General features: G+C 41.1%; 1 long non-coding RNA gene across 1 annotated transcript; it reads left to right on the top strand.

Moving 5' to 3' along the window:
* The first annotated feature begins 12,643 nt into the window (after positions 1-12,643).
* LOC124984009 (uncharacterized) lies at positions 12,644-64,672 on the top strand. The gene is made up of 4 exons (XR_007108514.1): positions 12,644-12,695; positions 20,256-20,442; positions 23,855-23,952; positions 64,546-64,672. It is a non-coding gene; the product is annotated as an uncharacterized LOC124984009 (long non-coding RNA).
* The last annotated feature ends 7,417 nt before the right edge of the window (positions 64,673-72,089 follow it).

The raw sequence follows: 72,089 nt of genomic DNA, 5'->3' as shown, positions 1-72,089 counted from the left end.
GGCAAAAAAATGTGGTGGTTCAGTGGTACAGCACTTGCCTAGCATGTGTGAGGCACTGGGTTCAAGTCTTAGCACCACATATAAATAAATACATGAATAAATAAATGAATAACATAAAGGTCCATCAACAACTAAAAAGAATTTTTTAAATCCTGTTTTTTTGTTTGTTTGTTTGGTTTTGGTTTGGTTTTATCTGTACAGGAAGCTCTAGACACAACAAAACAAACAGCTTCATCCATTCATTTCACTGCCAGCTCTACTGGAGGAAATGATGAGAATACTTTGGAAACATTTTCCCTCAGGAAGCATAAATCCCATGAAAATCTTGAGAATTTTATATCAGAACTTAAGCTTCTTGATATAACAGAAGAAAGGCAATCTACTATAAATTTTACTGCTTTTCCTTGACCATAAAAGATATGCTTATTGCAGAAAATTTGAAAAAGGCAGAAAACTATAAAAAGAAAATTAAGATGACTCATAATTTCATTACTGAGAGATAAACAGGTGAACATCTTTGGTGATTTATGACTAATTCTTTTGTACCAGTATAAATACATATGGAAGCATACTTGACATATAGATATATATCCCCTTCTTGTGCTGTGGGGGTATAATGGTTAGTATTTGCTCTGCAGTTGGACTGTGGGCTCAAATTTACTACCTTAGGGTCTGGGGATATAGCTCAGTTGGTAGAGTGCTTGCCTTGCATGCACAAGGCCCTGGGTTCAATCCCCAATACCCACCCCACAAAATAATTTACTATCTTAGGTTAATTTCAAGAAACTTCTACTGTCCCAAACCTCAGTTTTCTCACCTGTAAAATAGACATCCTAATAACGCTAAACTCTAGGACACTGTCAGAACTACATGAGCTCATATATGTAAAAATGCAAACAGCTTCTGGCACCAATACTTTAATTTGCAAGAATAAACATAGATTGTCATGTTATTTTACTTTATAGTTCCTGTGACCTTAGGATTCCTTTTTCCCTTCTGTTCTCTCTCACTTTCAGTTTGTCCTGTGATTTCTAAGGTACCCATTCTCTTTTTAGTTCTGGTGGCCATCTTTGAGTTTTATTTTAAAGTTCTACTCTGTTTCCATTTACTGAATCATTGAAGCCAAGCATGGTATGTTGTGACCTTCTTCCATAATGAAAGAAGTGAACTGTCTTTCAGGGGGAGACTATCTATATCCTGGGGGTTCTTCAGCATAGCTGGTCCACTATGTGAACACATTTTCAGAATTTTTGTAACAGGTAGATTTTTCATCCTATTACCAGATGAGGAAACAAGACTCAGAGACGTTCAATAACTTACCCCTGATCACTCTGTTCTAAAGTATAGGATTAGGAGTCAAACCCAGTTCTTTCTGATTCCAAATCTTTTTATCCTGGCCCATTTCCTTTACTCCCAAGTAGTCCTTGAGGTCCTTTTTGAAAAGGGGGTCAAGGTCAGACCCCTTTTCTGGGGTCAGAGAACTCGCCATTTTCTACCTCTGTTCTTCCATCTCTCTCCTCTGGGTTCTGCTCCCATTTCCTAGAAGACGACACTAAACAGTTCCGGAGAGTCAACCAGACACTTCCTGAATCTCATTATGTGTGTGGATTCAAAGCAAGAGCCATGGGGGTAAAAAACATGACCTTTGCCCTTAAGTAGAATTTTGGTGAAGTAACATCAAAATATATAAAGTAATTAGAGAAGAATAGGAAACCGTAAAGAATTAGAGTGAAAATATATTAAGCAAATTATCAACTTATGAAAGTTCAACACAGGGGAGGAAAGCACTGGGCACGATTTCCAGTGAAGGTTTATCGCTACCCCATCTCCTCTTACTCCATCTGAAATGATATAATTATAATTGAGAATTGGGGATTCAAAGGCATTATTAGAGCTAAATGGTAATGCAATAGCAAAAGAAACTTCTGCAGGGGTCCTTGGATGTTTGATGTAAATGTAAAACAGATTCTGCTAAAATAATAAATGTCAAATATAAAATCCATTGTTTCCAATTACTGCCACTTCACAGACTTTAACTACCTAATTTAGCCAAAGCATGAGGGGAAAATATTTTGCGCTTGAAAATGTAAATTAAAACATTTTCCAATGCAGCCACAATGCCGAATTACTGAGCCTGGCAGACCCCCCCCCACTCCATCTCCTATGGTCCATTACCCTGGCCCAGCGCCCTGGCGCTTATCGGGGCTGCAAGACATTCTTTGCTTCAGACTCTGCTTCTTTGATAAGGGTTATCACTTTGCTAGATGTAGAAAGCTCAGCTGTGCCAATGTGGTGCTTTCACCAGAAATTCATGACAAGGTAAGGGACATGCTGATGGGCTTTTCTCAGTCTCATACTTTTCTCTTTACAAAACAAATTGGAATACATGATCTCCATGAAGCCTTTGCAGACTTCTTGGGAGTAAAAACGCAGGTTTTTTTTTTTTTTTTTTTTTTTTTTAGCTTGTTCAGGCTCCCTCTTGATTTTAGGTACTTTATGCTGCATGGCTCAGAAAACAGGCAGCTTGATCTACCCTGCAGGGAGTTTACAAGAGGAGCTTGGCACAGGAAAGACATGGTGTGCTCTGGTCTCTTGTGCTTTAAGGGTTCTGTGGGACTCACCGTCTCCCTTCTGCTGTCCTTAGGGCTTCCCAGGCTTCTCAGGTCTTAGTCTTAGCTTCTTCTTCCTCAGAGTGGTCTGCCTGTGCTGTGGTTTGCCTTATCTTGGGAGCTGTGTGATATGAGGCAAATTATGTGGCACCCAGAGGCCTCATGTGCCTGACTTGTGCTTGATGCATAGGTATCTATTATCATGAATTATTATTATAATTCCTCTCTCTCATCACTGAGGTTTTTGGGAAAGCAATTTTCAAAGTTACTTTCTAATTTTGAGCTGCTTTAGGCTAGTTCTTTTTTTTCTTTTTTTTTTTCCTCTTTGATTTTACTGCTCATTGATGTGATCTCCTGCATGGAGTGAGTCTTGTTTTTAGGGCCAGATGCTGAAATGATCCATGAAAACAATGATGCCAAGTGTCCCCATAGGATCAGCACAGAACAACCCCTTGAGCTTGTATGTAAATGAGCCCTCATGCTTTCACACAAACATACAGTGGATAGTGGACCTCTTGTGTTCCTTCCAGGATAACTCTGTCCACCCATTTTAATCAGATGGTGTGGATGGAAACAGACAGCTTTCATCATGTCTATAGACGTTCCTATAGTCATGACCCCCAATGATTGGTATAGGGTAAGGAGTCTGTTTAGGCCCATGGTAGCGTTTTCCAGACTCATGAAACTTGGGATGGGAGAAAGTGAAATAAATGCCTGATCATGTTGGTGGCCATATTTCCTGACAGTTGGAGGAAGAATGACAAAATTCAGCATGTGCAGGGAGAAGCAGAGATAAGAGATAAAGAAGAAGGGGATGGACAGCTCTGTCATGCCTGATTCCACTCTCACTGAAGCCAAGTGCACCCAGACCTTCCTGTCGTTAAATAGGTTCATAAGTACCTCTTTTTCGAAAGCTAGTTCAATAGGAGTTGTGTCACTTGGAGTCAGTATTGTTATCTATTGTTGTATAATAAACTACCACAAAACTTAGTGACTTGGGATGACAATGCACAATTATTATCTCAGCTTCTTTGACTCAGGAATTCAGGAGCCACTTGACTAGGTGACATTGACTTGGGATTTCTAATGATATTCATTTTGATATTGATTGGAACTCCAGCCGCCTGAAGGATTAGCCAGGGATGTGGGATCTGATTTCAAGGTGGCTTGGACACATGGGAATGAGTTGGGACTGGCTAATGGTAAGGGTCTTCAGTGGCCCTCCCACCCCAAGACCTTCTTGGAGCTGCTTGTGCCCTCTCAACATGGTGGAGGACTCTCACTAGATTAAAGGGTCGAGGAGAACAAGGTGGAAGATGCAAATGTGTCTTATGATCCAGGCTTGAAAGCGACACACCATTGCATCTTCAATATTCTATTGTTCATACAGATCAATGCTGATTTAATGCTGGAGGTGCATACGCAGGGTGTGAATGCCAAGTGGTGAAGACTCCCGGAGGCCATCTTGGAAGCTAGCAACAATGGAGCCAATGGAGTCCTGACTGGTACACTGTGGTGAAAGATCTCTGCTCCTCAACGCTTTACATCATATAGGTATTCCCATCACAATGATAATCGACATTTGTTCTCAAGCTAACTGCCATTATTTATCACTTATCATTTTGGAATTTACATTCACATTTTTCTCTCCTTGCCATTGTGTATTGTGAATTCATGAGTGGATAAATTCCCTTTTTGCCTAAATAAATTTATTATTGGTTTAGGTTCTTTACTAATTGGGTACATGTAGAAGGGGATAGGAGATGATGACATAAAGTAGCCAAAAATAAATTGCCAAAATAGTTTCTTCAACTCTCCAAGTTCTGACTTCTTCTCGGTTCAGGTAGATTTGGAAGAGGAGTAATGGCATTAAAATATCTGGCATTTAGATATAGTTTGCTACATACTAATTGTGTGATGTCAGTCATGTCACTTAACCTTGATGAGTCTCCATCTTCATGTTTTAAAAAAAGGGTTCAACACTTTTATCTTATAGTGAGGGTGTGAGAACTCTATAGAGCGATGTTTTATAAACTAAAGGCAGTCCCTGATTTAGGATGCTTCAACTTAACAAGTTTTCGATTTTATAATGGTTGTGAAAGCAATGCTTTTTCAGTAGAAACTGTTCTTCGATTTTGATTTTTGATCTTTTCCTGGGCTGGCCCAATGTTGTACTATACCCTTGTGATGCTGGGAAGCCACAGTAAGCCATGGATCTCAGTGAGCCACCTGATCATAAAGCCAAATGACCCAAATTCTACAGTGTTCCATGTTACTGAACTATGACATTTGGTAGTCTGGGTGTATTAAGTGCATTTTTGACTTATGATATTTTCAACTTATGATGCCTCTGTTGGGATGTAATCCTACCATAAGTTAAGGAGCACTTATATAAGTCACTATTTGTTGATTCAGAAAGGTATCATGGTATTGTCTTGGGAATCAGCAACAAGACTTGGGTCCTCATTTTGGCCTCTGCAGTTCTGTGCTTTTTTGAGTAGTTATTTATCAACTTTGGTTGGTTCAGTAATAATTATTCAGAATTCATGCAAACATCTTTAGATTACTTTCTTAACATACATGACTATTGTTATGATTTGTCTATTGTAGAGGAGTTGGTACCAAATTTATGTATCCTATGTATCAAAGTTAACATGACTAAGTAATTTATGTAATGAATGAACATTTATGGAGGCTAAGGATATATCAGTTGTGAGCTGTGTTGTGGATACAATGGCAAACAAGACAGACAATATCCTTGCCTTCTTAGAGCTTATGGGGGAAATTAACTGACAAGGCAAGAAATTACAGTGTGATAAATAGTGTGGAGAGACATGTAGGTGCTCTGGGAGCCTCTAGGAATGATTCTTAACCCAGACTTTGGGGTTGCAGCAGGCTTTCATGAGGGACTAAGATCTTAAGTGAGACCTGAAAGTTGAGTTGGAATTATTTAGGTTAAGGGAGGTGGGAGAAAGTTTGGGAAAAGTTTCCCCTAGGTGGAAGGAAGAGCCTTGGTAGGGAATAGGAGGTAAGAGAACAATTAGGATAATCGTTCAGTATGCCAAGAACCAGGAGGTAGAGACAGAGTAGCCAGGTGTGAACTAGAGAGGTAAAGAGATTCCCCTGCCCCTCCGATGCTAGGGATTGAACCCAGGGCCTTGTGCTTGCAAGGCAAGCACTCTACCACCTGAGCTATATCCCCAGCCTGTGAAGAGAATCTTGTAAGCACAGTAAGGCTTTTCCCTGGATTTTATCTTGAGGCCAATGGGAATTCCCTGAAGGATGGTAAGGAAAGAGAGAGAGACAATCGGATTTGCATTTTAGAAAGATTGCCCACTCAGTATTTCTCAGCAAGATGCTATTAGCATTTTAGTTGGAACATTTCTTTATTGAGGAGATTGATTATTTTAGATATGTTAGGCTGAATATATCTTCCCCCCACCCCCAAGACATCCATGTCCTAATTCCTGGCACCCGTAAAACTGAAGGGACTTTTGTGGCAAAAGGGACTTCGAAGACAGAACTAAAGTTACTTACCTTATATTAGGGAGATTTTCTGGCTTACCCTGATCCAGTGTGCCCAGTCTAATCATGTGGGGGAGAGGAAGACAGAAGAGTCAGAAAAAGAAGTGAAAAAAGAGAAGTCAGGAGACACAAGGCCTGAGAAGAAATCTGTCAACCCTTAACTACCTTGAAGGTGAAGGGAGGCCTGAAGCAGGAAGCAAAGGAGGTCCCTAGAGGTTGAGAATGACCCCTGCTCACTGCCAACCGGGGAACGGAAACCTCAGTTCTGCAGTTACACAGCTCCGGATTCTGCCAACGACCGGAATGTGCTTACACAGGGATTTTCCCCCTGGGACTCCAGTTAAGGAGAGCAGCCCTCTGAAACCTGGATTTTAGCCCAGTTAGAGCGTTGTCAGACTTCTGACCCACAGAACTGAGATAGTAAGTGAATGTGGTTTTAAGCTCTGAAATTTGTGACACTTTGTTAGCATGGCAATAGGACTTAGGCATGTCAATATCTCTGATTCCTTCCCCTTCGTGCCAACACCCCCCACTTCCACCTAGTTATTGTGACCACCCACATGCCCTCTCACACATTTCTAAGTGTCTGCTAGTGAGCAGAGGGGAAGGGTGCAGTTGAGGCAGTGAACTCCCAGTTAAACCGCTGCTGTGGAGACTTCTGGATAGGAAGGGCCTCAGGTAGAAGGGAGAGGAACCAGTTAGAAGGTGAGGGATAAAGTGACCTGGAGGAACACAGCGGCTGTGGGAATAGAGAAGGCGATGGACTTGAACAATAATTAGGAGGTACAGTCAGCAGCACATGCCGGTGGTACCGAAGAGGGTAGGGTCAGTCATCCCTTCTGTCCCTTGGCTCCTCTGCTGCTCCCACCACCCCTCCACTCCCACCATCACTACACATGTCCAAGAGCAAATGATGTTTTTGCAAGAACCGAAATGCTCCTTCAGTGAGCAGAGGCACCACATTCTCAAAATCATTGGCCATTTGTACCAGGATCAGCCAAAAAGGGAAATGCTGGCAGAACTACTGCAAATCCCAAAGGGCCCCTTATGGCCCAGTGCACCCAGGTGGTGAAACAGTCATTACACGCACAACTCTCAGCCATTGTACACCTCAACTGATGATAGGAAACGAAGAGGTTTTATACTTCCTAACACAAGTAAGTCAGCAGATCCAAATGGCTGGAATGAAGTTTGAACCAGGGTGCTTGGCTAAGCCTATCAAATTCCTGCATGTAGTTGGAGAGCATTTCACTCTAGAGAGTTTTGCATACAGTTATGCATCACATAACATTTCCTTCAGTGATGGATCATGGACCACATGTATATTAGAGTGAAGCTGAAAAACTCCTCCCATCTAGTGACCTCACCATTGTAACATTGTAGCACAACACATTACAGGTTTGTGGTATGCAGGTTAAACAAACCTACGAGTTTCCAATTACATAGAAGCATAGCTCATACAATTGCATGCAGTGCAAAATACTTGATAATAATTGACTATGTTGCTGGTTTGGTATTTACTGTACTCCACTTTCTATTGTTAGAGTGCAGTCCTACTTATAAAAAAAAGTTTATTGTGAAACAGTACACCTTGTTATGGCGGCAGCAGCCTCATCCATCTTGAGTTTACTGTGTCTCCTGATTGCATCAAGAGGCCAGAGAGAGTGATTGACCTATGCCGTCTGGGCTTGTGTAAGGGCACTCTACAATGTTCACACAAAGATGAACTCACCTAATGTCACATTTCCCAGAATGCATCTTGCAGTTAAGAGACCAGGGCTGTACTTTGTTTCAAAGGGCTTCTGCCCCTGTTTATGCTTATATAGCTAACTCCTTGTACTAAATCCCTTCTGCGTGAAATTCTCAGTGTGGTTCCTATAATTATTGGTTCCTATATATGGTTCCAATAATTATATATATTGAACTTGACTCTAATGGAGGTAGGGCATACAACAGGCTTATTTCAAACTGCTCCTACTTGACATGTCACAGTCCACTCACTTGCACCCCTAATATGGCCCCTGCTGAGGTCCCTTGCTTAGTAACTGGGTGGACCAACCATGCATCATTAGCCAATGTCTTAAGAAGATGAGTACAATAACCAGTTACCTGAGATTCGTCTGTGACAAGTGTTGTGGGACCCTCTTAGAGTTGGTTCCAGGTGGGAAATTAAAATTCCCCTTGCATTTCCATTTTCCCTGTGTTCCTGAAAACAAACCACAGTGACCTGAGAGAGGCATCAAGTCAAGCAATAATGACTCAACATAATTTGTTGGTTGTTGCAGAGATTCTGAGTTTTTGTGCTATTTCATGTGGGAACTGGTGAATCCTGCAGGTTTTCTTGGCTTTGTCGTTTTCGGGTGAAATATTCAGTGTGTAATATTAAAGCTAATTGGTGATATGCAATTCATGCAAAAGTGTTGTCTATCAAAGTTTGATTGAAGGCTGCCACCCATCCTAGCTGGCCATGGCACCAGGTACTTTGCCTCAGGATCTGATCAAGCAAAGCTTTCCCCACTTTCTGCTCTTGGTTAAAACCCATTTAAGTGAAATCAGTTCTGTTTCTTGCAAACTAGGGACCAGGACAGGTATTTCTGGGTGTTCTCCCTACTTACCTAACTTGGGAGTTGTTTTCAGCTCCAGGAGATCCTCTTTATTTTCTGCCTAGGCAACAACAACAACAACAACAAAAGCCAAGGACATAAAAAACAGACCTCTTTGTCAAACTCTCTTGGTGTCATTTTTCTGATGCTGACTCTGTCTCAGGGCTTTTCTGATTTTATAATTGTAGCTATTTATTTGATCTCGGATGGGCAAATCGGCTTGGGAGATAAGGGACGTGCTATGTCAAGATGCTCTAACTTTGGTTGGCAATTATCTTCTGAACATTTAGGAATGGTGACAGCCATCTCTCCATTTTTGAATATATTTCTGGCATTGTCAGAGATTCCATCCCAGCAGAGGTGGGAGACAGGCCTTATAGAAGATGAGATAGCTAATAAAACTGTAGAGTTGGAATTTTTTTTCCTACAAAAGAAAATCCATAAGTGACAAAAAATCTCAGCAAGTCATTTTTCCTCCCCAATGTCTTGTATGGTGCGTGTGCTTGGCACATGCACAAATTAGGTTTACAGATTCTGTAAAGCAATTCATCCTGCCCTGAATCTAATGCCAGTAATTTTTCAAGGAAGTCAGCAAAATGTGGCCTGAGAAGGAAAATGCTGTCATTATCCAAAAAAAAAAAAAAAAAGAAAGAAACTCTATTGTTTTTATTCAATCTGCTACTGAACTGTGACTAAATCATTTACTTTTTACATTTAATTTTTAATTTTGTCGTATCTTTCCTTCAAAATGAAGTTGAGTTCTAAGTCCTTGCACCCTAACATCCTGCTGTTCAGACATATAAGGGGTTTGTTTCAGTAAAAATGATTACTGGTATCTGTAATAGAATTGTAATAACTCAATACTGTTTTATAAATTTTTGATTCACTCTGCATTTTTTATTTGACAGCTTGCCAAGTTCCAGTTTTTATCTGATCATCTTTGCATCAATAATACATGAGGCAGAGATCTTCTGAAAAGCGGACACTTCTTTTCCCCCCCTCACCGAATGCTTTGCTTTTGCCTGCAAAAATATTGATTTGGATTTAATAATCTGTAGTCCGTTTGGTTTGATCACACTTAGCAGGAAACCCTACAAAGAACCATGACCACATACCTGCCAACACGGAATCAATTGCTCTCCTCTAATAAATGCAATCATTGAACACCTGATCCATACTATTGCTTGTTACGTGTAATTGATTAAAGGTTTGACGCGGTTGAGATTCGAATGGCCCCAGGTTTCTCTATTCACATCCTCTCAACCAAAAAATGATAATCAGAACCATGCCGTAGAAAGATGATGTTTCTGATTGTAATTTCTCATCACCTCCGTCAACATACATTACAGGATTGTAACAGTGCTGCTGATCTCAGTCTGTTCTTGCTTCCAGCTGTTCCTGTTAAAGACGACTGTGTGAGTAGCAGGCCCATCCTATAGCCTGCCTCCAGCATGGTTATAAATAATCAGCGTCAAGAAAATGAACTGACTGAAAACTGGGAAGACCCTTCACCAGCACATCTTCATCCACTGTCCCATTTTCCATCTGCGTGGAATGTAATCAATGACATCTTTTAACATTCAGTATTCCCATATGAAGCAAGTGGCAGAATGCTGGTAAGCAAGGGATTGCTAACGCTATGATTGTGAAACAAATAAATCATACTTTCTGGGGGTACGAGGTGGGCATTGGTATTTTTTCAAAATCTCCCCAAATCATTTCAATGTGCAGCTCAGGTTGAGACTCAGGGCTCCCCAGGAAAGCTTGCTACTCTTAGCATCTCATGCAGCTGGCTGCCAGCATCATGGGCTTGTTAGAAAGGCAGAAACCTCGGATCCCTTCTCCTCGGTCTACTGAATCAGAATCTGCATTTTGGCAACCTCCTCCCCAGATGATTTGTAAGCACATTAAAATTTGAGAAGCACCGGCTACGGATGTATGAAACTTTCTCGAGTTGGGCAAGCCAATCATTAATAGAAATGGCAGCTTCCAGTGTTCCTAGAGGAAGTGGGATGTCACAGTGGGCTTTGCTGTCAGGCAGTCTTGGGTTTGTACCCTGCTAGTCCCAGTTATTAGCTGTGGGACTTTAGATACATCTCTTGCTATGGTTTGACATTTTTTCCCTAAAGGTTCATATGTTGAGAGCTTGGTCCTCATGTGGCAGTGGGAGGTGAAACACCCTTAGGTCACTGGGTGTGTCCTTGAAGGGGGTTGTGGGAATCTAAACTCTCTGGCTTCCAGTTTCATCATGTGCTCTCTTCCTTATGCACAAACTCCCATCATGATGTGAGGTAGCCAAGGGCCCTCACCAGGGCTGAGCTAGTGCCAGTACCATGCCCGTGAACCTCCAAAACTGTGAGCTACATAAACCTCTTTTCTTAATAAAGTTAGCCTGCCTCAAGTCTTTTGTTAGTGAAGTAATTGACTGTATGTACCTTTAAACTTTACTCACCTGTGTAATGATGCTAATAGCATATACCTTCCCATAACTATTATGAAAATCAATCAAAAGATTGCACATCAAGTGTTTCAGACAGATTCCAGATGCTCTGCAAGCAAACAATATATTTTAGAGTTAATACTAATGTTAATATTAAAGTCGTTCTCTTTAGAGACCTCAGTGGTTGCTCTCATGTTTAAACACAAGCAATAATTCTTTTTTTATTCATCTGTTTATCATTAAATCCAACTGACGCTCCTATTGAAGTCAACCCTAATGTCTACCTTGCACTGCAGCTCACACACGATCCCATTCATCACTTACAGGAGGGACAACAGGAAGGTTAATGGATGCTTAGGAAAACAGTGCAGTGTGGAGCTCAATCACAATGCTTTCCTAGCTCCCCAGTCTGGGTGACTTCAGCTGAATTTTCTTTGGAAGCCACTTGTCATTGTGTGTTAAAGGACTCACAAAGCTGGCTTCCATGTGGGGCTAACTCTGTTCACCTAATTTTGGCCCGATTTGGAAAGCTTTCTTGGCTTTTTCCCACCAAATCCAAACAGGGATGGAAGATTTTATTAAAATGACTTGGGCCCAGCCTGCTCTGTGCTCTGAACCATTGATAGGAGCCAAAAATGTCCCCTGGTGTCCATAGAAACATTGTTCTTATTTTTCAAAATTAATCTAGCTGAATTTGCAAGGCTGCACCATCTCCAAAGAGCTGCAGACAGCCAGGACAAAGAGCTGTTTTGATGTTCCCAGCTGGGAACCCTGCCCTCAGCAAATACAGTTGATATAAATAAATGGTCTCTTGCCTGCCTACATTCATGCCCATCTGTTTGGAGGGCATGGTGCCCAATCAAAAGTTGCCTAGACGCTCGCCACGGGCACCAGTGCCAAGGAACAACGATTTCATGGCAGCCTGCCTAAGGCTGTGAGTGCCATCTTTTCAGTCGTGGGTTCTCATTCTGGACCAGAATGGGAGCCCTGGCACTGCATGCTTCTTTACTGTTGATCACACCTGTTGACAAGGCTGTGCCAAGCCAGAAGAAGAGGGAGAGAGAGAGAAAACTGCTGTGTAGGAGCATCTTTGGGCTCCCAGGGCCTAATGAGCTCACTCAAACAGATTCTAATTTAGTAGAGAAAATCTGGGCCCTTGGATATTCTGATGGGGCACAAGATGCGGGGAGAGTCGGACTTACTTGACTTCATTCCAGGGGTGGAGGGCAAGCCGCTCCAGCTGGCAACTCTGTCCAGTCTAATATCGGAGAGATAATAGGTGTCTCTGATGACCCTAGGAGCCAAATAAACCAAAGGGAATGAGTCATGCCCAGCCCAACCCAGTATTCCCTGGCTCCCAATTTTCACCCACCTACTGACAACAATAAGGCCCAATGTGCACAAGTCACAGGATATAAAATCCAGGGGTTGATTGTACTTTGTGTTTTCGGAGCTTGAGAGAGGAAATGAAGCCAGTCAGAAGAAAGCAGACGTGGGGACGTTTTTATGCTGATAAAGGTAAGTTCCCTCTGAGTTTGTTGAGCACGATCAGAAATAAAATCCCATCACTAGGGGACCAGGAAAGCATCCTCATAGCAAAAGACAGTAAATGACTAATCCCTGGTCACTTTGTGGACCCCTAACCGACGAAAAACTATGTTCCCAGCAATGGAACACCATGGAGACGGGGAGGAAGCAATATTTATGGGTAAGAAATGTAGGCATTCTACCTAGTCCTGGGGAGGAAAATAGAAGGAGAAACTGCCGGCTGACAACATGGAAGCAACATGCCTATTTATACTTGAAAGGGCATTTTCTTAGTCCTGCATTTGCTTTTGATCCTGAATTTGCACTGTTTTATTTAACTCCGCATCATCTGTCAGCTAGACTTACGGATAAATCTTAGTGGAAGTCCAGAGAGTGGTTTCCCAAGAGGTTTATGTGCACTTGGGAACATGTAGGTGTAGTTTACATGACAACAGAGACTGCAGCTGGGATGAAGTACTTTGATGGAGAGAGATGATCCCGGGTTAGGCAGTTGTTCTGATAAAATCACGAGGGCCTGGATCAGAGTAGAAGCAGTGCAAGGAGGACAGCCAAGAGTCCGAGATGTGCTGGGGAGATGGAAGAAGGGGCCAGAAGCCAAGGAATACCAGTGGCCATTAGAAGCTGACCCGGCAAAGAACTGAATTCTTGCCTCAGAACTGGCAGAAGGAACCAGCCCTGCTAATACCCTGACTTTACCCAAGTGAGACAGATCTGGGAGTTCTTAAGAGTTCCTCCAGAATTTGAGGGAACAAATGTGTTTTGTTTTGAATCTCTAAGCTTGTGATAATTTGTCACGGCAACAACAGGAAACTAATAAAATCCTTCTCGTTCTGTAGTAGATACAAGATGATAAAGACTCTGAGATGGCAGAGTTTGGAGCAATATAGAACAGTACCTGCTCTGATCAAGTCAACTGAAGTTGACTCTTGGACAATGCAGGGGGTTAGGGTCACTGACCCCCTATACGCACTGTTGAAAATCTGAATATAACTTGTCTCTCTCCAAACTCAATGGCCTGCTATTGGCCAGAAGTCTTACTCATAACACAAGAGTTGACTAACACATTTTGTATGTTATATGTATAAAACTGGAAAGTATTTGAGACTCTCAAGAGGTCACTTTTTACTGCCACTTGTAATTTACTGGAGAGTTGAACTGCCCACATGAAGATGATCAATGTTACATGGCATTTCAAGTGGCTACTCACAAACTCAAGTTCACAGCAATAGCAACAGGAGGTGGCTGAATATTTTCATAGCAGTATGGGATGCACTACAGTTAATTCTGTGCAGTTACAATTTAATACTGCATGTTTGCTTTGGTTTCTATATTTCTTAAGTGCCAATGGCACCAGGTATGATCTGGGTCTGTGTTTGTATGCATAAGCATTGATAAGTTTTAACATTTTCTAACAGGTTTGTATAATTTTTTTAATTCAAAAGGATGCAAAAGATTATTATATACATATATTTTATGCATTCTTGACATACGTTTTCTTAAATTTTTTGACAGTTTTAAGTTACACGATTCATTTGTTTTTTGCCAAATTGTCTCATCTCCAAAAAAATAAATAGATAAAAATCCACATAAAAGTGAACACTTGCAGTTCAAATTCATATTGTTTGAGGGCCAACAGTAATTGAGTTAGTTGCTTTTTCCCCCTAACTCATTGACCTGTTTATTCTCCCCACCCCCTTTTTTGCTTGAGTCCAAAAGACCATTAACATGCTTTGTTTTTCCTTATCATCACGGTGCAGGAATATGTTTTTATTTTATTTAACATTCCCTCTCATTCTCACCATTAAACTTGCAATGTTCAGCCTATTGGGTCAGAATGCCATTGAAATTATTTTGTGATAGGTAATGCCATTACTAATGGCAAGCATTCAGTTCCCAAAGGTACGGAATCATTTTAGAGCAGTCATTCAGATTGAATTCAACTAACTCTAATGCATCCCTACTATGTGCTGGCCACTGGGCATTCCAAGTTTGCCATTTGGAATATCTCCTCAAGCAACCCAGTGGATGGATTAACTGAGAGACTGTGGGACACACATACAGTGTGAAATTGCTGTTCTTGTGACAAGTTAATACCTTATTTTTCTCAGCAACTAACCTAACCCTACAGGGCAGTGCCTGTCACCGAACGTTGTCAGCCCATGCCTGTCCATACAGCCGTGCATCATGCCATCTCTGTGTCCGAATCAGTCATTATTTGCCTTCTTGCGGCAGCCTGACCTGCAGAAATCAGACACTAGGAAAAATTTAGACTTTACCTGTATTTAAATTATTCTTTGGTCAGATTTAATACTCTTTTACTTAAATGTACCTCTTCTGCTTTTATTTCTTCTTCAGTGAAACGTAACACACACACACACACACATGCACACACACCAAGTAACTATTAAGTATGACAACAAGAACAAAATAACAAACAGGCTATCTACTGGACTAACCCTATGCCCTCCAAAGTAACAAATAGTCCACAGAAAGAAGAATGATTAATCATTTCACTCTTCTATTAAAGAAATTAAATATTTTTTAAATCATAAAGTTGTCGAAATTGAGAATTTGCCAATATATATTATTTTCTGTTGACTAAAGTTAAATGGCATCTTTTCTGAACTGGTTGTGTTTTACCCATGTTTTCTATCATTTGATCTGTTTCAACATGCATTTCAAGTACTTGGCATACTGAAAAAAAATCACCCTCAACATTTATTCATCTAATAGGTGAACTTTATTCTGCTATGGTTTTCTTTTAACAATAAAAGTAAATATAAATATTTTTATTGGCGAGTCCTTTCCTCAAAGCTATTTTTATATTTTGCTTGCAACCCGAGTTAGTGATAATTCAATCTTCTATTATGATGATAGCCTCAATATTTGAGATGCCTATCAGAGTGAAATGAAAACATTTCTGTAGAATTCAATAGACCGGAGAAGAAAATAATCAAAATACTATTCATTCAGTCACTTATCAACAAACATTTATTGAGTACTTAGTTGCCGTGCTATTCTACAATTTATTTTTTATTCTCTTCTTTCCTCTTTCTCTCAAAATAGCCACTGGTACTTCAGAAACTGAGAATTCAAGATGAATAAAATACAGCCCCATCTTTATGGATTTAGAAGTTAATAAGTGCTAGCAATAGTGTGTCACTAGTTCTTTACGGAAGGGTACAGGAGGTACAGTGGAGGCATGGGGCAAAGAGCCCAGCTGTGCACTGGAGCTTTAGGGTAGGCTTCATAGAACCTCCTCTGTCCTGTGAATATGTCCCCCGAAAATTCACATTGAAATTGATGGCCACTGTGGTGTTGGGAAGTGGAGCCTTTAAGAGGTGACAAGTTGTTAAGAGAGATTAATGCCCCCCTCTCTCTTTCTCCCTTATCATGAAAATGGGTTGTCACAAAGCCAGTACAGTCCTAGCAGAGTGTTTTTCCTCTTCCACCTGGACCTCCTTGCCCTCCTGCTTTTCCATTGGGTTAGGCTGCTGCACTAGACCCTCATTAGACAAGCTGCCTGAGCTTGAACCATCAGCCAAGCATTCTCTTATAATTATCCAATCATGGGTATTCAATTATAGTAACAGAAGATGGACTGAGCTTCCAGGTGATCAGGATCATAAAGAAAAGATTAATTTTCTTTATGCATCAAATTATCACAAATTTAGTGGTTTAACACAATCAGCATTTATTATCTCATGGTTTCCATGAGTCACGAGTCTGGGCATGGGCTAGCAGGACTCTGTGTTCCAGATCACACGAGGGCACACACCACATGTCAAGAGGGCTGCATTCTCATCTGGAGGTCTGACTAGGGAAAAATCTACTTCCACACTCATTCAGGTTGTTGATGGCTTTTGCTTTCTTGTGGTTGTATGCCTAAGGACTGCAGACTTTTGCTGGCTCTCAGGTGAGGCTGTCCTTGGGTCCTAGAAGCTGTCCATAGATTTTAACCCATGTGATCTCCATGGTCTTTGACTTTATGGAGTCAGCAAGGAGAGTCTCCAGTCTACCAACATGGAGACTTAGTCAACATAACAAAATATAAAGTGATATCACCTTTGACATATTCTGTTGATTAGAAGTAAATTACAGTTCTTGTCTGGACCCACAGGGAGAGAATTACACAGAGAAGGAGCAAAAGGGTGAAGGATCCATTGGAGTTCACCCTGAGGTCTGTCCGCCACGTGAAATGTTAAGAAGAATAGGAGTAGGAAGCAAATAGATAAGAGAACATGTAAGGAATAAGCAAGGGTTCCATGTTGCTGGAATGAGATGGGGGAGTAAAGAAAGATGAATTCAAGACAAGACTGGGCAGTTAATAATATTTATACCATGCTGACTCCAGAGTACTCTGTACTAAATCGTTTAATTCTTATAAAATCCCCATGGGGTGGACATTACCGCCATGAATAGATGAAGAAAAATAGTTCAGCACAGGTAACTTGTTTATAAATGGTGGATCTGGATTCAAGTTGCCTGGCTTCTGAGTCTGTTATGCCATAGCGTCCCTGGGAAGAACCGAGGTCTTCAAAGAGCAGATTACAAAGGGTCTTTTGAAGGGATTTGAATATGGAGGCAGTGAAGAAGCACTAGAGGGGCCTGAACCTCAGGCTGACACTCTGCCAGCAGCATGGAGAGTGCCCAGGCCCAAGGACACTGGTGTAGATGAGAGAAGAGGAGTTGCTGGGTGAGTTCAGGGGCTGAGGAGTTGGGGAGAAGGGAGCGGGCACGAGATATTTAAAAATGTGTGTAATCAGAACTAGTGACTGTGAGGGCTGAGTCGTGGTGGAAGAGAAGAAGAGGGATGTCTGGAGGACAGCTCCCAGGTCCCTGGTCTCCACGGTAAGTATTGGAGCAGGAGACTCATCTTTAAGCTCCCAGTCACTGGAGGGCAAGGGCCACCCTGTGCTCATGGCTGCATCCTCTGGGCCTGGCACAGGGCCTTGCTCATAGCTACCAAAGCAAACTCTAGAACTCGTCCCCATGTGCTTGTAACTGTACCCAACCTCTCTCCTTCCTGCCCCCTGTCTCCAGGATTTACTCTTCTACTCTCAGCTTCCAAGAGGTTGTTTTGGGCTCCACATATGAGTGAGATCGCATGATATTTGCCTTTCTGGGTCTGCCTTATTCTATCACACAGTGGGATGACTATCGTGAACAATAATGTATATTTCAAAATAGAAGAGGTTTTAGAATGCTCTCCCCACAGAGAAATGATAAGGGTACAAGGTGACGGATGTGCTCATTACCCAGATTTGATCATTAGGCAATGTACACATGTATTAAAAACATCACAGTATACCCCATACATATGTATAATTACAGTGGGTTAATTTAAAAATTAAAATCAAAAAAGAAAGCAGACGCTTGTATTTTTGTTTACTGTATGCCACACACATTCAAAGAATTCACTTATGTTAGCTGTTTTGATCCTTGTGACACTCCTATGAGGTGGGTACTACTGTACTATGTGTTTTATAAAAGGGGTAACGGAGGCAAAGAATGATAAAGTCACTTGCCCGAGCTCAGACTGCTAGTATTAGAGTAAGGATTTGAACTCTCTCCAGAGTTCATGTACTTAGTCAACTAATATGACACATTAAAATAAACCAAAAAAGGTACTAGCTGGGTTCATGCCTAATCCCTGTTATTTGGGAGGCTGAGGCAGGAGGATGTCAAATACAAGGCTAGCCTGGGCAATATAGTGAGACCCTCAACTCAAAAACACTAAAAAAGGAACTTAATAATATATTTAAATGGTATTATGTGACTTCACTTATAATGTGATAAATTTAGTGTCAATGGCCTTTGTATGAATGCCCATTATCACTTTTAGGAAACTGTATTTTAAGGATGGGTCTTCTCTCCCTACTCCTGAGTCCCTAGAGCATAGGGACTGGGTTCTAGTTAGACATTTTCACTGTGTCTTGTTCAGTGTCCTCAATAACTGTGTTTGGAATGAATCACTTTCTATTTTTATGGTATAATTCATACTTTTCTAACTGCTTTTACCAACATTACCTCCTTTGATAATGATGTCAAGTGGAAAAGATAAAGGTGGCCGGTCCTGTTATTCCCATTTTATAACTGGGAACATAGAGGTAGAGAACGACCAAATTGAATCGCAAAGCTCAGGTGAGAGATGTATTAATATTTCTCCTTCATTAGAATGGCCTCAAATATCTTTAGAGTGTTGACTTATGTGCCTGAGTAAGAGGTGGGGGGACCCGTACAAATGGCAGATTGTAGGTGGATACATTCAACACGATGGCAGTGATTTGTTGCAATCATTTTCTTTATAACCATGTCAGGAAAACAATAAGGACATGAGAACATAAGGTAAAATAAGAATCAAAAAGAACAGGAAAGGATAGCAATTGACATTCAGTTTAATTAATTAAATGGACATCACGCAGTGTAGTCCAGGGGAACGGGTCTCTTTGTCAAATAAATAAATTAAAAATCCAAAGCCAGGGAAACAGACTGCGTTTGCCACGAGGACTCCAGTCCTCACCCCATGAGCGCTGTCTACTTCTGTCACTCTGACCTCTCATCTACTCACCAATTCAAAATAAATTTAAGAAAATAGCCCTCATCAGTGGCGTGTCTCTCAGACCACTCCAGGGGCAAAGCTAACCGTCTTTGTTTCCCCTTCAAAATTCACCTGTGTTCTTCCCTGATCTATTCCAATGGTCTCATTTCCTCCCATTATTTGAAGCCCATCTTTCCCCCTATTCTTTCCCTAACACACCTTACAAAGTAGAATAACTTATTTATCTTTTTTCCCTTATTTTTATGCTCTGTGTTCTCAATGACTCTCTACTTTCCACCTGAGTAGACTGATGCTACCTGCTCCTGCTTCAAGAATCGCTCAGGAGACATTTTGGGGTAGGCTGACTTTGAAGACGATCCCTAATGGTGCCTAACTCTTAGCACTCATGCTTTTACATAGTCCTTTCCCCTCGCGATCAGGCTGAACAGACAGGTTTTCCAAGCACCGGCAAAAATGACAGACATCACCTCCACAGCAAGGCTACACATAGTTGTGATAACTGTCTCATGAGCAGGCTGCCCTTTGCCCTGTCAGCTTGTAGGACTTGATGAAGCTTCCATGTTGGAGAAGTCCACAAAGCGAGGGACAGAGAACTGCCTTTGGCCAACAGTGAGGAATTGGGACCTCAGCCCTGCAGCACGGCAAGAAGTGAATTCTTTCAAAAAGCTTGTAAAGTGGAAATGTTCCCAGCAGAACTTTCAGATGAGACTAAGTACATGGGTAACACCTTGGTTGCAGAAATGCAAGAAACCATACAATACAGGACTCAGTGTAGCTATTTGACAAAGCAATAGTTTGTGAGGGCTGTTTCAGCCACCAAGTTTTAGGGGTAATTTGTTACGCGGCAATGGATTACCAATACACCTCCCTTCCCCATGTGGTAGGCACCTCTCCTGTAAAACCATCCGCGGAGCTCTATTCTTGCACTTAGAACACAGTATTCTAATTATGTTTGTCTTTGTTCGCAGCTCTGCACTCAGCAACTTGAGGGTAGTGACCTGATTTCTCTCCCAGCACAGCATCTGGTTCAACAATGATTGTATGTTAAGTAGTGAACTTGTATTCAGTGGCCCTCTCTGCCACTCCTCTGCCACCCATCACCTACAATTGGTACCACTGGGACAAGACAAGATGGCTTGGATTCAACCATCTCAGGTAACTGCTTGAATTCTTCCTGTACCCCTGCTTTCTTTGCATCTTTTGAACAACAAATCCATGGGAAAACCGAGAAGGGCAGATTTTAGGCGTGTCATCTTCTTTGATCTTTTCAATCGATCTGAAGAACTCGGTATCGGGATCCTATATACAAATGAGAAAACTTGTGTCTTGGGTAGAGTCACACAGCAGATAAATAGCAGAGCCACAGTTAGCATCTAACTGTGTCTGATTTCTAACTTCATGCACATCTCTATGCATAGTTTGCCCTGCTGCATGATTGTGGTATAAAGATTCCTATGCACTAGAATAAACTGTTAAAATGAGAACAAAAATAAAGGTAATGCTCATCAAAAAAACAAAACAAAACAAAAAATCAAAAAACAAAAAAAAACATATGGACTCCTCTTTGTGACAGGCATTGTTCCAAGCCTTTTAAATGTATTTACTCATGAAATTCTCATAAAAATTATAAGAAGTCAGTGTTATTGTTATATCCATTTTACAGGTAAGAAAAGTGAGACAAAGTTTAAATCGTTTTCCCAAGGTCATACACCTGAAAGGTGGCCAAGTGAAGGATTCAGCTCAGGTAGCCTCAGAGTAAAAAGTCTGCCTGACCTTAGGGGAATTCTTAGGTCATTTCTTTTGCTCCTGTAGGAGAGGCAGGAGAATGACAGGTCACTGCTCACACGAATTTGAATCTTTGGTTTCTAAAATAAAATTAATCCATTTTTTCTTTGTTAATGAGCATCAATTTTTCTCTGGAGAGAGACTCCCTCCTGTTATGGATCCCCACTGCAATGTAGGAGCTCTAATTAAATCTATGCAAAATACTTAGAAAAGGAAATAATGAGAATCTGGGATTCAGAAAGACATGATTCTGATAGCAACCTTGCACACAATTTGTCCAGAGTGTGCTCCTTCCTTTTAGTGTCCTATAGCCATGAGCAATGGGAAGGAGATGCAAAACATAAATTAATTTTGAGAAAAGAAAGCTTAATTGGAAGATTTTCTCAAGCAGGGGCACAGAGCATTATGTTAGCCTCCAATTCATTTGTCGAGAAGAATTTAGAAATTTAATTTTATCTTTTCCATCCGTTGTAATTGCCACATAAAAAGTCAGAGTTATGCAAGATTGGTGAAAAAGAACATCTCTCTGCCCTGTCCCCCACCATGCATGCCCCCTAGAAACTACCTCCTTAAAGTCTTTTCAGCTGTTCCTCTTGTTATTTACACACAAACTTCCAAATAACTTGCTCATGCTGTTGTCTCCTGATTATTTCAGTTTTAGGTATCACCCCAGAGAAGAGTTTGTCACTGACATTTTCTATGTCAAGTTAACATTTTCTTTGCAGACATCTCCTCAAGAATAAAGAAAACAAGGCAAAGGGTTAATCCGCATAAAGAGCACAAGCATATTTACACAAGCATCTTGGGATAGATGGGCTCAGGAGAGACAGCAGCAACCAAGTAGAAGTGGGGACCACCCATTGCTGCTGTGGAATAAAAACACAAGCCAAAGCAAATCTGAGATGCCATTTAAAGTTTAATAAACTATCAAGAAGAAAATTTAATGAAACATTCAGTAACGGTTAGTTTTATATATTGAAACATGCATATTCTTCCAATGGAATACTTTTGAAAAACAGTACGACAGTCTATACCAAGTCCCATAAAAATGGTAATACTTTGTGACCCAACAGTCCACTCCTGGAAATGTATCTTAAGGAAATAATACAAGAGAGGCAAAACTACATTTGCCTACATGTTCATTAGAGTATTAACTCCTAATGAGAAAGAACATGAAAGACAGTTCAAGTACAAATTAATAAACTCATATAAACCATTAGCTAATTATTCAGCTATTAAAAGTGATAAACACAAAGGTTATAAAAGTCTGAAAAAATTATGATGTTTTGTTAACTGAACAAAGCTAAGCACAAAATAGTTTATATTCTTTGATGTTAACGATGATAACCAAGTGTGCCTACTCTTGGGGAGTGGCCACGATCTCAGGCCATGGATATTAGAACAGGATGAACTGATTGGAATCTGGGTCCCTCATTTACAAGCTAGTCCATGGGCTATCGAAATATTATTTCTCTGAGCCCTATCCATGGCAGATATAAAATCAGAAGAAAATAACAAATTTGTAGTGGTGATGTAAGCATTAGGGATTTTATAATCAGCAGCTCATGTAGCCACCTGTATCGTAAGGGTTCAATAGAAGATTCCAAGATTGCTAATCCAAAGAACAAAACCAGAGGGTGATATTCAGAAAGGTAAGGATCTATATAAGGGGATGGAATAATGGGTATTGCTTTTCTTGCTTTAAAAAGTACATTTATATGTCATAATATATATATTATGGGCTTTTATATATATATATATATCAGCATACATATGCACATATGTGTACATATGCATATACATATATGTAAAACAAATATAATTCTATCCCTTTAACAGAGCTCCTCTAGCTACCTATATGTTTATTATATGGCTTCATATATATATATATATACACACACACACACATACATATATATAATATGATGCATTTTAACTCAATGGACACATGCAGAGTGTGTTTGTCAGTGAGACCCAAGGCTCTGCAGGTGTCATGGAGAAATGAGCCTCGGTGGAAGAGACAGCAGGGCTGGGTGCCCTGGTCTACTCCGCCTCTGTTGTCTTCTTACTGCCCTTGGCTCACCCTCCTCTTTGTTCTCCCGCGGACAATTGCTGTTGGAACTGGTGCATTCCTGCTAAATGGCATTTTAACCCCGCTATTCCCACAACTTTATGCTGTTTCCTTAACGGACATTTGCATGGCAGATGGTGCAAATGGCCTAGCAAATAGATCCTGGGTCAGTGTTAAAAAACTGCCAGATTGATGGCTTTGCTGGCTGCATGCCTCCAAGCAGACACACGACTGGAAACCACACAGAGGCTCGATTTTCCAGACCGACTTGTGGGCTCTCTGTCCCTCCCTTGCTATGGTTGATCAGCAGGACAGGTGAAGACGGGGCTAGTGTGACTGGCTTCACTTTTAAATAGACATTGATGTGGGCAGATGGGTTGGCACACAATGTGCTGAACTGGGAGCTAAACCTTTCTGCTCCTAATCCTGCCTGCATCAGATTTGTTCAGGGATGGAAGCCAAAGTCTTAACCCGTTCATTTCCAGAGTGTTCCCTAGGATAACGCCAGCCTTCTTTCAAGGAGTCAGGAAGGCTGGTGCAGAAAGGGAGCAGAACATTTTATCCAAGTGGTTGAGGAAGACTTGCTTACTGAATACTTCTTAGTGCTTAATTGATTCTGAGAACTATTGATTAGACTTTTATCTCCTCTTTGCCCCTAGGATTTTACCTGTGTAGCACAATTAATTTTCTGTTTATGGTTTTTCTAACCAGACTGTAAGCTCCTTAAGGACAGAGAACCAGTCTACGGATGCATATCTTCCTTAAGACACGTAATAGGATTCTTCGCGTATGCAGCTCATCAGTGCCTAGTAAGTGTTTGTAACAGGTTCAGCTGGCCTGGTTCATAATGCTGTGACAAGAGGCTGTCCTGCCTTCAGAGGGACGCTGTCCTCTCTCCTGTGGCCATAGACTTACTACTGGGGAGAGCGTCCCAAGGTTCACTAAATCCATAGGTGACTCTGAACATGACATGATACATTGCAGAGATTTTACCTGCTCTGTATCTTCCAGGTCAGATCTGTGGCCCTGACATTTCCTATCAGGATCTAGAAGTAGATCCTGAATGTGCTTCCAAGGGAAGGCCCTTCTGTCTGTTGTTCCAAGGAAATATTGCACTGCCAGTTGTTGTATCCTTAGACTCTCAGGGTGGCCAAGGGGTGGCTGTTTGCAGAAAGGGGAGGGAAGAGGGAGAGCTGGTGCTCGGAAATGTGAGCTGGGGATGCAGGCGCCCTGCCCGCCACGGTGTGGGAGGGAGCGGGTGGGAAGGAAGGTGGGTGTGTAGCAGGTTAGTGCCGGTGGGCCCTGTGCAGCCAGTCGGGAGTAGTTCTCTCACGAGCCAAGGGTTCTAAATTTGAACCTGGCCTTCAATTTTCTAGACCAAAGCAGGGCTATACAATAAGGTCTATTTTTCAAAGTAGGCATACATTTTTTAAAATATGGAGATATCATAGGTGGGCTTTCATTTGTACCCTTTTGCATATGTTACGGACAGGCTGATATCAATTAATTCAACTTGAAAAATAGTGTTGGTGGTATCAATACCTATATTTTATTCACCTGTTTAACCCACTATAGATAGATACCTTAAATGCAGAAAATAACAGGAAAAAGAAAGTAAAGAGGGATGACCAATCTATAGATGTCCTGCCAGGGGTACTTTCCTTATTAAATCAAAAACCACATTGAATCCGTCTTCATCTTTTCAGGGTTGGGAAATGCTAGTAAATCAGGGAAGAATCTGAATTAGAGAGTAGGTTGAACAACAACATAATTTCATTACATGTAATCACAAAACTGATGTTCAACTAAGTATCACTAAGTTGAAGTCCTGTGGGCCTCCTTTAGTAAAAAGATAATTAGCCCATTAATGGCTCCAAATGAAATGAAAAGAAAAGCTCTTCAAGTACTTGAAAATATTTTCTAAAAGGGCCTCATGCTTCATCTGTAATCCTGCATACAGATGATCTGCTTAGGTCATCTCATCCCCTGACCTTTCGAAGAACTAGCCTAACCGAGAGAAGAATGATCACCAGTTCCCAAACAAGGTCCCAATTGGCAAGGCTCAGAGGGATTGATTGTCATTTGTGAACACGAGGGGACAAGGAAGATCACAGATGAGACCAGTCTTCCTCCCGGACACCTTTTGAAGAGAACAATCATGAAGATGATTATTACGATTTATAGAAATATTTTACTGTTCCTTTTCAAGTGATTTAAGAAAAAAACCCTACGATAAGCAGGAAGAAATTAAATTCAGAGGGAAAACAAGAGCTTTATAGGCCATCTGCTCAGACTTTCAAATTTAAATTTTATACATAAGAGCACATTAGCTGTGGGGAAAAATGTGATCACATTTTGTAGCTGTCTGAGCAACGAAGAAAATTTTCCTCTTTGGGTTTTCTGCGTGGAAGTAAAAGGAGCTGTTTCGCTGAAGAAAATGAAATGGCTTCAGTCTGGGGGAAATTTGCTATTCACCATCTTATATTTATAGAGTGCTGAACTTACACAGCCCTTTATAAAATATGAAAGAGCCGCCCACGCCTCGGGAGTTCACAGGGGATGTTAGGCAAACAGTGTTCCTGGGCACCTCGCAAAGAGAAAGCTGAGAGGGTGGCGGGGTGTCCGGATGGATCAGGGAGAATTTCCAGCGCACGGTGGGCCCGCCTGTCTGGGGAGGCACTAAGCATCCTTGAGAGCAGGGGGTTGCCCCTCTGAAACCCCGTATTTTGAACTAGGTCCCCAACACTGAGGCTGGTCCTAGAGGCCTGTGCCTCTAGGAACCCGCTTTCTTATGTGGGGACAGGGAACAGTGGCAAGGAGTTGACAGCATGCTAGATTCAAGGGCTGGGTGGGTGACAGCCAGGGGCTCACACCGGCCACTGACCCCGCCCGCGCAGCTGGTGACTTTCCTTGGAATGGTCGGGACAGCTCTTGATTAGGTCAGACTGCTCCTGCTGGCTCAGACCTACCTGTCTGACGCTCCGTGACAGGAGGCAAGAAAGGTCACCGCGAACACCAAGACAATTAACGGACCGTCCCTGCTGTCTCCAGGGCTGCCTGGGCCCCGGGTGCGGCAGGAGAGAAACCTCCGTCTTCCTCTGGTCGGATGGAGCCTTGCAAACGAACAGCCTCCTGCCCCCGCTTTGTTTTGCTCCGGAAAACTGAGAGAAGGAAGGCTGGTCCCAGTAAATGACAGGATTTTAAGCCTTCCAGCTCACACCTGAAACCTCTAGTTTAGGGAGGAAGGTGAAACGTGTTTTCAAAAATCCTAACCCAGGAAAGCCTGCTAAAGGGGAAGCTGTGAACAGAGGGTCACCAAAACCAAATAAAACTCATTTGATTTCATGCTATTGTACAAAAGTCCAGAAAAGCTTAAACTAGCCCCATAATAAATAAATGATGGTGCACAGAACTCCATAGGAATGATCAGAACTGAAAAATCAAACTTCTTTCAGTCCCAAAATCTTAAAATCGGTATTGCCTAATGGTTTAGGGTCAGTAGTCAAAACACCTGTAATTTGAATCTTCCGCGTTCCATCTTCTTGCTGTGTGACCTTGAATAAGTTAATTACTCTCTCTGTGCTTCCATTCTCTTCATCTGTTAAATGGGGCTAATAATAGTACTGCCTTCTTAGAAGTTTTGGAAAGGACTAAATAAGATAAATACATAAAAAAATGCTTGGCAGTGTCTGAGACTTTGAAAGGGCCCAGTAAATGTTAGCTATTTTAGTCCATTGAGGTTTAAAGTATATGTTGACGAGTCCTGGGTTTCATTTTAGAACACCTGTGAATTTAGGGTAAGGACAAGCTGGGTTGTTTGTTCTCCATCTGTAACCATCATATATGCTCAATTTTCAAGATACTTTGTTTTTACTTTTAAAAATTTTATTTCAACAAAGTAAGATTTTGAAAAGGCATTATAAGGTATCTGATCTAGCATGTTTTCCAAGCTAGAGGGGACTCTTGTCCTGTCTGTTGGTCACTCTGCTCCTTCATGAACCTTTTCAGACATGGGGCTGTCATTCATCCAGTCCTTTACAATCCAGGCTCGTTCACAGTATTAGAAAGATCTATCCATGTTGGCTGAAAAATCTGATTTTCATTCCGAGGTCTTAGCTTTACCGTCTAAAGATGACAAAATTCTCTTCAGCAAAAGATCCCTTCAGATACTGACAAAGAAATCGTATCACTGAGATCTTTGGATGCAAGCAGCGAAAATTGACTCTGGTGAATCTAAGAAGAAAGGGAATTTCTTGGTGAGCTAGTTGGCTGCTCACAGAATTGGAAAGAGGCCTGGAGGACAAGGCTCGGCAGAAAAGACAGGAATCAGGGTGTTCCTGGGTGCTGAGCAGCGTGCTCCACCAAGGGCTTCCTTTCCCAGGCTTTCTCGGCTCTTCCTGGTAAGATGAGGTTTCCATTCTCACTGTCCACTGTGGAGAGTGACAGAGTTGGCAGAATCTCTCCAAAAGTGGGGCTTGGAAAGGCACAAAGCCATCAGAACATCCCTTCCCTTACTGAGCCCAGTGAATCCTGGGATTTTTTTTTTCTTTATTCCCCATCTTTCCTTTTTTTTTTTTTTGTAAACAAATGGGGTACAATTGTTTCTCTGTTTGTACATGAAGTAGAGGCATACCATTTGTGTACTCATACATTTATGTAGGATAATGGTGTTTGATTCATTCTGTTATTTTTTCCCACCCCTCCCACCTCTCTTTTCCCTCTGTACAGTTCCGTCTTCCTCCATTCTTGCCTCCCTCCCACCCACCATTATGTATTACCATCCGCTTATCAGCGAGGTCATTCGTCCTTTGGTTTTTTGAGATTGGCTTATCTCACTTAGCATGATATTCTCCAATTTCATCCATTTGCCTGCAAATGCCATAATTTTATTATTCTTTATTGCTGAGTAATATTCCATTGTATATATATACCACAGTTTCTTTATCCATTCATCAACTGAAGGGCATCTAGGTTGGTTCCACAGTCTGGCTCTTGTGAATTGAGCAGCTATGAACATTGATGTGGCTGTATCTCTGAAGTATGCTGATTTTAAGTCCTTTGGGTATAGGCCAAGGAGTGGGATAGCTGGATCAAATGGTGGGTCCATTCCAAGTTTTCTAAGGAATCTCCACACTGCTTTTCAGAGTGGTTGCACTAATTTGCAACCCCACCAGCAATGTATGAGTGTGCCTTTTCCCCCACATCCTCTTCAACACCTATTGTTGCTTGTATTCTTGATAATCACCATTCTAATTGGGGTGAGATGGAAACTTAGGGTAGTTTTGATTTGCATTTCTCTTATTACTAGAGATGTTGAACATTTCCATTTCTGTACTACAAAATCAATTAGCTTTCAGAGCACCCATGTCTTAAGGTCTATATTGAGCTTTCAGCCAACCACAACCTATAGGGTAGAGCTGCCAGACTTATTAATAAAATATAGAAAAACCCATTAAACTTAAGTTCTAGATAAACAATGACTGTTTAGTATAAGTATGTCCATGCATTTAATCTGGCAATCCTACTTACTGTTATTTTGTTTTTTAATGGATTTTGCTATTAAACCCTTACTTGTTCATCTTCCATACTTCATTTTAGGAACTAAGCTCAGGAATGAAGTCCTGTCCAAACCCACAACAGGTGCCACAGCAGTGTAGGGTTGAAGGCAACAGTGGTCAAGTCCTTTGGTTAAGCCATCGTGGAAAACTCCACAGTGTTCTCAAAAACAGATCAGGGTTCAGTTAGGAAGGAGTATCTGTTTGGGGTAGGAATTCATATCTTTTTAAATTAAATTCCGTTCCATCAGTTTCAACCACTTGTGCTAGCTGGTCACAGACCTTGGACTCTGGATTCATGAAGTTGGCATTTTCACTGTCTCCCAGACTTGCACCCATGCTTTGAGACTGCGAGCTAGCAGGGAGGTAGAGAAAAGACCCGTGGAGGGAAGGCGAAGGCAAAGATGAGCTGCAGAGATGATGGTGGTGGTAGTGAGACAGCCTGTCCCATGAAGGGCGGGGCATAGGAAAGGGAGGAAATTTGAGAAAGAGAAAGAAAGATAAGGAGGAAGTCAACAGGAAAGACATCTGTCAGGGTTTTTAATTTTAAGAAACAAATTCTGCTCAATTAAAAACAATTACATGAAAAAAAGAGGAATTACATGAGGTTCCTAGACTCAGTGGGAGGAGCCAAGAGCTGAGCACCAGGATCCACTGCAAAGGCTGCGAAGTAGGGGGAGGCTGGACTCGAGACTGGCTGGGCCTCTGCTGAGCTGAGTACCTCCACCTGGTCCCATCCACAACCTCAGACTGCAGGTGAGCTCTGACAAAGAGCATCCCACGGCTGAGCTTAAGTCCTAGTCTGTCCCAAGGTGGATCCCACAGCAGCTGAGCTGAGGGCAACTTTGGCCAAGCCCTTTGGTTTGCATAGTGGAAGTCTCAACATGGTAAAACAAACAAAAAAACAAACAACAACAGCAAAAAACAGATCAATGTGCAATTAGGAAGGAGTATCTGTCCTGAATAGTCAGTAAATAAATAACTGTTTTGCATGGAGACTTCAGAAAATATAGTCGCTTGCATATGACTCACTGTGTTCTACCTTCATTCCTGGCCTCTCTGTTATGCTCCTGATCAGTTTCGTCAATTGCCTACTCCATAGGACAAATAGTTCACATCAAAACAAGGTCAACAAAATATATCCAAAGTCAAATTCCTGCTCTATCCGACCCTACCCCAGCCTGTGTCTTCTTCCAGGGTTGCCCATTTCCATGAACATCACATATTCCAAAACTACTCTATCCCTGACACTTCCTGCTCTTTCATTCTTTTTACGCTGCCATCTCTTGCTGAGTTTACGCCTTGATGTCACTTGAATTTTGTTGTTTCTTACCATTTCTGCCACTTTCAATACTCTAGCCCATGCCAAGGCTACCCCTTACCTTTACTATTATAATAACCTCCTAACCAACACCACACTATCCATTTTGGACCTCCCCACTGATAATTATTTGCTAGTATCTACATCAGTCTTTTTGAAATTCAAACTGACAACATGACATCAAATGGACCCTCCACCTTGTCTCAGCTTAAAATATTTCAGTGGCTTTCTTAGATAAAGATCACGAACTTTGAACTAGGCTACAAGACTGTTAATGGCCTGGCCTCAGATGCTCCTCTCCAAACTTTACACCTAGGGTTGGACAAAGGTTATGAAATGGTGGTAGAAAGATGGTGGTAGGTAGTTTCTCTTCAGAGAAGGAGTATCTTTGACACAAGGCTCAACTCCTAGGCTTGGAGATCACATTAATTTGTGTGCTGCTGCTATAAAAAACACCTTTGTCTACTTAATTTATAAAGAATAGAGGTTTATTTAGCTCCTTGTTCTGGAGGCTTGGAATTTCAAGGCCATACAATCATGATGGAGAGGCAACACACAGTGAGAGAATGTATGCTAACTCAGGCCTCTCCTCCTTTTCTTATGAAGTCACTAATACTACATTTCCTTTATCCATTTAATTTCCTATTTTTCTTAAGAAGTCGTTATCCCAAAGCTTATTATGTTCCACTGGGAGTTATTTGACAATGTGGGAGACATTTAGGATTGTCAAAAGTAGAAAAGGGGTGCTACTGACTTCAGATGGGCAGAAGCCGGGATACTGCTGAACATCCTGCCATATGCAAGTCAGTCTCTCACACAATAGACAATTATCTGGTTCAACATATCAAGAGTGTCAGAGTTGAGAAACCCTGTTTTAGAGTCTTGCTGCAGAATCTGTATTTTAACATGATTTTTTAAATTAATTTTTTATTTGTTCTAATTCGTTGTACTTGACAGTAGAATACACTTATACCTTTTGCTAGATCATACATAAATGGGTGTAATTTATCATTTTTATGACTGTACATATTGTAGGATCACATTGGTCATGCAGTCATGTATGTACATGAGGTCATAATGTCTGTTTCACTCTACTATCCTTCCTATCCCCATACCCCTTTCCCTCGTTTCACTCCCCTCTACCTAATATAAAGTAACTCTATTCTTCCCTAGCTCCGCTTCACTTATTGTGAATTAGCATCTGCATATCAGAGGAAACATTTGGCCTTTGGTTTTTTTGGGTTGACTTGTTTCACTTGGCATGATATTCTCCAACTCTATCCATTTACCATTCGTAGGTGAATTGTATGCACACTAGAGTTTGAGAAGCCCCTTTCATACCATGCTTTCACTTCTTCCTTACACTACTACACCCTCTTCTTTCCTTCATTCTCTCCTGAGACTTGCTTACCATTACACTGAGGAAAAGAAACATTCAGAAGATACCTTGTGCATGCTTCCACCGTTAAAACTTCCTCCCACCTATGTCTGCATCCAGACACTGTGCTTCCTTCTGGTTATAGTAGTTGAATGGTATGTCTCTCTGCTAAGTCCACCCCTTCCTCCCATGTCAAAATCACATCCTCTATTGCCACTGAAGTTCATGGCTCCAGCCATAACCTGCTTCCTCTCAATATTATCATTTTCTCATTGCTCCTAGATAATTTCCTCTAGCATACAAATCATCTGTTTTATTTAACATTGAAGAAAAAGCCCAAGAAATCAAAACAAAACAAAATCCTCCCTTGAGTCTGCTTACCCTCCAGCTACCACTATTTCTCTGTTCCCTTTCAAACCACAATTTCTTGAAAAAAAAATAATTACACGCTCTTTTCCAATTTCTATCTTTACATTCCCTTTTGATCCTAATTCTACCAGACTTTGCTTCAGCCACTCCACTATAATTACTTTGCCTTCAGAATCATTAGTGACCAGTGACCACTCTAGTTCTAAGTTCAGGGGTTATTTCTCCAGCTCTCATCTTACTTGACCATCAGCATCATTGGACAACTTAAGAAACATTTTCTTCATTTAGGTTTCAGGACTTCACTCTGATGCTTTTATAACTGTTTTACTAACCACCTCTCTTCAGTCTCCTTTTCTGTCTCCCTCATTTCTACAGCCTCTTAACACGGTTGTGCCCTCCAACTCAGTCCATGGATGTCTAGTTCATATCTACTATCTTGCTACTCCAAGGGCAGCCTAGGGAACCAGCAGTACCAGCATCAGTTGGAAGCCTGTTACAAACACAGTCTCTCAGGTCCCACCTTAAATCTTTTGAAACAGAGTTTGAATTTTAACAAGATCCCTTCAGGTGATTCATATACACATTGACTGACACATACCATTAATTCCTAGCCTTAGCTGCATATCAGAATCTCCTGGGGGGCTTTTAAATATCATGATATCTGGGACTCAATCCAAAACCAATTATAGAAGAATCTTGAGGGAGTAGAATCTAGATATTAAGATGTTTAAAAATTCCCCAGTTGATTCCAAGATGGAACCATGACAGACTATATAGTAGTCCCCATGAATACCCCTCTTGGCATCCACATCCTTATTTATTACACCTTTTCCCTGAGAGCATGAGGTGCCTGTAACTTCTACACATAGAATATGGCAAAGATGGTAAGATAGCACTGCCATGATTAGGTTGTATTACATGCTGAGAGTGGCAGGATGTCCTTCCTGAGGTTACATTATATTGCCTGTGACACATTTTTTGCACACTAGAGTGAGAAGCTTCCCTTGTGGGCTTGATAAAGTAAGTGCCCATGTTGAGGGAACCCCATGGAGTGGTGTTATGGTTTGGCTGTCTAAAGGCCCATGTGTTAAAGGCTTGGTTAGCAGCCTGTGTTCCTATTCAGAGACCATGGAACCTTTAGGAAGTGAAGCCCATGGGAAGGAAGTTAGGCCATTGGGGGTACATCCTTGAAGGGTATATTTGGGCCCTACCCCCTTCCTCTCTCTATTTACCTCCTGGTTGCTATGAAGCGAGCAGCTTTGCCCCTCCACACGCTCCCCACTCTGATGTTCTGCCTTTCCACAGGTCTAGAGACAATGGATGCAATCAGCCATGGACTGAAATCTCTGAAACTCTGAGCCTAAATAAACCTTTTCCTCCTTTTGGGTTATTTATCTGACATATTTGTCATGGCAATGGAAAACGGTCTAGCACATGTGATCTCTAGGAACTGTGGGTGGTTCCTAGATAGTGTGAGCAACCTTGAAGACCTGAGAGCAGCCTCCAGCCAACAGGCAGCAAAAAGTCAAAGTCTGTGGTCATGCAGCTACAAGGAAACAAGTTCTACCAATAGCCTGATGAGGTTAAAAGTGGATTCTTTCCCAGTTGAACCTCCAGATGAGAACACAGTCCATCTGACACCCAAAATGTAGCCCCATGAGACTCAGCAGAGGACCTAGCTTAACTGCAGCTGAATTTCTGACTCACTGTGACTTAATATGTATGTGCTGTTTTAAACCAGCAAATTTGTGAAATTTTGTGTACAACATTAAAAAGTTTACATGGTATACAAGATGGAGAACCACTTATCTCGTGTATTTTATTCAGAACTAAGATTTTATATACTGCTTATCTGTTATCTATTGCTGTTAACAAACCATTCCCACACTTAGTGGCCTAAAGTAACTGTGGTGTTATTTAGCTATGATTGATTCTGTGAGTTGCAGTTTGGGCTGAGCTCAGCTGGTGGATCTCCAGGTCAGTCCAAGATTAGCTCCTCTCAACTGGACTTTCTCACAGGTCCTGAGCCCCAGCTAGGACATTGAGTATTTGGGGTCCTCTCCACCAGATTTTCACTCTCCAGCAGGCTAACCCAGGCCTGTTAACATGGTGTTAGATGAATTACCACCTCAGGAATAGAATTATCAAGTCCTCTTGAAGGATGGGCTTGGAACTTGCCTAAAACTTCCATTCTATTCTACTTCATTCTGTTGATCAGAGCAAGTCACAAGTCCTGCTCAAAGTGTAGGAAAGTAAACCCCACCCATTAATAGGAGATGATGCAGACTCTGTGGCCATCCTTTGCACTCTTTCCCATCATCATTCTCTCATCACTTCAAGATTTGTATTTCTAGTTAGACTTTCCCCCAAACTCCAGGAGGCTCCCTTTTATATAACTACTTATGTAACATCTCCAACTGACTTCCTGTTAGGTTGCTCAAACTTAACCTGTTCAAAACTGAACCCCTGTTTTTCATTACCCCATGTTTTAGTCAGATTTTTTTGTTACTATAACCAAAAGAATAATTTTAGAGGAAGGAAAGCTCATTTTTGGGTTCATGATTCTAGAGGTCTCAGTCCATAGATGGCTGACTCCATTCCTTAGGGCCCCAGGTATAGCAGAACATCATGGCAGAAGAGTGTGGTGGAGGAAAGTGACTCAGGACAGGACAATCAGAAAGGAGAGAGAGAGAGAGAGAGAGAGAGAGAGAGAGAGAGAGAGAGAGAGAGAGAGCTCTGCTCATCATGGATAAAATATAAATCCAAAAGGCAGGCCCCCAGTGACCCACCTCCTCCAGCCACACCCCACCTTCCTGCAGCCACCACTCAGTTAATCCCTATCAGGGTGTTGATGCACTGATTAGGTTAAGGCTCTCCTAACCCGATCGTTTCACCTCTCAGCTTTCTTGCAGTGTCTCACATGTGAGCATTTGGAGGACACCCCCTATTGAAACCACAGCACTCCATCATTACAGTAATGCCATTCTTCCGTTGCTTTGTCAGAAATCTCATATTCGTCTGTTGCTCTTCTCTGGATCACTCTATAGCCAATTCTCCCAAATCTTGTACTCAACTTCAAATACATCCCACTTCTCACCTGTTCCATGCCACCGCTACTTCTCACTTGGATTACAACACTCTCTTCTTACCTGTCTCCTTTCTTCTGCTTTACCTTCTCACTGTCTAAAGTTAAGGCTGCAGCCCTAGTGATCTGATCCGCAAATCAAATCGCTTCTCTGTTTGAAACTATCCCAAACTTCCCAATTCCCAATTTTTATTGGAAAAGCATAATGTCCTGTAAGCACCTGATGCTCTGGTCTCCTGCTCCCTCTCTGACCTTGTCTCCCATATTTTCTCTTCTGAACACCCTGCTTCTGCCTCACCAGACTCCTTGCTGTTCAGCAGACACACCAGACGTGCTTCTGCCTCAAGGATCTTCCCATCAACTTGCTCCTTTTCATCAGGCCACATTGTCATTGGAGCCCTTCCTTATCACCTCTGTAGAATGACAGCTTCCCTCCTCCCCTGGATCAGCATTCCCTCTTCTATGTATTCTGTTTTATTTTCTCTAATGCATATCACCAAAACTGCTGATCATTCTCTGAGTCTCATCTCACCCCTGAATCCATTCTCTTTTTAATTTTAATTTTTTTTTTATTTTTACAGACTGCATTTTGGCTCATTGTACACAAATGGGGAACATCATTTCATTTCTATGGTTGTGCACGATGTAGATTCACACCATTCATGTAATCATCACGTACATAGCGTAATGATGTCTCATTCCACCATTTTTCATACCCCTCCTCTCTCTCATTTCCCTCTATGTAATCTAAAGTTCCTCCATTTTTCTCTCAACCCCCACTTCCCACCCCCATTATATATCATCATCCACTTATCAGGAAAAACATTTGCCTTTGGTTTTTTGGGATTGGCTTGCTTCACTTAGCATGATATTCTCCAATTCCATCCATTTGTCTGCACATGACATAACATTATTCTTCTTGATGACTGAATAATATTTCATTTATTATTATTATATATATTATATATATGTGTATATATATATATATATATATATATATATATATATATATCACAGTTTCTTTATCCATTCATCTGTTGAAGGGCTTCTAGGTTGGTTCCACAATATAGCTATTGTGAATTGAGCAGCTATAAACATTGATGTGGCTGCATTACTGTAGTATGCTGATTTTAAGTCCTTTGGGTATAAACCAAGGAGTGGGATACAAGACTCCCAAAGCACAAGAAATCAAAGCAAGAATCAATAAATGGGAAGAAATTCAAACTAAAAAACTTTTTTTCAGCAAAGGATACAATCAATAATGTGAAAAGAGAGCCTACAGAGTGGGAGAGAATCTTTTCCACATGCACTTCAGATAGAGCGCTAATCTCCAAAATTTATAAAGAACATATAAAACTTTACAGCAAAAATGCAAAGAACCCAATCAATAGATGGATAAGGAACTGGACAGACCCTTTACAGAAGAAGATACATAGATGATTAATAAATATATGAAAAAGTGTTCAACATCTCTAGTAATTAGAGAAATGCAAATTAAAACAACTCTAAGATTTCATCTTACTCCACTTAGAATGACTAATATCAAGAACACAAACAATAACAGATGTTGGCATGTGTAGGGGAAAAGGCACACTTTTACATTGCTGGTGGAGTTGTAAATTGGTGCAACCACTCTGGAAAGTAGTGTGGAGAATCCTCAGAAAACTTGAAATGGACTCTGGATCCATTCTTAACCTTTCTTGGTAGAAGTTGACCTCTAGAGATTGTGCTGCTAGGTCTCCTTTGGCCTTTGGCTTCTGACTGGATTTAGGGGAATGGGAGGCAATGCAGGAGGTTGAAGAGGGGGAGGTTAGAGAGATCCAGATATTGCCCCCCTTGCCTGCACTGCTGTGGGTTTGGTAGTGCCTGGGTTCCTCTACAAGCTCCTATTGTGTGTTCTTTCTTCGTGTCTTTTGGGTTTTGTGTGTGTTTCCTCCCCCTGCTGCTTCAGCCAAGGTTGGGGTACTTGGAGATAACGTCTTGCTGTTGCTGTCCCCGAGTTTGTCATGTTCAGTTGACATTTGTCAGTTATCCGTTCATTAAGCTCTTTCTGGTCAAATCCTTTGAATATGCCATCTGTTTCCTACCAGATCCTGACTGATACACACATCATATTATGTATTTGTTTGTTTGCTTAGAACACAAGCATTACGAGGCAGGGAACTTGCTCCGTCATTGCTCTCTCCCCAGTTAGAAAGAAAGCTGATGTGGGGTAAATCCTTACTAAAAGGCTTGCTGAAGGACTGAAGGATTCATTTGACATGAGCCATGCTTTCCTGTGATGGCCTTGCTAGGGAGGCCCACCCAGCTATTCTTCAAGGAAAGGAAGAGCAATCAAACCACAAAGGGATCCTTGTTGGAAGGACATAGGGGCTTTGTGTGATAAGCATTTAGGTAGTTCCTCTCTCTGTTATGAGGAAATGCTACTTTCCTTGCTCCTAGGGCCATTGACTTGGGAGTACTGTGAAGTTAGTAAGTCTTGAGTTCAAATCCTGGCTCTTCCACTTTTAGAGGCAGGCGAATTTTGGTAATTTGCAAACCTTGTCTGAATTTAATCTGGATTGTCAACTTGACGCAATTAAGAGATGCCTAAGGTGCAGAGACTTCTGGGTATGTTGATGAGGGTGTTTCCAGAAGTGATTGGCATGTGCAACAGCAAACTGAAGGGGATACCCACCCTGAATACAAGAGACACAGTCCAGTGGGTGGGGGGCCCTGGATAGAACAAAAGGCAGGAAAAAGAGGAAGCTGGTGAGATGCAAGCTGGATTCTTCTTGAGCAGTGCTTTGATTGCCTGAGGACATTGGACTCTAGCTTCTCCACTCTACCAAAGCAGACTCTGACCAGGGATTCTCCAGGGAGTTTCTAGGTGCGAAAGCATTGGTTTCTCTTCCTCTGAGGCTCCAGTTTCTGGGACTGAGTAGCTACTGGTTCTTCTGGCTTTCCAGTCTGCAGATGACCATTGTGGGACTATCCAGTTTCTAATTCTATAAACCAATATAATAAGTCCTCTTTTTATAATCATATATATATATTTTTCAATCACATATATATTTATTACAACCATATATATATATATATATATCTTGACTAATACACGCATTTATAAATCAAGTTGTTGATTTGCTTCATATAGGTTCACGGTAATGATTACTGGTAGATAAGATGCCTGAAAATACTAAGTATATCGACAGGGAAAGCTTGTTGCTTTGTATTAGGTATTACATGCATCATCTAATTTAATCTCCCTCATGTCACTATAAAGTCATATCTTCATTATTTTGAAAATTGACACTCAGAGAGATTGAGAACCCTTTCCATGCTAGTCAATGCAGAGTGAGAACAGGAACCCACTCCTGGCTGACCATCTCCATTGCCATGGAATTTTCCATAAGGAACATCACCATCTTCCCACTGGACACAGAACTGGGTCACTAAGTACTCAGTACTTGCACCTTCAGTCCAAAATAATAACTTTGGGAGAGGAAATGACTCAAATGGAGGAGAAATGTCACATTGACTAAGAACAGAAACAACCACGCTCTTAGTTTGAACTATCAGGCATGTTGCTTAATGATTCAGCTGCATATGAATATATTTCTATATTTCAAAAATTTCGCTAATTCCCTCCAGTCTTTTTCCTAATTGGGTGGGAGATAACTGCCTTTCAGACTTTTCTGCTCTTATTTTAATTAATACAATATTTTAGTCAGTTATTTCGCTGCTGTGACTAAATGATCCAACCAGCACAACTGTAAAGGAGGAAAAGTTTATTTGAGGGTTCAGGATTTCAGATGTCTTAGTCAATAGAAGGTCGACTCCATTCCTTGGGGCTCAAGGTGAGGTTGAACATCATGGCGGAAGAGGGTGGTGGAGGGAAGCAGCTTACATCTTGGTGATCAGGAAGCAGAGAGAGAGAGATTCCACTCACCAGATAGAAATATACATATATCCCAAAGCCACACCCCAATTCCCAGCTCCTCCAGCCACACCCTACCCGCCTCTAGTTACCACTCAGTTAATCCCATCAGGGATGAATTCACTGATCAGGTTAAGACTCTCAAAACCCAATCATTTCTCCTCTGAACCTTCTTACATTGTCTCACACATGAACTTTTGGGGAACACCTCACATCCAAACCATAACATACAACCAAGGCTTGTTGATTCTTTACTGGTTTATTAGTTAACTGGTACCTTGTTGATAGTGTAATTAATTGGTCCCTAGTCAATTCTAAACACTGGAGGAGGAAATCTTTTGTTAGAATGTTCCTTGGCAGGGTGGAGTTACTGACTACCACAGCAGCAATCATCAGCACATCAGCAAGCAGGAGCTCCATGACAGATTTTGCCTTTTGACATTGGATTCATTTCCCACAGTATGGCTGTACCTCACTTTCACCATCTGGGGGTTTTGTTCTGTCTATTCAGTGCATCTAAACTATGGTCATAGTGGTTTGTAAGAATCTGCCTGTGAGACCACTGAGGCACAGCAGAAAGGCCACATTTGGAGATACAGGCAACCCATGTCTGTGATGTATTAGTGCATTTTTAAAAAAAATTTCTACAACAGACTACCTGAGACTGGGTATTTCTGGGTACTTATAAAGAAAAGAGGTTATTTTGTTCATAGTTTTGAAACCTGAAAGTCTGAACAGCAGCAGAGTGCTGGCTCTAAAGAGCCCTTTTGTTTTTATCACTCCATGTCAGGTGGAGCTATAATTGCAGAAGTACCTGTGTGTGTGTGTGTGTGTGTGTGTGTGTGTGTGTGTGTGTGTGAGAGAGAGAGAGAGAGAGAGATGAGAAAGAGACCACATCACCATACAGAAGCCAGAGGCTACAGAATAGTCAGGCTTGTTTTCTTATAACAAATACTCTGTGAAAACCCACTCAGGAGTCCCATGAGAACAACTTTAATCCTTTCTGAGGACATGCCACCGGTAATCTAGGACCTCCCACTAGGCTCCAACTTTTAAAGGTTCCACACCATCTCAGACCACCACAGCAGAGACCAAGCTCCTCACATACGTAACCTTTGGGGTCACATTTAAACCGTATCAAAACTACAGCACATGAGTTACTCCTGGGAGACCTAGGACATGAGACGGGGCCTGCTGAGCTTTAAGAGACTGGGATTTGCAAAGTGGGGGTAGCAGTACCTGCTTTTCTGGATTCCTGCAAGGAGCTCTCTGAGCTCTAAGCTCATACTTCACACCCATGGAGGCCTGATGCTTGCTTAACTCTTCTCAGCTATTCCTTCAGTTAATCTTATCAATTGTCCCAAGAAGATTCCCCCGTTAGACTCCTCGTAGATAGGGGACTGTGTGCACACACACATGCACACACACACACACACACACACACACACACACACACACACATACACACACAGCAGTCGGAGAGAGAGAGAGAAAGAGAGAGTGAGCTGGAACATCATGCTCAAGATCACAAAGTCTGAAGAAGAAGGTAGAAACTATTTCAGACGCAGGCAGCTGAACCACAGAGGTATGCTCTTCCTTGTTAGGTAATAAGGCTCAGAACAAGCATTTAATAGGAGGCTGCTGGTATTACCATGTTGAGGATGTAATTGTATTGTCGTTCTCACGTGGCTCCATTCTCGGCTTCTCAGATTCTTCAGGGCCTGTGTCTATTTGGGAGCATGTTCATTTTCTCATTCAGCAGGTAGTTCTGGGAACTGGGAAGTGCCATACAGCATCCTCACATTAGAGAGATGAACGATAGACCTGGCCCCTGGACTCCTGGAGCACGTGAGTGAGTAGAAGGTACACATTGAACAGGAAGTCAGAAGATGAGTTGGTTGGGAGTGTGCGACGGGGGACGTCAGGGTGCTGGGAGAGACGAAGACAAGAGGCTCCATGCACAGAGGGCTGGGGAGCTGGAAGACCTCTGGGGTCACCATGACCTCGTGGCCGCTCTTTGCCTCTTCCCTTTAGGTCTGCAGAGGATGGATGCCAGTATTTTTCTTAGGAGAATTAGAACAGGTTATTGAAGCCAGAACTGGAGACAGGCAATTAGTGTAGAAATAGGGGATCAGGTCAAATCGAGGAAATGGAGGCCATGAAAGCCATCTGCCTCTGGAAGTTGGAGACTGCCCCTGGGAGAATGGAATGTCAAGGATCTCTGGAGCCCATTGATTACCAAATTTACCTGCCCTTATCAAGGACTGCAGTCAAGGAGCTGCTAATTAATGTCCCCTGGGCCCTTACCTGGTTGAATCACTTTGGCCCTCCCCCTGCCCATTCTCTCCTCACCTTATGCATTTCACCTGCAAAACCAGGCCTAGTCACTAGGCAGGAAGGAGAGATAAAAGGGGAGAAAACTGGAGAACAAAAGAGACCTTAACCTATATAAGACGTAGGATGCGCTCACTTCTTGGGACTCTAGAACTTCTCCCAGGAGAAGTCAGTATTACTACCTTTAAATAAAACCTGCTTCATATGCTTGCCTTGGCGAGCGTCTCTGATGTTATACTTCAACATCTGAGGAAGCAGAACTCGTCACTGGTAAATGGTGGTATCATTATCAGAACTATTTTTATGTCAAATTTCTTTTCTTTTTTTCTTTTTAAGGAACAAAACACCTCATGGGTTTCAGAAATTCTCTGTCAGACCATTAGGAAAATGGAATTGATGAAATAGGTTAAATGAGAAAATATGATTAAGTTTCTTAGTTTTCACTATAGGAGTTTCCTTCCTTGCTAGAGATGTGGAAACCCCTCCATTTATGTAAAGTCCCATTGGTTCTGCTCTAGAGCAGACCTGACCTACAGGATTTAGGATTGCTGAAAGTATATTCCACATTCATCCCCTGGGATTTTTGCCTCTAGTTATTCCCAAATTCTAGATCATTCCTTCCAAAGGAGTCATGCCCTTGAGGGTTTTCTACCAGTATAAGACTATGCTAGCCTCTCCCTCTGAATCTGTTTTAAATATTCACATTTACTTAAGATTCTTTATATGGGGAAATCAGTTGCTTTTTTTTTATATAAAATGTTGTAGTTCTGCGTATTATACTTCCACCTTAAAATATAGAGAAGGATTTGTAAAATGTTTAGGATAAGAGACTGGAGAAGAAACCTAATTTATAATACATGTTATAAATAATAATGAAGCAGTTTTCTAATTAGAAGCTGTTTCCCTAAATAAAGACATATCACAGTAGTTTATTTCTACAGTCCTTTTTAAAAAAAAATCAATTCATCAGCATATCTGAAATCCATATACCAAACGGGCAGAAAAATCAAGAGATTAATTTTATAGGGGAGGGAAATTCCCTAGAGAGTTCCATTTAAATATCTACAACTTGGATTCATTTCAGGTTCTGATTTAAAATCAGAGATTCACTATTTTATGGCAGATTGTAAGACAGAATCCAGAGAATTATATGAGACATTTTCTGACTTGTATTATCTCCTTGATGAACTAAAGGCTTGCTTTCAGATTCATTTTTAGTGTGATTTCCCCATTGGGTACATGGTGGATGCCGTAGTGAGAAGCCAGCGAGAAAACTCCAGGGAAGAGCTCAGAAAACGATGCTATCACAGGGAGAAATGTCATGGGACAAGGGCTGGAAATTGGAAAGGATAAAAAAGGGAGAGGGATGGTGAGGGAGAGATGAGCGAGAGAGACAGACAGATGACAGTTTCACATGCGATGCAAGCCAGCACAATACCCTCTAAGAAACTCTACGTTGCCACCAATCTGATCGTTTGGTTCCTCTTATTTAAACCCAATTTAAGCCTTCACTTGTAATTAATAAGAACTGGTATTTTAAAATTTTCAGAAGGACTTCTATTAAGTGTTGGAACATAAAAGAAATATATTGGCCTTTCATCATCTCCAAAAACGAAAAAAAATAATTTCACGATTTCTGTGTATACTTTGGAATCAAAGCCCTTTTTAAGTCTCTTGGAGCTTATCATAAATAGAATCCAAGTCTGATCTCTCCAAATAATAAAATAGTGGGAAAAAAGATAATGCATTCTACCATTTAAGCACTTGGGTCACATCATTAAGAACAGTTCAAGTAAGTGCTGTGAAATTAGTCCTAAGAATGCTGTGCATAGAATTGGTGAAGCAAGAGATGTTTTTCTATATAGATACAGCTGCTGATCCATCAGTAATAAACTCTAGGCTTGTTTTCCCAGGAGCAGTGACGGTAGCCCTGAGCTCACCACTAACCCTGACTTCCTCAGTCTCCCTTGGGACTCATGGTGTTGGCTATAGTTTCTGGGGGGATTCATAACTTCCTACCCTTATTTCCCAAGTGGAGAAAACATGAATTATTTACTGGTTCTCAATTGAGCAGGTTACTTACTAGAAAGTAGAGTTTTGATGACGGTTCAAATACAGGTAATCAGCAACTCAAGACAAGGGAAGCATCCGTAGAGAAATAATTTTTTTTTTAATATATAAAAAACAGACAGGCTCATGTATACAACTGTCATTTTCATGAATTCTTCTCACTGCTGCCTGGGACTTTCGAAGACAGACCAAGAGATAGGAGGTAAGCAGCTGCCTGCACAGATGTCAACAAATAGGATTTGGAATTCGGATCTCTTTTGTAAAAGCCTATAACCTGAGACTTTTACCTAGGGATCTGGGGCAGAAAGGCATGTATCTGACCCGTAAATGCTGGTGTGCTAAGGATTTATTCCTGAGCTTCCTTCTCTGTTCCCCCCGCCATATGCAAGCCCACCCAGCCCTATTTAAAGGTAATCTAGGCTGACATGACATCTGTAATGTTTTTAGCGCCATGCTTGGCTCATAGTAAAAGACACAGAAGTGTCACCCTTCGTTAGTTATTATAGTTAATTGCCAGTAACTCTTTACATTTTGATGTGTAATGGTAATTTCCAAATTAAGTCCAAAATGGAATTGTAGGTTTGCTGTTCCCCTCAGCTAATGTCCCCTGTGCTGTTTATCCGTCTTTGTCACAGCAACTTGACCTAATGACTCAGGCCAAAAGCTTAAGGATCCCTGTTGATTCCCCCTTGTCTCTTGAACTTCACATCCAATTCATCAACTAGTCATTCTGGTCTAATGTCTAAAACAGAAAACAAACCCAGGACTGATCCCACCCTGGCGGGCTGTTCTCCAGCAAGCCCTTCCTGTCTCATTGCTCTTTTCCTTCCACTCTCTTTTATAGGATCCCTTTTCCCTGCAAAGCCCGAGATGATCATTTCAAATGCAAATAGGGGTTGGGTTTATGGCTCAGCAAGGACTCACAGCCAGTGCACTCAGCATGACCTGGAGCACTCAGCATGACCTGGAATCCCCTCCGCCAGGGTCTGGCTCTCTGACCTCTGCCAGCACTTCCCTCTCCCATGCTCACTCCCTACATTCCATTCCATTGTTCTTCCATCTGTTCCCCCTGCATCACCTTTCTCTCCACTCCCCCATCTCTGTCCACCTGCACACAATGGACTCCTGAAAATTCAGGTTGCCTGGTGTAATGAGACAAGGAAATGATAGGAATTGCTATAGTTGTGTGTTATGCAGTAATAATGAGCTGTATTTGCTATTTGCCTGGACTTGTAAAACTAAAATTATGAAAGGCGCCTGGTGACGAACTTGCTGTGTGGCAGGATGACACTCCTGAACAATGAACTTTTATCTGTGATTTGAGTGGTGGCTCCTAGTCTAGTCGTGTTCTGGTCTTTATCAGTGAAGACCAGAGCATGACTGGGCTATACTTAAACCCCTGGACACTTGGAGCAAACTGTCAGCAGCACCGTGACCAGAGGACTCCACGTCGCTCTGTCTCTTGACTGCCCCGGCTGCTGTCCACTCTATCGCTGATTGCTGATGGACCATTGTCACCGAGGCCAGATGACTGACCACCTCTCCCGTGGCGATGACTGCCACCTAGCCTCCGGCTTATGGGACACCTGAGGACATCCAAAGACGTCCGAGGAGCTGAGAGAAGCTACGGCTGAGAAGAATCCCCTCAGTCTTGTTGACTGACTTCTTGGCTAAGAGACGTTGCACTGAGTAAGTCCATGGGGATTGGACTCTAGGTGAACAAGGGAGTGAATCTTCAATGTACTTGTGACTTGCTATTATTAGGAATGTTGAGTGTGCATTGCATAAATAAAATCCACTTGTTGGAACCAAACCTGATTCCTCTCTTATTCACTGCCCGCTACACCTGGGCTCAGTGGTAGAGCGCTTGCCTACAGTGCTCAAGGCCCTGGGTTCCATTCCCAGAATGGGAAAAAAATTCTGATTGCAGTTCAAGAGTTTCAGGCTTTCTTGACTCCTCAGCTCCCCGTGCCCAACGAGCCCCCAGGCCCTAACTGCAAGGTAGTCCTGTCATTGGACTCACCACCATCTGAAACTGTCCTCCCCGGGAACAAGTCAGCTGGCACTCTGACTATCCCCAGAGTCCACCGTCTCACTGCACGCTCTGAGTTGTGAAAGTGACTGACACCCAGGCAAAATTGTTCTGGTCAGATTAGAGCTGGGAAGTCACAAAGTGGGAGAAGCCATACCTCCTGGGTAAAACAAATACTGTCTCAAGGACTTCCTAAAACCCTACCAGCAATTCCTTCTCCTTCCTTTGGCAAGCACCTTATGCTTTGCCTGCCCCACAGGCACGCCGGTTTCTGTAACCGTTTATCTGCAAGGTTCTTTAAGACTGCAACAGTTCAGACAAGGTGCTCTGGACCTGATCCTGTTCAGTACCTCCACAGATGAGCTAACGCCAACTCCTATCTGGGGTCTCTGAGACCTGAACTTTATATCTAATCAGGCAAAGTTCTCCTGTTTTGCTAAATAGAAACTTTCCCTTGCCTCAATCTCCTTGAATATGCCTGAAGTTTACTATGGCAGGCATATTCCATTGCAATGCTCTGCTTTCCCCAAATAAATACCGTATTCTTTGGAGAATCCCTCTCTGACTATTATTTAGATGGACAGAGTACACGATTTTTTGGGTTTGTTTTGCCATTTTGCCTTTTTTTTTTCATTCTTAGTATAGTACTGAACAATGAAAATGCTTAATAAATATGAATGTATACAAATTATTCAATAGTTTGACCTTACCACGTCGACAGGAGGCAGGGGTGAGGGGGCTGGGGTGGATTTTGAATGTTGTTTATAGGTAGCAGCAACATATATGACATAAAAGAATAATGAAAACTCAAGAGGGACCTGGTGGTTTACTTAGAAAAAATGAGGGCTGAAGAGAGTTCACTCAGCCTCTAGGCTCACATAGTCAAACCCTTCCGTTATGAGTTACCATTGTCTGACCTGTGCAAGGACTGCTTTCCAGGTCCTCTTTCCCTCCAAAAATCATACTGTTTTCATCTGCTACTAGATCATTCCAGGTATTATGAAAAGAGGTTGTGATTCTTCCTCTGTCTTTTTTTTTAAATTTATTTTTATTGTAAACAAATGGGATACATGTTGTTTCTGCTTGTACATGGAATAACAGCATACCATTTGCATAATCATACATTTACATAGGGTAATGATATTTGATTCATTCTGTTATTTTTTCCTCCTCCCCACCCCTCCCACCCTTCTTTTCCCTCTATACAGTCCTTCCTTCCTCCTTTCTTCCCCCCCACCCCCCATTATGTGTCATCATCCGCTTATCAGCAAGATCATTTGTCCTTTGGTTTTTTGAGATTGACTTATCTCACTTAGCATGATATTCTCCAATTTCATCCATGTGCCTACAAATGCCATAATTTTATTATTCTTTATAGCTGAGTAATATTCCATTGTATATCTATATACCACAGTTTCTTTATCCATTTATCAATTGAAGGACATCTAGTTTGGTTCCACAATCCAGCTCTTGTGAATTGAGCAGCTATGAACATTGATGTAGCTGTATCTCTGTAGTATGCTGATTTTAAGTCTTTTGGGTATAGGCCAAGGAGTGGGATAGCTGGGTCAAAAGGTGGGTCCATTCCAAGTTTTCTAAGGAATCTCCACACTGCTTTCCAGAGTGGCTGCACTAATTTGCATCCCCACCAGCAATGTATGAGTGTACCTTTTCCCCACATCCTCTCCAACACCTATTGTTGCTTGTATTCTTGATAATCGCCATTCTAATTGGGGTGAGATGGAAACTTAGGGTAGTTTTGATTTGCATTTCTCTTATTACTAAAGATGGTGAACATTTTTTCATATGTTTGTTGATTGCTTGTAGATCTTCTTCTGTGAAGCATCTGTTCATATCCTTAGCCCATTTGTTGATTGGGTTATTTGAATTCTTCGTGTAGAGTTTTTTGAGTTCTTTATATATTCTAGAAATTAGTGCTCTATCTGAAGTATGAGTGGCAAAGATATTCTCTCACTCTGTAGGCTCTCTTTTTGCATTGCTGATAGTTTCCTTTGTTGAGAGAAAGCTTTTTAGTTTGAATCTGTCCCAGTTATTGATTCTTGCTTTTATTTCTTGTGCTATGGGAGTCCTGTTAAGGAAGTCTGATCCTACACCAACAAGTTGAAGATTTGGACCTACTTTTTCTTCTATAAGATGCAGGGTCTCTGGTCTGATTTCAAAGTCCTTGATCCATTGTGAGTTGATTTTTGTGCAGGGTGAGGGATAGGGATTTAGTTTCATTCTGTTGCATATGGATTTCCAGTTTTCCCAGCACCATTTGTTGAAGAGGCTATCTTTTCTCCATTGCATTTTTGGCACCTTTGTCTAGTATGAGAAAATTGTATTTATTTGGGTTTGTGTCCATGTCCTCTATTCCTCTATTTTGGTGCCAATACCATGCCGTTTTTGTTACTATTGCTTTGTAGTATAGTTGAATTTCTGGTATTGTGATACCCCCTGTTTCATTCTTCCTGCTAAGGATTGCTTTAGCTATTCTGGGTTTCTTATTCTTCCAGATGAATTTCATGATTGCTTGCTCTATTTCTGTAAGGTACATCATTGGGATTTTAATTGGATTCGCATTTAATCTGTATAGCACTTTTGGTAGTATGGCCATTTTGACAATATTAATTCTGCCTATCCAAGAACATGGGAGATCTTTCCATTGTCTAAGGTTTTCCTCAATTTCTTTCTTCAATGTTTTGTAGTTTTCTTTGTAGAGATTTTTTACCTCTTTGGTTAGATTGATTCCCAAGTATTTTATTTTTTTTGAGGCTTTTGCAAATGGAGTTGTTTTCCTCATTTCCCTTTCACATGTTTCATCACTTGCATATAAAAATGCTTTAGATTTAAGCATGTTGATTTTATAGTCTGTTATTTTGCTGAATTCATTGATGAGGTCTAGAAGTTTTTTGGAGGAGTTTTTTGGATCCTCTAAATATAGAATCATTTCATCAGCAAATAGTGACAGTTTAAGTTGCTCTTTTCCTATTTGTATCCCTTTAATTTCTTTAGTCTGCCTAATTGCTCTGGCTAGAGTTTCGAGGACAATGTTGAATAGAAGTGGTGAAAGAGAATATCCCTGTCTTGTTCCCGTTTTTAAAGGAAATGGTTTCAGTTTTTCTCCATTAAGAATGATGTTGGCCATGGGCTTAGCATAAATAGCCTTTACAATGTTCAGGTATATTCCTACTATCCCTATTTTTTCTAGTGTTTTGAGCATGAAGGGGTGTTATATTTTGTTGAACGCTTTTTCTGTGTCAATTGATATAACCATTTGATTCTTATCCTTAAGTCTATTGACATGATGGATTATGTTTATTGATTTATGGATGTTAAACCATCCTTGCATTCCAGGGATGAATCCCACTTGATCATGGTGCATGATTTTCTTAATATGTTTTTGGATATGGTTTGCCAATATTTTGTTAAGGATCTTTGCATCTATATTCACCAAGGACATTGGTCTAAAATTTTCTTTCCTTGATGTATCTTTTCCTGGTTTGGGTATGAGGGTGATATTAGCTTCATAGAATGAGTTCGGTAGGGTACCCTCCTTTTCTATTTCCTGGAATACTTTGAGAAGTATTGGAATGAGTTCTTCTTTGAAGGTCTTGTAGAACTTGGCTGAGAATCCGTCTGGTCCTGGGCTTTTCTTGGATGGTAGGTTTTTAATGGGTTCTTCTATTTCATTGCTTGATATTGATCTGTTTAAATTGTGTATGTCCTCCTGGTTCAGTTTGGGAGGAGCATATGTCTCTAGAAATTTGTCAATGTCTTCGGTAGTTTCTCTTTTGTTGGAATACAGATTTTTGAAGTAACTTCTCATTATGTTATGTATCTCAGTGGTGTCTGTCGTGATATTTCCTTTTTCATCACAAATTTCAGTAATTTGAGTTTTCTCTCTCCTTCTCTTTGTTAGTGTGGCTAAGGGTTTGTCTATTTTGTTTACTTTTTCAAAGAACCAAGTTTTTGTTTTGTCAATTTTTTGAATTTTTTCTTTTGTTTCAATTTCATTGATTTCAGCTCTGATTTTAATTATTTCCTGTCTTCTACTACTTTTGCTGTTATTCTGTTCTTCTTTTTCTAGGGCTTTGAGATGTAATGTTAGGTTGTTCAGTTGTTGACTTTTCATTCTTTTCTGGAATGCGCTCCATGCAATGAATTTTCCTCTTAGTACCACTTTCATAGTGTCCCAGAGATTTTGATATGTGGTATCGTCATTCTCATTGATCTCTAAGAATTTTTTTATGTCCTCCCTGATATTTGCTGTTATCCATGTTTCATTCAATAGCGTATTATTTAGTCTCCAGGTTTTGGAGTAATTTCTGTATTTTATTTTGTCATTGATTTCTACTCTCAGTCCATTATGATCTGATAGAACACAAGGCAGTATCTCTATTTTTTGCATTTCCTAAGGGCTGCTTTGTGGCATAACATATGGTCTATTTTCGAGAAGGTTCCATGTGCTGCTTAGAAGAAAGCGAATCTGCTCATTGATGGATGGACTATTCTATATATGTCTATTAAGTCTAGGTTATTGATTGTGTTATTGAGTTCTATGGTTTCTTTGGTTGGTTTTTGTTTGGCAGATCTATCTAGAGGTGACAGCAGTGTATTAAAGTCACCCAGGATTATTGTGTTGTGGTCTATGTGATTCCTGAAATTGAGAAGGATTTGATGTACAGGGGCCATTGTTTGGGGCATAAATATTTACTATCATTATGTCTTCCTGATTTATGGTTCCCTTAAGCAGTATGAAATGTCCTTCTTTATCCCTTCTGACTAACTTTGTCTCAAAGTCCACTTTATCTGATATAAGGATGAAATCCCTGCTTTTTTACTGAGTCCATGTGCATGGTAGGTTTTTTCCCATCCTTTCACCTTTAGTCTGTGGATGTCTTTTTCTATGAGATGAGTCTCTTGCAGGCAGCATATTGTTGGGTCTTTCTTTTTAATCCATTCTTCCAGTCTATGTCTTTTGATTGATGAGTTTAGGCCATTAACATTCAGGGTTATTATTGAGATATGATTCATATTCCCAGTCATTTGGGCTTATTTTTGGTTTTTAAGTTGGCTTGGTTTCTCCTTTGAGTGGTTTTTTCTCTAAGGTAGTTCCTCCCTTTGCTGACCTACATTGTTGTTTTTCATTTCCTCCTCATGGAATATTTTGTCGAGAACATTCTGTAATGCAGGCTTTCTATTTGTAAATTCTTTTAATTTTTGTTTATCATGGAAGGATTTTATTTCATCTTCAAATCTGAAGGTTAGTTTTGCTGGGTATAGGATTCTTGGTTGGCAACCATGTTCTTTCAGAGCTTGAAATATGTTGTTCCAGGCCCTTCTAGATTTTAGAGTCTGGGTTGAGAAGTTGGCTGCTATCTGTATTGGTCTCCCCCTGTATGTAATCTGATACTTTTCTCCTGTGGCCTTCAAAATCCTATCTTTATTTTGAATGTTAGGCATTTTCATTATAATGTGCCTTGGTGTGGATCTGTTGTGATTTTGTGCATTTGGTGTTCTGTAAGCCTCTTGTATTTGATTTTCCATTTCATTCTTCAGGTTTGGGAAATTTTCTGATATTATTTCATTGAATAGGTTGTTCATTCCTTTGGTTTGTATCTCTGTGCCTTCCTCAATCCCAATAATTCTTAAATTTGGTCTTTTCATGGTGTCCCATAGTTCTTGGAGATTCTGTTCATGATTTCTTACCATCTTCTCTGTTTGGGCAACTTTATTTTCAAGATTAAATATTTTGTCTTCATTGTCTGAGGTTCTGTCTTTCAAGTGGTCTAGTGTTTTGTTGATGATTTCCATTGAGTTTTTTATTTGGTTTATTGTTTCCTTCATTTCAAGAATTTCCGTTTGGTTTTTTTTGAGAATCTCTATCTCTTTGTTGAAATGATCTTTTGCTTCCTGCAGTTGCTCTGTCAGCTTATTGGTATTATCATTCATTGCCTGCATTTGCTCTCTTATCTCATTCTTTGCTTCACAAATCATCTTAATCATGTATAATCTGAAGTCCTTTTCTGACATTTATTCTACCATACTGTCATTGGATTCTATTGATATAGAATCTAGATTTGTTTGGATCATTTTCTTCCCTTGTTTTTTCATGTTGTTCATGTATCTTCCCCTCTAGCAGTGCAAATCTGGGGTATTGCAGATTTCCCCCTATAGGCTTATAGTGGCCCTATAGGTTTCCAGAACCTTTTCTTTAAGGGCAGATCAATATTAGCAATGCCCAATTCAGACACTATGCAATCCTAGACCAAATAGCCCCTATGAGGACAATAACAAAATTGTCATAATAAACGGAATGAGTTCAAATATTATCTTTAGTAAAACAGATTTTCAATAAGGTCTGCAGTTTATAATGGAGGACAAAGAGGATGCAGAGGGATATAGAATGTGGCTGTTAATGGGAAAAGAAAAGAATATACAGAAGTTCTAGATAATAGAAAGGGTGAGAGTGTAATCAAAAGAAATTGGATGTTAGCATGCAAAAAAGGGAGAAAGAGACTCTGAGGGAACAGGTAAACAAAAGGAAAAGAGAGCAAGAAAAGTAAAGAAATAAAAACTGAAAATTTTTCAATAAGGAGAAAAAAGAAAATCTACAGTATAACAGTCATATAGTAATGAAACCTCCCAGTGATCAGTAGCCTGATGCATGAGAGGTAACTGACATTGAGCTTCAAGACTCCAGCAGGCATCTCAGGATGGGATTTGCCCCACCTAAAGATCAAAGTTCCAGCTTCCAGGATTATCCAAGATGGCCACTCTGGCTTTGAAATGTGTTGGCAAATGAGGAGCTGTAGCTCAGGGTGTGGCGGTGGTCAGCTGGAGGTCCTGGAGGCAGGGTGCGGTTGGTCAGGCAGGGGTCCTGGATTTTGGGTGTGTTTGGTGTGGTTGCGGGATCCTGGAGGCTGGGTGCAGTTGGTCTGGGGTCCTGGTGATAGGGTGCAGTAAGTTGGTCTAGGGGTCCAGGCGGCAGGGAGCAGTCAGTCCATGTGAGGGTCCCAGAGGCAGGGAGTGATCGGTCGGGCTGAGGGATCCTGGAGACGGGGCTCAGTCTGGCCACGGGTCCTATGGGGCCTGACTATTGTCTCAAAATGGCGGCAGCCACATGTAATCAAACCTGCAGGTACTGTAACAGTGAACTTCCAGGCAACAGCAGGCAGCTGGTGCTCCACTGGCAGTTGGCGATCAGTTTTCCTTCCTCTGTCTTTAAAAAAATTGAAAATAAAGAAATAAAATCTTAACCCAACCCCATGTCTCCCTCTCACTATTGTTCTACTTTCTTTTAGAGCAAACTTTGCTTATTCTTGCTGCTGCAATTCCTTTCTGTAACTCCCTCCAAACATGATCTCACCACCATCACCCCTGACCCACTGCCAACACTGTTGCCATGGCCACATGTGACCTTTACTTAGCTAATCTCTAGTCTCTTCTGACTTTTCCTTGCAGTAGCTCTGATAACTCTCTGTTGTCCATGATGCACTTGTCCACTTGGCTTCTGATACCTTCCTTTCTCTCTTCCTCACTCTCTTTTTCTTTCTTCCCCACCCTCCTCCTCTCCTTTTGCCCTGGCTGCTCTTTTCAGGGCTCTCTGTTGGTTTCTCTTCATCTCCTTCAACTCTGAGTGTTCAATGTCCTAGGACTTTCTTTTCTATCCTCACTCACTTCCATGCTAACTTTATAGAGCTTCATGGTTTTAACTTTCATCTATATATTTATGATTCCCACATTTCTGCCTCCAGCTTGAACATCTCCCAAGTTTTGCCTATATATCATCTCCACTTGGATATATAATAAACTTCCCAATATAAAAATGTCCAAAACAAAACTCCTTATTTATTTATTTTTCACTAAAATCTATTGTTATCTTTAGCTCAGAAAATGGTGGACTCTATTGTTACAGTCTCTCCAGTGGCAAATAAGGGGACCTGGAACTTTGGAAACAGCCTGAATTCCTTCTCCATCTTTCAACACCCATATCGATTCTGTGGGCTGTACTTTTAAAATACACCAACAATCTCAGAATGTCTCTTTATTGCTATCTTGACTGAAGCATTGTCTTTTACCTAGGTTTCTTTAATATTCTTCTGTTTGGTTTTCTTCTTTCCTTCCTGTCCTACTATGTCTATTTTTAGCATGGCAGTTAGAGTGATACTTTCAAAACCTAAGTTAGCTGAAGTCACCACTTTGCTCAAACCCGTGATTGCTTTCTTGAATTTGAGTAAAAGTAAATCCCCATAATGAACTGTATAAGCTTTGCATTAATTAGCTTTTCATCACTATGATTTGAAATATCTGATAATAAAAATTTAAAGGAGGAACAGTTTATTTTGGCATGTGGTTTCTGTCCAGGTCGGCCAACTCCATTGCTTTGGGCCTGAGGCAAGGCAAACATCATGACAGAAAGGCATGATGGAGAAAAGGTTCTCAGTTTATGGTGGCCAGGAAGCAGAGAGAGAGAGAGAGAGAGAGAGAGAGGTGGGCATTTCCCAGTGACCTTCAACAATGTCCCATCTGCCTACAACTTCCACCTTCTCCCAGTAGTCCATTCAAATGATTATTCCAATGATGGATAAAATGGATTAATCCAATGATGAAGTTAGAACTCTCATCATCCCATCACTTCCCCAAAGCTCACCTTCGGGCATTGACACAGTGGAGACCCAGTCTTCAACACATGAGCTTTTGTGGGACGTTCCAGATCCAAAGCATAGCAACTTCATTTCCTATTACATTCTAAGCTTTCTGAGAACTTTATTGAGTGCCTACAATGGCACCTTTGTAGATGCTCAAAAAATATTTGATAAATCTATAAAGTAAAAATCTTACTCCTCAGAAAGGGAAGCAGAGTAATATTATGTGTCAATAATATTTAATAATATTTTAAAGTTGCTCAGAAACTCCCAGTGAGGTAAGGGACATGTAGAATTTCCTAGTGACTGACCCTCTCCTTTGTGGTTTTTGCTCATTACCTTCTGTTTTCATCTCCTAATTCTCTTTCTTGCTTTTATTCCACTTGAGCAACACAATCTTTCTTATATTTGTCAAACAAGTCAGGCACATTCCCATCTTGGGGCTTTAGCACTTGTTGATCCTTTGCCTGAAACCTTCTTATCCCAACATCTGCATGGCTTGCTCACTCCTTTGCCCCCTCAATCCTTAGCTCAAGTGAGCCTTTTTATTATCAACAAATTCCTTCCTGACCCTCCTTTAAAACATTTTAATCCACACTTGTATCAGCTCATTTTTCTCCTTCCTGAAAGTATTGCTCTTCACCCAACTGATAACTATCTGACACTCTATCATATTGTATTTTTGTTTGATTAAATGTAAACGCCTTGAGGGATTTTGGCCTGCTTGGTTTTCTGTTGAATCTGCAACATTTTCACCAGTGCTGGTACATTGGAAGTTCTCAGTACATGTGAAATGAATAGAGGGAAGAGATAGTGAATAAATCATCTCTGATACAAAAAAGCTGAAACCTTCATTGGATAAGAATTTGAATGACAGAAATCTCAGAAATTGCAAATGCCTTTTTTGTTTTTTTGGTGCATGAATGAAGATTGTTTTCCATGGTTGTTGAGAACTTATAACTCAAATCACTAAGCTATTATTGATTATTGTTCAAGAATTAAAGAAAAGGGCTGGGGAGATAGCTCAGTTGGTAGAGTGCTCGCCTCACAAGCACAAGGCCCTGGGTTCAATCCCCAGCACCGCAAAAAAAAAAAAAAAAAAAAAAAAAAAAAAAAAAAAAAATTAAAGAAAAGAAAAAAATTACCAGAACATGATGGATATTGTGAGTTTTTGGACAAGGTAAAGCATACATTGGAAAAAACTCAAATTGGTACACTTGCTTAAAACATGATTTTAGAATTGTTCATTATAATCTGTGTCTGCCTGTTAGGGAAAGTTTACCTCCAAGGCCAAATATGAGCACAGAGATTTCTTGACTTATGGTGGAATTATTTCTAAAAACCCATTGTTAAGTTGAAAATACTGTAAGTCCAAGTACATTTAATTTGCCTAATCTCCCAAATGTCTCAGCTTAGCTTAGCCTACATTAAATAGGCTCAGAACATTTGTGTTAGCCTTCAGTTAGGCAAGATCATCCGAAACAAAGTCAGTTTTATAATAAAGTGTTGAATATCTCATGTAAGTCACTGAATACTGTGCTGAAAATGAAGAGCAGAATTGTATGGGTATGATTTTGCAGGATGGTAGTACAAAGACTGGTAAGTTGAACCATTGTAGGTTGTAGACCATCAGTATACTAAGAACAAGTTGTGTTGGACTAAATTTAATTTCTGATTTTCCTTTTTGAAAAGTGGAATGCCAGAGAAAAGCGACAGACAGAGTTTATTTGCCTTTTAGCAAGTCACTGATTAAAAGTCTCCCATTATTTTCTTATGGGCATAATGAGGAAAAGTAAGCTAGACCTCACATAATTAGATGGATTAAAGTTTTGTTTAACAACAAAAGTGATTGCCATGAGCCTACATACATATTCCACTCAAAAAGTCTTAATCAGTTCTCTATGTTCAATAAATATTCCCCATCCTTTCCTTTCCCCCTCTCAGTAGTGATCTGCAGTAGCCTGTGACTCTCTCCCTGGTCCAAATCAATGCCTTTACCAATGATTTTATCAATATTACTTTTCAAGATAACATTTGGTTAAGGGAAATGGCAAATGTATTGAACGACATAAACTGGATCAGATACTATCTAGGCTGATTTGGATGGAGAATTCCTCCTAGTAAGACTAAGTATTTGAGTTCCCGGCCAAGTTTAGACAACTGCTTGCACCCACGTTATGTGGGACAGACATAGCTCAGTAATAGCATATTGCAAGGCCTTGGGGGTTTGACTGGAGAAGATTGAGGTGAAGTTGCTCCAGTATGTTGGCTCCATTGGAGGTAGTCTAGACCACTGGGACAGTTGTGCTCCATGGAGCATTGCTTGACCACCTTCCAGGATATTAGACTTGTCTGCATAGTCAAAATGGCCCAGTTTTATGTCACTGTTCCAGAATGTGGGAAGAAAAATGTCTAGGAAAGGTGATTTCCCTTTTCATTTTATAAAATTATTTTTAATTTTCATATAATAAAACTTTTTTGTAGTCTACCGTCCTTTGAATGCATAAATTTTTGTAACCATCACTCTTACCTCTCTGGTTGGAGAATATAGGCTTCTCTTGGAGCTTTCTTTTAGAGTTCCATTTTTGGGCCACCCCAGAACCCAGATTGACATTTATCAGAGGCACCAACCGAGCAACAAACAAAAATGCTGTGGAGTCGCTTTCAAGTCCTGAGTTCCCTACCCAGTCCTCTCCTTCGTAAACACTTTTCAGAGTACTCTGAGAGTTCCTTTGTTTATTATTCCCAGGATTTTCAATTGTAATAACTGGGAGAGATACTGTGGGGTGTGCTTACTCCACCTTAAGCAGAATTGAACCTTGTGATTTCCTCTTAAAGGCATGGAGTGACACTCTTCATTGTGTTTGTTTCTATTGGTGAGAACTTAATGATGAGTCACACCCAACAGCGAGGAAGGTTAGAAAATACATCCTCTAGTTGAAGGTAATGTGACAAGTTAAACTCTTCTATTAAGAAGGAAGGAAGGGCTGGGGTTGTGGCTCAGTGGTAGAGTGCTTGCCTAGCATGTGTGAGGCACTGGGTTCAATTCTCAGCACCACATATAAATAAATAAAACAAAAGTTCAATATAACTGAAGTTTATCAACAACAAAAAAATATGAAAAAAAAGGAAGGAAGGACAGATTTTGGAGAATATTGGTGGTCTGCCACAGGGGTATTAGTGAAGAATAGATTAGATTTGGGTTGAAAGAAGAAGATAGCAAATAAGATCTCATGTTATGTGTTTCTGAGTCTAAAATAGATTAGAATGTGACTCTTGCAACTTCAGTTTCATTTTGCACTCTAGTACCATAGACATTAGAGACCGAAGTCAGGATCGACAGATTGCTATATGTAGAACTACAAAGGTGATAGCTACAAACTGGAGTGCAGAGACAGGGGAGATTTGGGCAGGAAATTTCTTTGGAAAAAGCTGTCACCTTCCCTTCTAGCCTCTTCAGGGGAGCTTCCATGAATCCACCTGGAAAGCAGCAGTGGATGTTCACTACCACTGAGAGTCAGGGGACCTGATTCCCAACTCACACCTGAGGCTAGAGGTGGCTGCATCTGATACACCCAGCACTGAGACAGGGAGGACCATGCGGAACAGAGAGACAAGCAGAGAGCTAGCTTTAATCTATCCACCCAAGAGACGGACAACTTCAGAAGCAAGACAGTGTAAGAAAATCCTGAATTCTAAGGTTTAGGAAGGATCTTGAACAACAATAGCTGAGATAACAAGCCAAAGTGGAGAGTTATGTTATGGGCAAGAGATTTTTCAGAAAAGACATCTCTAGGACTGGAATTCTTGATAAAAACATAGGAATAGGCACATGAAGTGGGTGAGGCTAGTATAAAACATCCCCCAGTCCCAGAGGGAGCAAAGCCAGGGAGTGATTCAAGACCTTTGCCAACTCTGTGGAGGTCAGAATTTAGCTGGCAGGCAGAGACACAGGTGAGAAGCCAGCCTCACCAACACCTTCCACAGGTTTACACTTGCAGTTACCACCTTTTATCTGTCTCAGCCTCCTGATTTTTTGAGCAGACCCTAGCTGAGATCTAATGTTGGGTAAAATTGGCAATTTGATTAATACCTTGAACTGGGCATTTTAATTACTGAACAGAGTCTATTTTTTGTGTGTGACAAAGTGACATTAGGAATATCTGTTACCTAAGAGTGAGAAAATATCATTGTGTCTGTTCTAGAGAGAGGAATTTTACTTGCTCTGATCATATTTTAAAGGAAAGATGGGAGACAAAATAGTGTCACATTTTAATTGTGCCACAAAGCATACTTCAGCAACATAATAAGCACAAATACATGGTATTTCAGAGGCAAGAAAAGAGAAAAAAAAAATTTCTTGTTTGCTCACATAAGAACTTTGGCCATTTGTGGTACATTAGTCACCTTTTCATCTGTGATCAAAATACCCAGTAAGAATAACTTAGAAGAGAAAAAGTGTATTTTGGCTCACAGTTTGAGAGGATTAGTCCATGGTTGACTGAGTTCATTGCTCTGGGTCCAAGGTGAGGCAGAACATCATGGAGGAAGGGATTGGTGGAGGAGTCCTGCTCTATTCATGGAAGCCAGGAAGCAGAGAGAGGGAAGCAGGGAAGAAGTAACAGGAAGAATGAACCCTTCCAGGGCTCACCCTCAGTGATTCACCTCCTCCAGCCATGTTCCACCTCCTTACAGTTATCTCCCAGTTCATCCACACTAAGATGGGACTGATTACGTAACGACTTTCACAATCCAATCATCTTACTTCTGAATAGCACTGCATTAACACAGGACCTTTTGGGGACCACCTCATACCCAAACCATAATCTTGTGAACACCATACATTAGGAATACAGAAAGAACCCATTAACATCGATGTGACCATACAGAGATTCAGAAGGACCATGTTACTATTTTCTCAAACTTGAGCACTGTCATGAGGAAGAAAGACTAAACATGCTCAGTAGACTAACAGATGAAGTAGACGGAAGCCTCATAGCATCATGTACTTATATTCAGAAGACCTCTTTAGTAATCCTGGGACCCCACAGATAGAATGTGCTGTCCTGGAAGATGCTGAACTTTGCATCATTGGACATACTCAAGTTCAATGAATGATATATTAAGGTCATTTTACAAGGGGTACAAACACTGGGAGAGTGGTTAGAGTCGATGATCTTTAAGGTCCTTTCTATCCTTAACACTATAGGGTTCTATAGTTTCTACATCCTAATGTGCTTATAGTTTTCAGAAACTGTGATACTAAGTTTTAAACACTAGTTAAATTGAAAAGACCATGTACCCTCTTATGTAACAAGCATTTACTCTATCCTTTTGAATCCCATAGGAAACTGGCCAATTGGAAAGAAACTCCAGCAGGTTTTTAAAAGCATGGAGTCTATAGCTTAAAAAAATTCCTTTGAATAATGAGAGTTTAGCTGTGTAAGTGATGACTAAATTTATGGTTTGTTTGATGCTACAAAAATAGAATCTTTCCAGCTTCCCCTCTCTTCCCTTTTCTTCCAGTGCTACTCTGTCAATCACCCTCTCTCAGTTACCCACTGGCTCTTTACAGCTCTATCCACAGAGAAAAAGGTAGATTTTTGTTTCAATGCGTCCAGGCCATTATCCGGACACATCTTTCTGGAATACCGTGGAGGAGGCACAGCTGCTCCTGGCTAAACATGCTGCATGGGGTTCCACGTGCAGGCCTGTTCTTTTTAAGAGTTGTTTATGCCAATGGCCCTTACATTTTCCTCAGGTTCCACAATAGCGGGAAGCACACGGTGGGTGTTCAATAGAGAAACAACCATGGCCTCTTTTTTTCATCTCTCTTTGGGGAGCTACTGAGAGAAAACCAAACTGGTCTTGGAAAGAAAACCACACTGATTTTAAGAGTGCTGGGCATTGCTTTCAAACTTATTTATTTGCTGACCATGTGAAAGAGAAAGACAAAGCACACAAGAGCCCCACCATTGATGTGCCAGTAGGCGAGTTGGAGAAGACAAATATGGAGAAGTAGCCATAACAAAGAAATAGATGACAGTGATAAATGTTACGGTAGAAGACTGACCTTCTAGACGTATTAAACTGAGGCCTTCCCAAGTCTCATGCTTTCCTGGGCACTTCTGTCTGTGAATCATTTGAAGCTCCACCCCTTGTGTGACTGACATTGTTGTGTGCCTTCCCAGCAGCCTTTGCTTTCTCCTTGCTCACCTGATTCTGCTGGTTGTGTAACACTGTGCTTGGCCCAATGAATGAATCCTGATTGGTTATCCCAGCCATTTATTGTGAATAATTGATAAAGGGATGAGTCTGTGACAAGGAAATTTAAGGAAGTTCAGTGGATGGCTTCCGCTTCAAGGGAAGTTTTCCTTTCTGGTTAAAAACAAAGGCCCAAGAGAAGAAGGCTCTTTGGCTTTGTCTACTTTATTTCAAAGGTAGATGCTTATGTTTGAGGAGGTGACACTGAGTTGGGATGGACATTCCTGTGCCATGAAGGGAGACATCAATGACACATGATAGATGACAGATTGATATACACATTGGAGTCAAGACCAACTTTTATCAAGATTTCTTGTTAGATAACAGTACATGTTTTTGTTTTAATCTGCATATGTATCTTTACCTTGCAGTGGTAAACATGGCTAATGTTTCAGTCAGCTCTTTTGGTGTTGTGACCAAAAAACCTGACAAGAATAATAAAAATAAAGGAGAAATAGTGTTTGTCACTCACTGTTTCAAAGGTTTCTGTCCATAGCTGACCAAATCTGGTGCTCTGGCCTGAGGTGAAGCAGAATATCAAGGCAGAAGCGTGTGATGGAGGAACGCAGCTCAGAACATGACAATCAGAATGTGACAAAATATATACCCCAAAGAAACACCCTCAGGGACCCACTTCCTCCGGCCACACCTACCTGCCTACAGTTGCCTGCAGGTAACTCCTGTCAGAGGATTAATGCACTGATTACATTAAGGCTCTCCTAACCCAATCATTTCACCTCTAAACCTTCTGCATTGTCCCTCCCATGAGCTTTCAGGGGGCACCTCATATCTAGACTGCTAACTTTTGTCTTTTGTAACTTGCTATTTGTGTCTTCCCTTCTCACTCACTTTATAAGAATCTTGGAACCTGGGTTCTATTGTAAATGATTCTGATGCCATGCCCTCAAACTCTCGTCTCTTTGTTTAACCAAATGCTGGCTCTCCTCAGAGGGCCCTGGTTCTGCTGCAGTCTTTTCAGCAAATTGTGTCATTCTCCATTCTCCAAATGTCACAGGGATCAGAGGTAAGGATGGCATTATCCTAGATGCCGATTGCCTGGGTAGGCCATTAATTCTCTACTATTATGAAGAAAGAATCCTTCCTCCTCCTTTGAGAAGGCAAGAGGAAACAGATTGTGATTATACCTGATTATGCCTAATAATAGCTGCCATCTGGCTCAGACATCCTCTACTCTTGCATGTTGTTGCTGTGTTCTCCACCCTCCTGGGTAACGCCTTCACATTCCTTTTCTGAAGTCTTTGGCAATTGGTCCACAGGCTTCCTTTTTCTCTAAGTACTGCCATCACCATTGGTGACTTCAGCATCCATATGGATGACCTTACCCATATTAGAGTTCTGGGAAGAGGAAGAAGTACAGACTTCCACTGAAATAGTGCTCTCATCCAGGGTGGTCTCCTTAGCAACCCATCTTGGACATCCAGGTTCACTTTTGGATGATTCCATTCTCCAGTCATGGAGAGAGCCCAGTAGGTCTTGAATTTTCCCAGTTAAGACCCTGGAACAAACCATGCCAGTTGTGCCCTGTCCAAATTTTTGGCACAGAAATCTTGAGCCTAATGAAATAGGTGTTTTAAGCTCCTAAGTCTTAGGATAAGTTGTTATGCAGCATTAGCAGGCGAAACTACTGCCACTGGCTTTCAGAAGAGTGCAGTTTATGCAATGGTCATTAAAGTCCTCAAGAGAGGACCTCTGAACCAGGGAGCAAGACAGAACAGGTCTTACCTGGTAAGACCTAATAATAACTACCAATTTTTGAACACTACCATTGTGCCAGGTTCTGTGCTTAGGTCAAGAACATGGACATTGATGTTAAACAAACTCGGGTTCAAATTCCTGCTCTGATGTTTATAAGTTGTGTTTTGTGGTAAAAATCAACATGTGATGATACAGGGTAGGTGGGAGGCTGGATGGGGGAGCTGTGACCCACTCAAAGGAAGATGTGATAGGCCTTGGCTCTCTGGGACCCTTATGGTCAAACTCCCCTCTCCCTTGCCCCAACATTTTATCATTAATCGTTTCTCCTTTTGCTTGCACTAAAAATAAAACTAACGAAGTGTGACTACTGAGCAAGTTACGCTAAGATGTGTGAGCAATTTTGTCAGAAATATAAATTCTACATATTGCAGTAAAGGAAACATGGAATGTTTGCCAAGTTCTTGTGAGAAATCTCTGTCTAAAAATTGTGCCAGCTCACTAAATATAGAGTTGGTACGAAGAACAGAGCCATCACGCCTGTTAAACCCATCTTAAATGAGATAATGGGGTTCTGCTGCATCTTACCTCATCAACTGCTTCCACCCCAGGGGAATTAGGAATGGACTGAAGGGCACCTTTCTTCCTTTGATCCACAGTCTCCCAGTGTCTGTAGCCACCCCTCCCCACAAAAGGTGCTAGGAAGTATCCATATGGTCTCCCACACCTGGGAAAAGAAGAAATCTCATAGGCAGATGGCTGAAACAAGGCCGGGTACTATCTTTGTATTGTTTAATATTTTTTCTGATTAAACAACTCAGGAAAGTAGAGATATTCTGTGAATGTTCTCATATTATTCCAAGACTTCATTACCGCGGATGATTTTTTTAAAGAACAAAAATTAGGTCTGGTTCCAAGACAGGAGTCACCCCTAATATTAGAAAGCACCTAAATATGTTCATAACTGACTGACTTGAGGTATGGTGTTTTTAACAGGAAGAGGAGATTAGGTTGGGGACAAGAGGCGTGTGTGTGGTTTTGGGCATCACAGTGATTAACATGTGAGTCACTGTTTGGGGAGGTGAACTGTGTCTTGGGTAAACCTGAAGCTATGCACTACCTTTGATGTGAAAAAGGACATACTTATGGAAGAAGGCGCTGGAGAAACCACTGTGGTAGGTTTAACTGTGCCCCCTAAAGACATGTCTAAGTTCTAATCCAAGTACCTGTGAACGTGACCTTGATTGGAGATGTAGCCTTTGAAGATGTAATGAAGTTAAGGATCTCCAGTTGAGATTACTAAGCATGTAGCGTAGCCCCTAAGTCTAAGGTTGGTGTCCTTATAAGCAAAGAGAGAGGGAGACTTGGGAAGTAGAAACAGAGACAGAGAAGTGTGCAGTGGGAAGGTAGAGGTAGAGATTGGAGAAATGCAACTCTAAGACAAAGAACATCCGGGGTTACTACCAACCACCAGAAGCTGGGATACAGGCATGTAAAAGTTCTCCCTCTATTTCCAGAAGAAACCAACCCTGACAGCTTGATTTTGGATTTCTGGCCTCCACAACTATGAGAGGATGCATTTTTGTTGGTTTAACACTTCCCGGTTTGTGGTAATTTGTTATGGCAGCCTCAGGAAGCTAATAGAGCCAGCCAGAAACACACACACACACACACACACACACACACACACACACACACACAGAAGATATGGGGCCAAGAGAGGGGACTTTGGTAGGTTTAGAATATGGTAGCATTGGAGATACTCTTTGCTCTCATATTAGGCTGCTCAAAAATGTGGACATTCAATAAATTCATTAGGATTAAATACAATGAAAATTCAGTTCCTCAGTTGCACTAGCCACAAGTCAAGTGTTCAGTAACCATGGTCTCACATGGTGACAGCCCAGATAAGAATATCCCCTTCACCGTAGCAAGTTGCACCAGACCGCACTACTCTAGGTGGCAACGGCTGTAAGGGTTCCAAATCAAGGTCCCATCTTTATGAGCAATCAGCGTGCATGGGGACTGTGGGCTCCAAATCTGTCTATTCACTCACACCTGCACCAGAAGGTAGCAGTTATCGCTGGTGGTGTCACTTGTGATTACGAAGGGACAAAAACAGCGCAGTGTAAATATAGTGCAGCCACCTGTCTCGGGCTTCCTCACACATGCCGTCTTCCAAAACAACACACATATTCAATGACACTATTGATCGGAAATTCTCTCCCAAGCCAACATCCCGAGTCACTACGATGGCAACCATCAAACATGTCCCTGTTAGCTATCAATGCGGGGCCAGTCACATCGGGTGAACATATTTACTCAATTCCCCTTCTTGTATATTCCCAGTGCCTTTTAAAAATTTAAGGAGGGCTGTTCTCCCCATGGCAATTTACCCTGTGGCTCTGTGGTTATTGAGAACAGCAGGAGCTCCTTGATGGGCTCGGAAATCTAAGGAAAGATTTTTAACAGGAAATTATATGACATACAGCTAATTTCTCCCCAAAGATCAATCTGGCAGTGACGTTACGATGATTTGAAGAGATAAAGACGGGCGGCTAGGTGGTCTTGAGGAACATGGGAAAGAAATTATGCTCTGAATTGCAAAAGCTGTCTTCACGGAGACCCGCCTGTTCAGAGCTATCTTTAGCTGCGTCTGGGAACAATTTATCCGCGTAACCTTTCTCTCCCTTCCTTCTCTTCCCCGCCAGGTACAGAGGAGGAGGAATCCGCAACAGGAGGATGAAACAATGCATTACAGAGTTATGCGCGTGCGCGTGTGTGCACACCTCTATGCACAAAGGAGAGAAACGCAGGGAGACCCAGAGGCAGAGGGACAGACAGAGATGGAGAATGGTTCTACATCATGGGGTGGGAGTGGGCGAGGGAGGTATTTTTGACTACCCATAGTTTGAATGGAATGACACTCACTGGTTTCTTACAACCTGACCTCAGACGTATCCTCTCTTTTACTCTAAACCCTCTCCTAGAACCGCCAGGTGTCCCCTGAGTGTGTTGCACACCACTCTGCTGCCATTTTCTGTCCGTAGTCTTTTTTTTTCTCTTTCAAAGTTGTCATACATTTTATCTTCTTACAAGGTGAGGTATCAGTGTTTCTAGTCTCATATTCCAAATCCTGGGGCAACAATTAATCAAACCAAAACATTCCTGAGAATCCCACAACCATGCCTCTCCAAGTTCAAGTCAAAATCCATTTCACTCATCTTCAGCAAGCAGATTAGCGTGAACCACACAGACTTTCTTAGCCAAAAATGCATATTAAGATACTTTTGTGGTTTTCTTATCTGATGCCCACAACTCTGCAGTTAGGTTCCCAAAACATAGAAGAAATAAGTGCAGCTCAAAGAGGTTAAGTGATTTGACTGGAGTTGATGCTTTCGTGGTAATACCTAACCTCAAGCCTGGGTCTTCTCGTTCTGATTCTAGTGATTAATATACTACCTTACTGTATTCCAAAAAAACCTGTGGTAAGCATAATTTTAAGATAGTCACTTATGGTTTTGATGTGAGGTGTCCCCTGATTGGATTAATTGAAGTGGTAAGGTGTGGCTGGAGGAGATGGGAATTGGGTGGTGTCTATGGGGCATATATTTTGTATCTGGAGAGTGGAGTCTCTCTCTGCTTCCTGATCATGACATGAGCCACTTCACTCCACCTTCTGTCTGCCATGATGTTCTGTCTCACCTTGAGCCCCAAGAAATGAACCTATGGATTGAGACCTCTGAAACCGTGATCCCTCAAATAAACTTTTCTTCCACTACAATTGTGTTGGTTGGGTCATTTATCTGCACTTTGTCTTCTCTCTGTGGCAAGTGCCTACTCATTTCAAAGGCCAGCACATGTGTTCTATAGGAAATTCCCTTTCCTCTGAGAAGGTATTTCTGCCTCCTCTTCTTTATCCTACTGTCAAACATGTTTGTCCACCATGCAGAACTTGATTTAGTTGTATTTGGTATGATTTTTTTCAAACTTTATCGCCAGAATTGATCCCTCGATGCACACCCAAGGAAAGCATGCTAAACGGAGGTGTGAGTTGGGTGGGGTTGTCTTGGAAGCCACACGGGAAGTTCAGGCTGGAGGGGATTCTCTCAGTCACATTTCTCATTATTTGTCACATGTTGCTATGTCCTGTTTTCATTCAACGGAGTTCACTGGTCTTTAACTTAGAGTTGGCATGTCATTTTATGTTCACATAAATTACTTACCATAAGGAACAGATCTCTCTCTTTCTCTCATCCATCAACATTGAGTTGCCCCCATCAGCCCATCTGCCCCACCCTGATTGCATCTCATCTTAGATAATGGCACCTTCCTCTACTTCATTGTGTAAACCAGAAATCTGAGCCACCTCTTTGAATTCGTTCCTTTCTCCTTAGGTTTCCTGTCATATGCAATCTGCCATCATAAACGATCTATCCTCAAATTCTCTCTCTCTCTCCACCTCACCTTCTCTACAACCCTCACAATGGCACATCCAGGAATTTTTTTTTCTTTTCAACTTATCTTTTGAAAGATAAATTGTCCTCTGCTGAAATATTTTAATGGATTCCCATTGTCCTGTGAAAAAAATTGCAATTCTGGAACATGGCCTCTGAGGCCCCATAAGGTCTCTCCCACCACTGACTCCCAGCTCTGGCTGATCTGCTCTCCAGTTCATTCTCCAGACTCCCTCACTCAGAGCGTCTTTCTTCACTCCAGAGCTTTGTCCAGATTCATCTGATTCAAATGATCTTCCTTCTGTGTAGATGTTCAAAGATGGGTTTGCTGAGGGTGAGGATGAACAATGCCTACCCTACCTAGCCTTACCCAGCGCGCTTACTTAGGCGTCGGAGACCGAGCTCTGAAGGCACGGATCTCATTTTATTTAGGGTTGCACAGGACATATATAGGCACATTATCCAATCAGGTTAACATGCTTATTAAAGTATAACAGAGTCAGCCTATAGGTGAGCTATACGTCAACCGTCGAGGTAGGGCAAACAAACCAAGCATGCCTAAGCAATTCTGCCCAGCAACAGGTCTGAGACAAAGGGCTGGGGGAATGGCAGGTTCCTGCACACAGCATGAGGCAAGGCAGCGCGGGAGAGCTCACATCACAGCTTTCTGTGATGCATGACAGGGCGAGGCCTCCCCTCAGCTCAAACTCAGCCTCAGCAACAGCAAAGACCTTCATTCCATGGCGAGTCTTTACCATTACCTCAGTTTCTCTGTCCAGACTGTTTGGCCTACTTAGACCATTGTGTCAGTGATTGCTGTCAGATAAGCTTGAGGAATGTTCCCTACACTTCTGCTCTTGGAACTTTGGTTCCTTCTCAAATGGAATGCTCAGGTTCATGGAATGTCCTCTGCGAGGACTTCCCTGACCCAGTGATGTAGGGTTCTCTTTCTACAATTTATTTTAAAGGACTCAAAGCATCTTTCATGAATTCAGTGACTGGTATGTTTGTTTGACTATTGACTGTTTTTCCCAGTGGACCTTGAGTCTCATAAAGGCATAGATCACGGCTATCAAGTTCATTCAGTCACTAGCATGGTGCCTGGTACAAAGTATGTGCTCCGTAAAATACATATTCTCTTGAATATTTGGAGTCCACTTCCCATTCATTAACTATCACAATCTTGCTTGTGCTTTAAGACTTACTTCAAAGTCACCCCGCAGTCTTCTCCAATGCCTATATTCAAAATGAGCCCTTAGGTTGAGTTCCTCTATTGTATTTAAAACTTTGATTTTGAGAAGCAGTATGTACTACATTTGAGAGAAGAGTTAAGAGTAAGCAGGATTGAGTGGAATCCTTGCTAGCATTTGTTAACCTTTGTGATCTACTTGGGCAAACAAACTCTCTGACTTTTGATTTCTTTATATTAGGGAAAATGTTTCCAACTTCATTTATATACAGTACTTGGTACACTGAAGGAGACTTATTAAATGCTATAGCTACTACAATATTGGTTCATCTTTATATAAATGATTGAAAGCAAGAAAGTGAACCTTAAATAAAGGCATTTGATGTCTGTGAACCAGGTCCTAAGCAGCTTGATATTGGAGAATATCACAGGTACTACAGTCATAAAGTCCTGGTGTTAATCCCCAGCTTTAGTACTAATTGGCTGTTACCTCGTATAACTTTCTGGTCTTTTTGAAGTTTAGTTTCTTGTTATAATAGAAATGATACTATCATAATAGGAGTCTTGTGAGGATTAAATATAACATATACAAAGGTCAAGTCAGAGCTGCATAAAATACTTTTAACACCAGATCTATTTCACTCCACCAGGACGGAACCTTGGTTGAAATAAACATAATCAAATCTGACGTGCCTAATGATGCCCATGGAATTCCTGTCAATTTCTTAAAGCAGCCAAACTTACCAGAATCTGACAAAAAATAATTTTCTCAGATTGATGCAGCCAGGGTAAAACTCTGGGCTTTTCTCCAATGCCTGCCTGTCTGTTCTAGGTAGTCATTTCAATCATTCTTGCAACCGCTGGGGGTTCAAGGTGAACTCTGGCTGGGCCTGGATGAGCACTAAAACATGGTGTGTTACAGTAGTTCCTGATCAGCTGGTAGACTTGTCTTCTTGGTGAGACATCTGGGAAACCTGCAGGCAGACAACAAAAAGCTTTCTTTAAAGGAGGATAGTAAACTCCCAATTCTTCTAGGGAACTATCTTTACTGTTCAATTAATGAAAGAAAAATATGTATGGAAAAATATTTTTAGCATATGTCTAAAGCAGAGGAACTGGGACCATGTGCTGGTTTGAATAGTGTCCCCCTGGCAAGTCAGGTCTGCCTGGGATTTGAGGGTACAACCTTATTTGGAAATAGGGTCTTTGCAGATATAATCAAGTTAATATTGGGTCATATTAGATTAGGGTGATACCTAAGTCCAATATAATTAGTATCTGCAGAAGAAAATTTTAAGTTGAAGATACGGATGTAAAGAAAAGACAGTCATGTGAAGATAAAGGCAGAGATTGGCATGCTGCTGCCACAGTCAAAGGCCACCAAGGATTGCCACCAGCCACCAGAATCTAGAAAATGATCCTTTCCTCGAGTCTTTAGAGGGAGCATGGTCCTGCTGGGGCTCTAATTCAGAGCTCTATCTTCCAGAACTGTAAAATAATGAACTTCTCATTGTTTTAAGTGACCCAGCTTGTGGCGATTTGTTACAGTAGTGCTAGGAAATGAACATCGACTGGAACCTGAGTATAAGACCCCAGGTTCTGCTTGGAAATGTCTCTACGTCTTTGTACAATTTCTCCAAGTTTCAGTTTTCTTATCTAAAAGAGTTCAAATATCAAAGCCAGATAAAGACAATAACAAAAGGAAAGTTACAGGAAAATTTCACTGATGAAAACAGATGCAAAAATCCTCAACAAAATTCTAACGAACAATATTCAAAGCACATAAAGGACCATACACAATGATCGAATGAGGTTTACTCCAGACAGGTAGGGGTGTTTCAACCTATGCAAACCAGTAACTGTGATATACCGTGTGACTAGAACGAAGGGTACAAAGAATTACACGATCATTTCAATAGATGAAGAAATGTTTGGCAAAGTTCGGTACCTTCTCATGATAAAAGTACTCAACAGAATGTAGAAGGAACATGCATCAACCCTAATAAAAGCCAGATATGAAAAATTCACAGCTAACATCATACTCATCAGTGAAAAACTAAAAGCTTGTCCCATAAGATCAGGAATAAAAAGGTCCTTATGTTCAACATAGTACTGTAAGCTCTCGCCGGTGCAAATAGGCAAGAAGGCAAGAAGAAAGGAAAGATACTCAAATTTGAAAGGAAGAAATAAAATGATTTCTGTTCGCAAATGACATGGTAGCCTATAGATAGCAATATACAAATACGTTTCTATACATTAACAATGAACTACTGAAAAGGAAATTTAAAAAAATCCCATTTGCAATAACATTAGAAGAATAAAATACTTAAAAAAATAAATGTAATCAGAGTGGTGAAAGGCTTATATTCCAAAAACTTTGAAACATTGATTAAAAGATATTTAAAAAGACATAAACAAATGAAAAGACATCCCATGTTCATAGACTGAAAGGTTTAAAATGTTCATATTACTCAATATAATACATGGATTGCTGGGAGCCAGCCCCAGCAACTCCCGGGTTCCCCGAAGGAGGGCTGGAGTTGGCGCAGAGGAAAGACACCAACCCCTGGAGCAACTGGAAGCAAGTGCTGCTCAGATTTATTTTAGTTCTTCTTTTATAGTATTAAGTAAAGCAGGATTAAACAAGATACAAGTTATAGGGAAATGACCACAAGATTTGTCATTAGCCACACTTTCCAGCAGGTGTCTAACACAGAGCAGGTACATTAAGGTCAACTTACTCTATTTTCTTGAAACTACTCACCTAAGCAAATGACAGTGAAAGATATTTTCCTCTTTTCATCTACTGGCCTTTGTATACCCTTTAGTGTCAGACCTATTGTCAGCATAATGACTCTATTTTATTTTAAGCTAAATTCACTGAACTGCTAAGCAAAGCATGCACTTAATCTTTAGCTCATATTATTATGTTCTTGATTTAACCTTAAAGGTCTACCTAAACAAGCTCAGTTAAGACTAAGTTAGGTTATTTACTGCCAAACAATCCGTGTGAGTACCTAATTTTATCCTATTATTCTTTATGTCGTTGATTTATCCTCTACCTATTGTAATACACATGTGAGACCTAAGCCAGTATAAACTCCTCATAACCAGTTAACATGCAATAAGGGCATTTGATCTTAAGATAATATTTTTCTAGTTGTTTGCATATGCTATTTCTTTGTTCTTTAGTCCTACATTTCCAGGGTGGCCCTTGACGTCCAAGCCTTTGAAGGAAGGACAAATATTGGACATTTGTCCATTTACCATAGATATTAATTATGTATTCACCATTTTCATTGTACACTCCTGTGTAGGGAAGAGGTGGATCTGTGGGAGGTAGGTCTTCATACTTATCTGCTTGTTTCCTTCTAGGTGGAGACCACAAACGTACAACCAATCTTGCAAGCTAAGTAGGGCGGTCCTTGCACTGTGGGGACAAGTCTCCTGTTCTGTTTGTCAGGCTGTTTTACTGGTAAAGCATTAACTGGGGCAGGTGAGCTCAGCATAGGAGCCAGCAATTCCTGTAACTGTAGTTTTCCGGAGAACTCCTCAAACTCTGTACCTTCAGACTTATTATGTGTGATATTGGAACATTTTTTAAAGCATTCCTCATCCTCCCCCAAGCTCCGCAGACTCACAGAGGTTGAATTCTTTTCACAACAATCCAGGGAATATGATTTGCAGTTGCATAGTTGTAAGAATGGTAATTACAAGAAAACACCCAATTCCCAGGAGAGACGACAGCAGCGGTTTCCTGGAACGGTGCCCTCGACCAGCCCTTCCCCTGCTCCGACCTTATCAAGCAGCATGGCGGAAGGGGTCCTCGCCAATGGGTTCAATGCTATTCTCACAGAACTTAAAATCAGCATACTAAGTGAGAGAAGAATGGAGGAACTTTAGATTATGTAGAAGGAAATCAGAGGGAGAGAGAGTATGAAAAGTGGTGGATTGAGACAGACATGATTACCCTATGTACACGTATGATTACACGAATGGTGTGAATCTACATCATCATGTACAACCACAGAAACGAAATGATGTACCCCATTTGTGTGCCATGAATCAAAATGCAGTCTGTAAAAAAAAAGAAATTAATTAATTTTTAAAAATCAGCATACTATAGTGATGTGGCCACATCAATGTTCATAGCAGCTCAATTCACAATAGCTAGATTGTGGAACCAACCCAGATGCCCTTAAATAGATGAATGGATAAAGAAACTGTGGTATGTAGGCACAATGGAATATTATACAGCCATGAAGAAAAATAAAATTATGATATATTCAGGTAAATGGATGGAGTTGGAGAATATCATGCTAAGTGAAATAAGCCAATCCCAAAAAACCAAAGGCCAAATGTTTTCACTGATAAGTGAATGTTGATACATAACTGGGGTGGGAGTCAGGAAAGAATGGAGGAACATTGGATTGTGTAGTGAAAAGTGAGGGGAGGGGTTGGGGTGGGGGAAAGGAAAGATAATGGAATGAGACAGACATCATTACCCTATGTACATGTATGATTTCATGAATGGTGTGACTGTACATTGTGTACAACCAGAGAAATGAAAGGTTGTATGCCATTTGTGTATGATGAATCAAAAAATAAA

Source organism: Sciurus carolinensis, chromosome 4 (genome assembly GCF_902686445.1).
Source record: "Sciurus carolinensis chromosome 4, mSciCar1.2, whole genome shotgun sequence".
NCBI classification, from domain to species: domain Eukaryota; kingdom Metazoa; phylum Chordata; class Mammalia; order Rodentia; family Sciuridae; genus Sciurus; species Sciurus carolinensis.
This window is presented reverse-complemented; position numbering and strand designations above follow the sequence as displayed.